General features: G+C 41.6%; 4 protein-coding genes and 1 pseudogene across 7 annotated transcripts in view; 3 read left to right on the top strand and 2 right to left on the bottom strand.

Annotated features, from left to right (window-relative positions):
• The window catches only part of Rhbdl3 (rhomboid like 3), a 55,644-nt gene extending 51,780 nt beyond the window's left edge, over nt 1–3,864 (top strand). The window contains exon 9 of the mRNA XM_028759376.1: nt 1,389–3,864. Coding sequence (XP_028615209.1) covers nt 1,389–1,660 — 272 coding nt within the window. The 3' untranslated portion in view covers nt 1,661–3,864. The remainder of the gene's footprint in view (nt 1–1,388) is intronic.
• Nucleotides 3,865–10,363: 6,499 nt separating this feature from the next.
• CUNH17orf75 (chromosome unknown C17orf75 homolog) lies at nt 10,364–24,458 on the bottom strand. The gene is made up of 10 exons (XM_028759299.1): nt 24,278–24,458; nt 23,107–23,187; nt 21,574–21,699; nt 20,106–20,249; nt 19,645–19,702; nt 16,951–17,070; nt 14,838–14,902; nt 14,539–14,675; nt 12,287–12,390; nt 10,364–11,252 (listed from the first exon to the last, which is right to left on the bottom strand). Exons 1-10 carry the CDS (start codon nt 24,415–24,417, stop codon nt 11,046–11,048), a joined length of 1,182 nt encoding a protein of 393 aa, XP_028615132.1. The 5' UTR covers nt 24,418–24,458; the 3' UTR covers nt 10,364–11,045.
• A 1,185-nt stretch (nt 24,459–25,643) lies between these two features.
• LOC114613949 lies at nt 25,644–27,970 on the bottom strand (annotated as a pseudogene).
• Nucleotides 27,971–32,027: 4,057 nt separating this feature from the next.
• Nucleotides 32,028–44,648, top strand: Znf207 (zinc finger protein 207). 4 transcript variants are annotated; one of them, XM_028759144.1, is made up of 12 exons: nt 32,125–32,242; nt 34,376–34,502; nt 36,765–36,903; nt 37,760–37,927; nt 38,046–38,121; nt 38,554–38,601; nt 39,868–39,938; nt 40,374–40,531; nt 41,667–41,759; nt 42,691–42,936; nt 43,504–43,663; nt 43,794–44,648. In XM_028759144.1, exons 1-12 carry the CDS (start codon nt 32,202–32,204, stop codon nt 43,952–43,954), a joined length of 1,488 nt encoding a protein of 495 aa, XP_028614977.1. In that variant the 5' UTR covers nt 32,125–32,201; the 3' UTR covers nt 43,955–44,648. The 4 variants fall into 4 exon arrangements, with proteins under 4 accessions (XP_028614976.1, XP_028614977.1, XP_028614978.1 ...); XM_028759142.1 differs by lacking the exon at nt 41,667–41,759 and having other exon boundaries at nt 32,126–32,242; nt 43,794–43,977; nt 44,195–44,648; XM_028759145.1 differs by lacking the exon at nt 38,554–38,601.
• Nucleotides 44,649–68,863: 24,215 nt separating this feature from the next.
• Nucleotides 68,864–70,805, top strand: part of Psmd11 (proteasome 26S subunit, non-ATPase 11) — a 41,029-nt gene continuing 39,087 nt past the window's right edge. The window contains exon 1 of the mRNA XM_028759402.1: nt 68,864–69,008. Within this exon, the coding sequence (XP_028615235.1) occupies nt 68,918–69,008 (91 nt within the window). The 5' untranslated portion in view covers nt 68,864–68,917. The remainder of the gene's footprint in view (nt 69,009–70,805) is intronic.

Raw genomic sequence — 70,805 nt, 5'->3', positions numbered from 1 at the left:
ATCTGTTCCCAAAGGGAAGATTCCTGGGTGAAATGGTTAAAGGTGGGAGAGGCACTCTGTTACAAGAAGTGGTACAACATTGTCCTCAAAGGGCTGTCTTTTAATCTGCCAGATTTGCTTGGTTTTCTGGTCTGTAAAATAAGGCTAAGAATACCTTCTCTCTCAGGCTCAGTGGTTAAGAGTGTTGGCTGTTCTCCCAGAGGACCTAAGCTCAGGTCTCAGAACCCACACTGGGCAGCTCACAGTGACCTGTAACTTAAACATACTCTCAGCCAGGCTTTATGGTGGTATGCCTTTAATCCCAGCACCTGAGAGACAGATCTCTGTGAGTTCAAGGACAGCCTTGACTACATTGACTTTTAGTATATCCGGGACTCAATAGTAAGGCCCTGTACTGAAAAGAAAAGAAAGGAAAGGAAAGGAAAGGAAAGGAAAGGAAAGGAAAGGAAAGGAAAGGAAAGGAAAGGAAAGGAAAGGAAAGGAAAGGGGAAAGGAAAGGGGAAAGGAAAGGGGAAAGGAAAGGAAAGGAAAGGAAAGGAAAGGAAAGGAAAGGAAAGGAAAGGAAAGGAAAGGAAAGGAAAGGAAAGGAAAGGAGGTCCTTTTCCTAAGCCTTGAGTACTGGGACATGGAATGGCACTATTGCCCAGCCTTTTCCTTTCAATGAGACAGCATCCCTATTTGATTGGCTGACTTAGAAAGTTCACAAAGGGAAGGACTGGACCATAGTGAAAATGGAGTTCAGACTTCGTTTAATTCCTCCTTCATCTTCATTCCCTGTCCACCCCTTTCTCCTGAGCACGAAGGCACTGGCTCTCAGGGTTTTCTGGAGGTTTCTAACTAACAGGTGGAAACACTCTACAGAATGCAGTGTTCCATGCACACAGAAGTTGTTGGCCATGTTCTACTTGTGCATCCAGGCACACTGATGCATTATACCAGTGGGCAGATGAAGAAATATTCCCAGGATGTAGCGTGACCACAGAGATGCCAGGGCCTTCGGACAGAGCTGTGCCTTTTTTAGAGTCTGCTAGCAGGGCCCTTCTCAACATTTAGATGACAGTCCAAACATCTTCTCTTGAGAGGCCCTGTCTGACATTTCCTCAAGAGACCCTCTTGGAATGCCCTGCCTTGCACCTAGCTTGGATTTTTCTATCATTTCTTTTTGCCTCATGCCCGAATCTCTTAATGAAATGGCCTTGTGAATGTAATTGATTGATGATTTATCTCCAAGCCCTGTAGATCTTGGGATAGTCTTGTCTCCTTGATTACTGCATTTGGCCTCATGACAGTGAATGAGTTAATGGATACTGGGTAGCTGGTGTGCCTGATCTCTCCCCACCCCTGCCTGGGACCATCCTATGATGTCTCTCTGTCTCCTCCCTTTGCAGTGAGTATGGAGTTCGGGAGGGCTGTGTGGCTCCGTTTCCATCCATCGGCTTATCCCCCGTGCCCTCACCCAAGCTTTGTGGCACACTTGGGTGGTGTGGCCGTGGGCATCACCCTGGGCGTGGTGGTTCTCAGAAACTATGAACAGAGGCTGCAGGACCAGTCGCTGTGGTGGATCTTTGTGACCATGTACACCATCTTCGTGCTGTTTGCTGTCTTCTGGAACATCTTTGCCTACACACTGCTGGACTTGAAGCTGCCACCACCCCCCTAAGGGACCAGAGGACCAAGGCAGGGAGGGGAAACAGAAGCATCCAGAGGAAGCATCCTGCATCTGCTTCTCATCTCCAATTCAGTGAGAGCAGGGAGAACCGGAGACTCTTGGAGCTGGGGAGCGTGTGTTGGTTTGGAAGGATGCTGGGCAGATAGATGTGGCTGGTCTGATGATATGGGCTTGGGGTAAGGTCTGAGACAGGGTGAGAGTGGCTGTCCCTGTGGCTTGGGCCTGTCCCTTGTGCTCCCCTCTCACTGCCACCGAGTGAGCAAATAGCCCTTTTCTCTAGTTGTCCATCTGGAGAGACACTGAGACACAAAGAAGTCTGAGAGTAGCCACAGCCAGGTTTTCCCCAGCCCAGAGGTGACTGCAGGCTAGGCCATGTTCTCTGCCGCTCAAGGTCTGGTGCTCTAACAATGGATATGATGACTTTGATGTGGGGGAGCCCAGATCGCCCCAGGCTTGGGTCCTGTCAATGGGTGCTATGGCATTGCCCCTAGGGCTGGGCAGGGAGATGCTATAAGCTCCAGGCCTTATTCTTGCCCTAGGGGAGGGCCCTGTGCCTGGGGCAATGGCCTTCATCCCAGGTTCCCTCAGGAAAGTCCCAGGACCAGTTTTCCTTTTCCTGCCTGTAGTCATGAGTCACACCATTGCTCTGCTTCCATGACCTATCTGGACTTTCCTTTCTACTGCTCTGATCCTACTTTGTGCCTCCCTCTTTGGGTGTGGAGACAGGGTTCTGGGTTGTGTGTGTGCAATGGCAGACAAGTCAGAAGCTGCAGAGGAAGGAATTGGGAGACAGTGTTGTACACGTGGGGATGTCTATAGGGGATTTCTGAAATGGGTAGCAGCTGTGTGCTCTCGAGCGCTCACTCAGTGACCTTGCTTTTAGCATCATGCACCCCTCTTTCTCATCTGGCCCTCCCAGATACCTGCTGAGCACCACTGACCAGCGGAAAAATTGTCCAAGCTAGAGGGAAGACCAAAGCCCTACCAGGACCTTTGGGAGGAAACTCTCAGCTGTGTTCTGGTTCCGGAACTTTCATGTCTGTACTGCCTGCTGTGGAGGAGAGTCTTTGGGATGAAAGCCCAGGACAGTGATACTGTGGCCATCTCCCCATGAGAATTGGTGGGACTAGAAGCTGTCATAAAATATATTTTGGTGAAAAACTTAGCCTTAGGGAATAGCTGGGGGAGCTTGGTGAGGGTCCAGAGTGAGAGGAGCTGTAGGCTTAGATGGCTCCATCTAGAGGGGACTTGGAAGTAATCCTCCAGGGAGACTGAGATTGAGGGAGTGTCCCAGCAGCCTGGGGTGCCAAGTCTGGTGTTAGGCAAGGTAACTGTAGACTTAGAGCCCAGGGCCTCTGCTCCTCTGAGACTGTCTACTCAGTCTGGCACTAGGAGCTTCTGGGAACCCTAAGTGGAGGCTGTGAGGCAGATGACCTTTATGTTGCCTTTGGGATTATCAGGCCCTGCGAGCCCAGGATGAGGAACCATGGGTCTGAGACGGGAGGATCAGAGCACGCAGGAGCAAGGCAGGAGAATGAGAATGGCTCCTGGTCCTCTCCATCTCAACAACCCTTCCCAGCTGGTCTCCATTCTCCTGAGGTCCTCAGCCTCTCCAATGTGGCCACCCGCCAAGGCTGGGATTCACTCCTCATGCTAGTGGCTGTAGGTTGGCCTCAAAGGCTGGGGAATCCCCCCAAACAGCAGCTGTGTAGACTAGCTTGCTTTTAAAGGAGAGAGGAATCATGGAAACCAGAGAAGGGAAAACAGGCCTTCAAAAAAGAGGAATTTCTCTTTAATGACACCATTCATCACTTGATCTTTTTTTTAATTAGGAGAAGCTCCCTAACGGGGCTCTTGTGAGTCTCCATTCCGCAAGAACCATTCTTGCCTAGAGCATTAGTGGAGGCATCACTCACCAAACCCAGATCTTCCTCTAGTGTCCAATTCAGTTTGCAGATAATGAGGATTACCCAGTGCTGTGTGCTTTCGAGAGCTGGCTGCAAATCGTTGACTCTCCTCTGCCTTAAAAACAGTGCCCATCAGTGAGCTGCCCCTCCCAGGACTAAGTGAAAAAAAACACTAGCCGCAACGTTGGTTTCTAAATATTTTTGTATTGTGTACATTCTGTATATTTTTGTTGTAACATATTATTTGAGCACAGATTCCATTAAAGATTTTTTTTTAAGCTATTGGTTATTCAGGACCTCAAGGGCTGCCATGCAACCTGCTTGGTCTGGGTCTGGTTCCTGGTGGGTGGGGAGGGCGAGAACAGGCAGTGGTGGGTTGATGGGTTTGGGCACTGGTGATTGGTACTGTCTTCCTTAACCTTCTCAGAGTGGTTGGTGAAAACTGAAGGTTCTTCCCATGAAAACACACCCACATAGGGTGCTTCCTGGGGAGTTTTAGAGGTGGGTACCAGCAGACAGGGGAACTCAGGCCCTGTCCTCTCGGGCCTATCTCCCCCTCCACTCATCCGGCTCTAAGTGCCTCCCTCTGAGCCGCTCTAGGGATTGACAGCCAGAGAATAAAGAAATGACAAATACATGGACTCTAGGACAGCTGGGACTGGATGGTCGTGGATGGAGAAGCCACAGCGCCCCCCACCCCCAGGAGCTCAACGTGTTTATATATACTGTTGACAGGGAAGTCAGGGTATTGCATCCAGCTGAACGAGGAGGCAACTGAAGCTAAGCTCAGAGAGGTACAGTCTCTGTAGGGACACAGTCTTCAGTCATAAACATGTGGAGGGGCAAAATAATGGTAGACTTTTTCTGCACACATTATGTTCACAGGCAGTCCAGAGGAAACCTTTCCCATCCCTCTGAGTCTCACCCAGGAAAGGCGCTGCCACTCCCATGGGGATGACACACTGAGGTCTTTGACATGGCCTTGCCTATGTCAACAACACATCTACTCAGGAATATGTGTGTGTATGTATATATATGTGTGTATGTATATTTTTAATATACATAATATGTTATATATTATTTTATATATAATTAATATGTGTACATATATATGTATAGATGAGTCATACATATGTGATTAATATGATTGTTATTATTAGAGACATCTTTGAGATGCTCTTTCTCTCCCTCAATAAGCCTAGTGCTTTCAGGTTCCATCAACATTGTAATCTTTTTTTTTTTTTAATAATTTATTTATTTTTTCTCAAATCGTAATTCATTCACACAGGGGTTATAAACACAGAAAGGCAGGATGTGGGGAAGGGGATGACACTGGAGTGTGGGTGTTCAAGGGGAATACAGATATCTTTCAGAACCAGGTATCGGCTGGGTGAAGGTTCAGGGGACAGGTCACTATGACTCTGCCTATGACTCACTTGTCCTCATCTAAGTTGGTATTGTCTGCCATAGTCAAGTGTACATCGAGAAGGATGAATTGAAAGCAACTATATATGCTCGAGGCGAAGCCTGGGACTCTGAAAGTTAAACAGCCAAGCTGGCTTTGCATGGATGAGGTTTGGAGAAGCCAACTGGGTGCTCGCCTTTTCCAGGTCAGCAGCAGCCTGCGTAGCTTTCCAGCTAACCACGATTGAATGCTGGAGGATTAAATTGCCCTGTTAAGTGCATTGTAGGGGTTATTTCCCTTCACATCAATTTCCTGTGTATTATTGGAAAATGTTTCCAAACACTGCAGGAGCCATCCGGGAGCTAAGATCAAGAGTGCCCAGTTGGTTCCGGCTGCCTGAACACCCGCTTCTACTTGCACTCGCAGAGCTGAGTCCCCTGCACAGGCTTTCCACTGGGGTCTCCCAGGCTCCAGGTACCTGTGGCATCAAGGCAGCTCCTTGGAGAACCAAAAGCTGCTTCATTACATTTGCCTTTGGCCTCCTCCCATTTCCCTTCACTTTTCTGTTTCTTCCCTTCTGTCAGATTCTCATTCATCAAATAACTTGCTAAGATGTTTACCAATGATAATTTAAGAAATGAAAACAAGCTGGGCATGGTAGCACACACTTTCAATTCCAGCATCAGAGGCAGAGAACAGGCAGATCACTGAATCTGAGGACAGCCAGGGCTAGTCAGAGAAACCCTGCTTTGGAGGGAAAAAAGAAAGCAATTTACTAAGTTCCTACTTATGCTAGATAATGAGGTAGGTATTTTCCTAGCTAATGTTTGGGTTTTTGAGACAGGGTCTCACTATGTAACCCTGCCTTGCTTGGCTGATTTTAAACAGACAACCACCTGCTTGTGACTCCTGAGTGCGTGGACTAAAGCAGTGTGCCACCACACTCGGCCATTTTCAAAGCTGTTTTATGTAAAATGCTTATGAACAACCCCATATCTGTACAAGAGAGGAAGAGTTTAGTCACATGCCGATAGTAACTAATATGCTGGACCCATACCTAGACCATCTGGTCCCAGTGTTTATATTCTTGGTCCCTGTATATTGCAGGAGACTTCAAGGGCATTAAACCATACAATGACAGAGTGTTAGAAGAAGCTGTTCTTGCACATGCCTTTAATCCCAGCACTTGGGAGGCAGAGGCAGGCGGATTTCTGAGTTCGAGGCCAGCCTGGTCTACAGAGTGAGTTCCAGGACACCCGGGGCTACACAGAGAAACCCTGTCTCGAAAAACCTAAATAAATAAATAAATAAATAAATAAATAAATAGAAGAAGCCGGTGCACGATTTTAATCTCAACACTTAGGAAACAAAGGCAGATCTCTTGAGTTCAAGGCCAGCCTGGCCTACCGATGCTAGAGCTACATAATGGAGAGACCCTGTCAACAAAGAGCCAATTTCTGGCTAGGGAAAGAGCTCAATAAAGTGGCGGTGCAATCATGGAGACTTGAGTTACGTTCCTCATACACAAGTGTGGTACACACTTGCCATTCCAGTACAGGGGAGAGAAATCCCTGGGACTCATCAGCTGGCCAGCCTAGTAGTCTACTTGACAAGCCCCGGGCCACACATACAAGGTCCTCTGGTCCCCACATATACATGCAAACACACACATGAACATGCACAATATACAGACACATTTAAGAACCTATCTCACTGCATCAGCCCAAGGACACAGGAACAGTTGGTAACTTTGAAATGTTTGTTCACTTTTCTTGTCAGCCCTGACACTATTCCCTGTCACCCAAAATTCCAGGATCTACTCCTGTCTCTTTTGTTTGAGACAGGGTTTCTCTGTGTAACTCTGGCTGTCCTGGAACTCACTCTGTAGACTAGGCTGGCCTTGAACTCAGAGAACTGCCTGCCTCTGCGGGGATTAAAGGTGAGCGCACCACCTGGTGTCCTATCGCTCTGAACAATGAGTGAGACGGGAAAGGATCTGAGCTACTGTGTACTGCAGGTGAAACTGGTTTTAGATACCAAATGAACCGTCGTGAGAAAACTTGTTCACCTCTTCCGTGGGCATTCCAACAGGTGATGTGAGTTTTTCACACATCTTTGTGTGTGTGTGTGTGTGTGTGTGTGTGTGTGTGTGTGTGTGTGTGTGTGAAGTATAATTACCATGTAAAATTACTGGAAATAATTGCAGGTTAAGAATTAAGCTCAATTAGGTAAAAATATCTGCCTTGACTAGAAGCTGTTTTATTATTGTTACAAGTATAATTTTTGATATAAGGCAAACATATATTTCCTGTGTATTGCATACAAGCACAAGTTTATTTCACATCTGAACACTTAAACCTTTAATTTTTTTTAAATTAATTTTTTTTTTCAAACTATTTATTTATTTATTTATTTTATGAGTACACTGTCGGTGTCTTTGGACACACCAGAATAGGGCATCCAATCTCATTACGGATGGTTGTAAGCCACCATGTGGTTGCTGGGATTTGAACTCAGGACCTCTGAAAGAGCAGTCAGTGCTCTTAACCGCTGAGCCATCTCTCCAGCCCTTAAATTAATTTTTATTACATTCTAAATGTTGCCCCTCTCCCAGTACTCCCTCCTAGAATTCTTCACCCCATTCTCTCTCCCCTTTGCCTGAGAGGGTGCTTCCCTACCCTCAAGCCTTCAAAATTTAATAATTTCACTTATTAAAATTTGAATATGGCATAGGTTTATGGATATGAGCTGTGTTTCATATCAACAAGATAGTCAATTCCATAACATCTTTTTTTTTTTTTTCGAGACAGGGTTTCTCTGTGTAGCCCTGGCTGTCCTGGAACTCACTCTGTAGACCAGGCTAGCCTCAACTCTCAAACTCAGAAATCTGCCTGCCTCTGCCTCCCAAGTGCTGGGATTAAAGGCATGCGACACCAACGCCCAGCATTTTGTTTTTCAAGACAGGGTTTCTCTGTCTAACTCTGGCTGCTCTGTTCTGTAACTTACTCTGTACACCAGGCTGGCCACGAACTCAGAGGTCCATCTGCCTCTGCCTCCTGAGTACTGGGATTAAAGGTGGGCACCACCACTGCCTGGCTGCATTTGCTTTTATTTTTATTATTATGTATATTATTGTGTGCACAAACATTTGGAGGCCAGAGGTCAATCCTCAGGAACCATCTACCTTTGTCTTTGTTTGTTAATGAATAGTTAGCTCTAAGGGATGCATATACAGAGAGCAGCTTGTAGGAGTAGGCTTTCTGTCCACCTTCACATGAACTATGGAGGTAGAACTCAGGCGTCAGACTTGCCAGCCAGGACCTTTATCCATTGAGCTCTTTGGCCTATCTTCTTCTTCTTTTTTTTTTTTTCCATTTGTTTTCAGATAAGGTCTCTGCTGGCCTGAAGTTTACCAAGTCAGCTGGGCTGGGCAATAAGAACTGTGTCTTCCTCCCCAGTGCTGGGATTACAAGCACATGCTAGCGCACCTAGGTTCTGAGGATCAAACTGAGATCCTCATGTTTGCATATTTTACACTGACCTATTTCCCTAGCCCCTACACTTATTCTCTGAATTCCATTTGCTACACTCCTGATTGTGAATTTGAAAATAAAGATTACTACTTTATAGACTCAAAATCTCAATGTCCTAATGTTGCTCATGTTTAATGATTTCCAAGCAGGCACCAAGTGCATTAGAAAAAGACTCAGGAAAAGTGCCGTAGAGCCGCTGACTATCCAGCCACCAGATAGCTATAAAAATGCTACTTACATTCTTTTCTATACTGCCTATAATCCAAGTTATTAAACTTTAAAGCCATATGAAAGCATTTATGAAGATCCTGAATTGTATTTCTCATTAAAGGGAAAGAAAGGGTGTGGTGATTCATGTCCCTAGACTGACTTGTGGAGAGATGAAGGCAGAAAGCCATGATCACGCACTTTGAAAGTTAGAACTCAGCTCTTCGCAGGGTTTACAAGCAGTTAAGAGTGCCTGCTTTACAGACTCATGATCCTCTGAGCATCCTGAAGGCAGTGAGAACATAAGACTTCTGACTTTCTAAACCAAAATCATTATCAAATGGATTTATTATAGAGCTATGCAGAACAGCTATGTGTGTGGTTACAGCTGGCATCCATGAGAAATGACTACTCAAGGGCACTTGAAATTGATTCAGGGCAAAACGATTTGGGGCTTGTGACAGACACAAAAATCTAAACTCAATGAGCAATTGTAAAATTGTAATGGGAAGAATTTGTTTACATTTTTAAAATTTTAAAATATCGTTTATTTTCTTATTTATTGAGACAGGGTCTCACTATGTAGCTCTGACTGGCCTGAAACTTGCTATGTAATTGAGTAAATCAGACTGGCCCTGAACTCACAGAGTTCTAACTGCCTGTCTTTTTTTTTTTTTTTTTTTTTTCAAGACAGGGTTTCTCTGTATAGTCCTGGCTGTCACTGGAACTCACTCTGTAGACCAGGCTGGCCTCGAACTCAGAAATCCACCTGTCTCTGCCTCCTAAGTGCTGGGATTAAAGGCATGCGCCACCGCCTGGCTTTCAAGTGCATTCTTATATTTGCTTGTAAAGGATATTTCCTGTATTTACTGTTTTCCCCCTCTTTTTTCTTAATACCGTTTAAGAAGTCCAGCATCTTCATCTAAAAATAAGAAAATACAGGCTCCTGGTGAATAAATACCTGTAAATAATGTGTCCATTTCCACAAGAACTTTTTAATCAGAGAGATTGTTCTTATCTTGAAGCTAGTATATCCCTTTCTTCTCTCTCTCTCTTTTCTTTTTCTTTTTTTCTTTCTTTCTTTCTCTCTCTTTTTTTTTTAGGTCTTTCCAAGACAGGGTTTCTCTGTGTAGTCCTGGCTGTCCTGGAACTCACTGTGCAGACCAGGCTGGCCTCGAACTCAGAAATTCGCCTGCCTCTGCCTCCCAAGTGCTGGGTTTAAAGGTGTGTGTCACCACTGCCCGGCTTCTTTCTTTCTTACTGGTTTTAGATTATTTTATATGTCTGTCTTGCCTGCATGTATGTCTGTACACACATATGTGCCTGATGCCTGAGGAAGTCAGAACAGGGGGTCAAATCCCCTGAAGTTACAGATGGTTGTAAGCACCAGGTAGGTGCCGGCTCCTCTCCAAGAGCGAGCAACAATGCTCTTACCTGCTGAGCTGCCTCTCCAGCCCACCATTTCTTCATATATTTATTTATTGTGTATGCAGGTGTGTATGGGCCAGAGGCAATTTGTGGAATTGGTTCTCTCCTACCATGTGAGTCCTGGGGACTGAACATAGGTTGCCAGACTTGGGAGCAGGCTTCTTTACCTTCTGAGCCATCTTGCCAGCCCACAAACTTCTATATATAAAACTCATTTTAAAATTCTTATACACTCATAATTTATTTGTATATTCCCTTAAAAAGGTGGCTTCATCATTCCTGCGACCGTCGATATGTATCAGGCACTCGCAGGATGAACAGGCTGTCTCTGAAGCGATGTGATGCTGCAGTAAGACCAGGATCATGATCACCATGTAGTCCGAGCTTACATAAACTTACTCTGTAGCTCAGGCTGGCCTGGAACCTCAGAATCTCCTGCCTCAGCCTCCTGAGTAGCTGGGATGATAGGCATGTGTCATCACATCTTGCTAAGATCATGTACTTCAAAAACTTCTACAATGTACTGAGAAAGACATACTATGTTTCTTTTGGAGGAGGAAATCCTGTTAATCACTACAGTAAACTCCCAGGAAGCCAAAAAATCATCTCCAGAACTTTTTAGACAACAAGTGTTTGATGCTTAGGATTTATGAGACTAGCAAGGCAGCAAAATTCCACAGTTGTAACACACAGCATCTGCCTAGGACCTGGTAAAGACATTCCTCTGATTGTTGTATTTAATTAAGTTAAACAAAAAAAGCACAAAAGGAAGAAGCTGGGGTGTTTCCAGTCATCTTAGGAACAGTGCAATCCTAGAAACAAAACAGGTAACTACAGCCCCTCACATGCAGCCTCAACACACTCAATGAAACGGACCCTCAACAGGGACGGGAACTTCAGACAAGCGCTTCTCTCATGAATTCTTCAAGGACCGCCACCACACTTTTGGCCTCGGGCATTTCTTCATGTTCCACTTTAACAATCTTCAAAAGGATATCTCCACTGCCACAGTTCTTTAGGAACATGTAACATTTAAACAAAGCGTAATGATTCATCTCTGCCTGTCGGATAAATCTCTTCAAATTGTTTGTGTCTTGTATAGCCTAGAAAAAGATTACCCTGTTAAATATGTTCAGTGAGATGATGAAAATGCTTGAAAAAAGCTGGGCAGTGGTGGTGCACACCTTTAATCCCAGCACTTGGGAGGCAGAGGCAGGTGGCTTTCTGAGTTCGAAGCCAGCCTGGTCTACAGAGTGAGTTCCAGGACAGCCAGGGCTACACAGAGAAACCCTGTCTCGAAAAAACAAACAAAAAATGCTTGAAAAATACCCCCTCTCTAGCTGAGCACTCAGTGTATGCTGATAATGTCCACTTTTGTTTTGTTTCTTGATACATGGTCTCACTATGTAGCTCTGACTGGCCTGAAACTCACTGCATTGACAAGGCTGGCCTTGAACTCACAGAGATCAGCTACTCTCTGCCTCCTGAGTGCTGGAATCAAAGGTATGCACCACCACACCTTGCTAATGTTGAGCTTTTAAAAAAATACCCACTATTCCTATTGCTAATATGCTTTTCCTTTAGTATAAGAGAATCTCACATTTAAAAAGACTTTTAAAAAAATAGCTCCTGGGCTGGTGAGATGGCTCAGTGGTTAAGAGCACTGACTGCTCTTCCAGAGGTCATGAGTTCAAATCCCAGCAACCACATGGTGGCTCACAACCATCAGTAATGATATCTGATGCCCTCTTGTGGGGTGTCTGAAGACAACTACAGTGTACTTACATATAATAAATAAATAAATAATTAAAAAAAAAATAGCTCCTAAGGTGACAACCCGCACCTGCCAGAATCTGAAATCATTTATTTCTGTGTTTTTCAACTGAGATGCACCAGAAAGTATCAGCTTGATGTTCCCTAAATCTAAGCAAGCAATTCACCACAAAGTGGTGAACATGAAATCCCAGGCATGCAGTGCTGCTGCACAGCAGACACCTGTGTTCTGAGCTCTGAGAATGCCCAATTTAAAGAACATTGTAACTGCAAAAGCCCATCACTGATGCTACTACCACCTGCAGTAATTAGATGCAGAAGGAAAACATTGTAGCTGACCTTTAGCCCACAGCCAGTGCATTACCTTTAGTTTGAAGTTTTCCAGGACTTGTCTGAAAAGAAAAGGGTTACCCCCTTCAGCACCATGTAAGAAAGCTTGCATCCAGTCCTCACAAAAACGGTTGCTTCCTAAACAGCAGTAAACACACACAATTAAATACCACAGAGCACATACAGGGATGTCAGCTTTTAAAGATTTTACTTTTGTTATTTTTCCTTACATACATATGCCCATATGTGTGCTTGAGTACAGAAGCCCTGGGAGATGTGTGTTGGATATGCCAAACACAACTCTGGTTTTCTGAAAGAGCAGTTTATGCTATTAACCATCTATCCAGTCCTAGCACATGAATTTCTTTATAATAAAATTTGTAAATGATTATTTGAAACGTTCAGCACTCAGGCTGCAGCAGCAGGTGGGTTTTGTGAGTTCAAGGCCTGCCTGGTCTACAAAGCAAGTCCAAGACAGTCAGGGCTACAACAGTCAAGTGCCATAATCACATTCCCCTCTCCCCATCAGAAAGGACTGTCATTCCTATACATATTTCTAGCTTTGACTACCGACTTTACCTTATGTATGCATTGTTCTGTATATGTTAAAGCTTTGTGTCTTTTTCTTAGAGGCTGTTTTCACTAAACAGTATGTTTCAGAGCCATACTAACATGTATTTCTAGTTCTTTTTTGTTTTTGTTTTTTTTTGAGACAGGGTTTCTCTGTATAGCCTGGGCTGTCCTGGAACTCACTCTGTAGACCAGGCTGGCCTCAAACTCAGAAATCCACCTGCCTCTGCCTCCCAAGTGCTGAGATTAAAGGTGTGCGCCATCACCGCCCGGCAAAATAAATAAATCTTAAGGAAAAAAAAAAAAGAAAAGAAAAGAAAAAGAAAGAAACTATTTTAAATGCCTTTAGGGTTGGGAAGTGGCTCAGTGTATAAAGCTTTCTGCTATGCGAGCATGAGGTCCTCAGGTCAGACCTCCAGCACCCACATAAAGCCGGATGCAGAAGTGCACATCCCCGTTCCTACACTGAGATAGAAGGTGTAGACAGTGAAATCCCTAAAACCTTGAGGCCCAGCTAGACTGACATACACAGCAGCCAAGCAAAAATTGTCTCAAACAAGGTAGAAATGAGGACTGACACCCAATGTTGTCATCTGACCCCCCACATTTGTGCTAGGACACATACATATGGACCTGTACTCACACAGACACACAATAAAAAGACTTTCCTAAAAAATTGCCTTTAGGGCTGGAGAGATGGCTCAGAGCACTGACTGCTCTTCCAGAGGTCTTGAGTTCAATTCCCAGCAACCACATGGTGGCTCACAACCATCTGTAATGGGATCCGATGCCCTCTTCTGGTGTGGCAGCTACAGTGTACTCATAAACATTAAATAAATAATATTTTTTAAAAAACTGCCTTTAATGCCAGTTAGTGGGTGAGGTGCACACCTTTAATCTCAGCACTTAGGAGGCAGAGGCAGGTGAATAACTGAGTTTGAGGCCACCCTAGCCTACATAATGAGTCCCAGAACAACCAGGGTTACACAAAGAAATTCTGTCTTGAAATACAACAATAAGCAAAACAAAACACCCCCAAAAAACCCAAACAAGAGAATACCTTTAAGCCAGGCATGGTGATGACTGTCTATAATCTCAGCCCTTGGGAAGTAGAGGTAGGAGAGTTAGAAGTTCAAGCCCAGTATAGCCTATATGAGACTGTTTCTCAAAAGCAATCAACCAACCAACCAATCAAAAATAAGCCTTTATATAATACTTGTAATCCTAGGAGGGCTAAGGCAGGAGGATTATCAGCTCAAAGTCAACCTAGACTATGCAGTGAGAACTGTCTCAAAATAACTAAAATTTAAAATGTTTTTAGGAGTGTTTTTTGTGTTTGTTCCTGTGTACACACATGAGTTTTCTTATATACCAAGCATGACTTGAACCTTTGCTTCTAGGATCATTAAGGTCTTAGCATGTGTAGGAGCCATTATGAATGACTAGAATTTGATTTTTTTTTTTTTCCGAGACAGGGTTTCTCTGTGTAGCCCTGGCTGTCCTACAACTCACTCTGTAGACCAGGCTGGCCTCGAACTCAGAAATCCGCCTGCCTCTGCCTCCCAAGTGCTGGGATTAAAAGTGTGCGCCACCACTGCCTGGCCGGTCTTAGCAAACTTAATACTGTACAAGAAGGATTGTATAAGAAGGATATGTCTAGATCTCATGCTTTAGAAGAAGAGGTCCACAAACACCACCTCCTGGTTTCTGACTCACCTGCATTGTGGAACTGAGGCTTAGGGCCACTACAGTCGATGATCACAGACTTATGCTGTTCCTCTGACATGGCCATGCACAAAGAGGTCATGGTGCCTTCATGAATAAGTCCTTGGAGACTGGCCACACTCAGAAACCTGTCACATATACAAGTCCTTTCCACAGTCAGCACTGTAGGACAGGAGTGAACAAATGCATTCTCTACTGGGAGGGGAGGTTAAAATGTAGCTGTCGAGCTTGCCCAGGGACAGGACGGGACGGGATGGGGGGTGTCTTTCTTCAGAAATTATGTTCTTTACCTGTTAATGTCTCTCTTAGTTTTTTCATCTGATTCTTTAAATTCGACAGGAGTGTAACTTAGAGCCTGTGAGAGAGGGAGAAGGAGACAGTTTACTACCTGCATCCTCTGTTCCTCACTGACCCACTGCTCCCATCCAAATGCTTCATCCCCATGCACTAAGGGCACTAGCACTGTATCCTCTGCAAGTGCTCCAAGCTAAAGCACTGCTCAGTAATGGTTCTTCATTTTTATTTATTAAAATATGGTTTAAGACAGTCTGCTATGCAGCATAGGCTATCCTGGAACTTCTAATTCTCTAGCCTCAGTTTCCCTAATGCTAGGATTATAAGCATGTGTTTTAACATTTTTCAGCATTTCTTTACTTACTTATTTATTTTAATGGGGGCTGCATGCACTCGTGTGAGGTCAGAGGTCAACTTGCAGGAACCAGTGCTCTCCTTCCAGCATGAGGATTCCAGGATTTGAACTCAGGTTGTCAAGTTTGGCATCAAGTACACTGGCCCCCAAATCTATCTATTAATTTAGTGTGTATGTGTGGACACATGTATATACATTTGTGTATGTGTGTGTAAACATCTCAAAGAGTGTGGATGTCAGGACTATTCTGGGATGTGGTTCTCTTCTGCCACCTTGTGGAATCTGGAGATTGAACTAAGGTCATCAGGGTTGTGGGGACTAAACAGAGTTTCTTTTGTTTGTTTGTTTGTTTTGTTTGTTTGTTTGTTTTCAAGACAGGGTTTCTCTGTGTAGCCCTGGCTGTCCTGGAACGAACTCACTCTGTAGACCAGGCTAGCCTCGAACTCAGAAATCCATCAGCCTCTGCCTCCCAAATGCTGGGATTAAAGGCTAAACATAGTTTGATATAGTTAAAATTACTTTGATTTTTGCTAGTTTGGTTGGTTTTCATTTTCAAATGTTCTGAAAATCACACCTGTTTCCCTTTATTTCAGATGGTAATTATTTCAGGCAGGTGTGGTTGGGCAGGTCCACAGTCTTGGCACTCAAGAACCTGAGGCAGGTAGGACTGAAAGTTTGGGATCAGGGCCAGGGAAAAGATTCAGTGAGTGCAAGTGCTTGCTGTTCAAGCCAGACAACCTGAGTGTGATCCCCGAACCTATGTAAGAAGCTAGACAACCTGAGTGCGATCCCGGAACCCATGTAAGAAGTCAGATTTGGGGGCATGCACTATAACCCTGACACTCCTACAGTGACATGGGAAAACACACACACACACACACACACACACAAATGAGTAATTTAAGTCTTTTCTTAAAAAAAAAAAAGTTAAGCAAAATAAATAAAATTAAAAAAAAAAAAAGAGTTAAGCACTTCTAGACTACACAGTGAGGTCCTATCTCCTTCCCTTCCCCGCACCCCTACCCTTTACTTTCTCTTGCTTTTTGAGACAGGGTTTCCCTGTTTAGCCCTGGCTGTCCTGGAACAACTCACTCTGTAGACCAGACAAAACTCATAGATCTGCCTGCCTCTGCCTCCCAAGTGCTAGATTAAAGTGTGTACCTCCACTGCCTGGTGAGGACCTATCTTTATTTGTTTTTTTGTTTGTTTGTTTGTTTTTTCGAGACAGGGTTTCTCTGTATAGCCCGGGCTGTCCTGGAACTCAGAAATCTGCCTGCCTCTGCCTCCCAAGTGCTGGGATTAAAGGCGTGGGCCACTACCGCCCGGCGAGGACCTATCTTTAAAAGTGGCTAAAAAAAAAAAAAAAAATTTAATGTGACCCAGCTGACATGTAATGAATGGGACAGGTTCTTACATAAATCAGGTAGGTGTCAAACACTCTGTGTAGCTGAGGCTGGCCTTAACCACCTAATTCTGCTTCTATCTCGCCAATGCTGGGAGTGCAGACATGCACAGCTGCCTTGAAAGCACATGTTTTAATGGAAAGATCCTGCTGAGATTTACAATTTCAACCCTACCTTAATAATAAAACTTTCAGATGAGAGTCAATAAGATGTGGTCTAAATAGCAAACATAGTCTAAAGAAATATACAGGAATAGACAGTAACGTTTAGAGAGAATGAGAATGTTTCTAAATGACCACAGTCTACTGAGGAGATTCTCACTGGGAATGCTCTTTCATAAGCAATACTTACAGCATGTAGCAGAAAGGTCAGTTTCTCCTGAAAGAGAAGAACCACCCTTTGGATCGGACACACCACATCCTCATACCAGCTATTCAGATAGGATCTGACATCATTTCCCAGGCTCCTTTCCTACACCAGGAGAGAATATCATTTGTTTTAGTATCATAAAAGCCTTTAATTTAGCCGGGCAGTGGTGGCGCACGCCTTTAATCCCAGCACTTGGGAGGCAGAGGCAGGCGGATTTCTGAGTTTGAGGCTAGCCTGGTCTACAGAGTGAGTTCCAGGACAGCCAGGGCTACACAGAGAAACCCTGTCTCGAAAAAACAAAACAAGCCTTTAATTTACTTGATATTTTTTTCAGTATACTTGCTCTGTGTGTATGGTACATGTGGTCTGTGCATGTGGAAGTTAATGATTGACATGAGGTGTCTTCCTTAACTGCTCTCTACCTTATTTTTAAATTATATTTTTGGAGTGGTGGTGGACAGGTTTGTGTCACGATGTCTGTGTTTAGAACAGAAGACAACTTGCAGAAGTCAGTTCTGGCCTTCAACCATGTGTGTGCAGGAGATTGAACTTAGGTCCTCAGTCCGGATGGCAGGTACCATCCCTCCAACTTCTCCATCTTGTTTTCTTGAGTAAGGGTGTCTCACTGTGCCTGGAGCTCACTGATTTGGCTGGGCTGGCTGGTACAGAGATCTCCCTGTCTCCACCACTTCAACGCTGGTATGACAGGTGCATGTCACCACACCCAAATTTTTATGTAGATGCTGGGAATCCAAACTCAGGTCCTTGTGCTTGCATTGTAAGTCCTTTACATACTAAGCTTCCTTCTTAGCTCCCTCTTCAAAACAATTTATTTTTTTATTTTTTTATTTTTTGGTTTGGTTTTTCAAGACAGGGTTTCTCTGTGTAGCCCTGGCTGTCCTGGAACTCACTCTGTAGACCAGGCTAGGCTCGAACTCTCGACCTCAGAAATCCGCCTGCCTCTGCCTCCCAAGTGCTGGGATTAAAGGCGTGCACCACCACCGCCTGGCATCTTCAAAACAATTTAAAACTTTTAATTTTTATTTGTATGTACATAATTGTGCTCCCGTGGATGCTTCCTGGAGTCCAGAAGGGGGTGTTGAATTCTCTGGAACTGGAGTTATGGTGGTTGTGAGCCACCAGACTTGGGTGCTGAGAAGTGAACTCTGGCCTGCTGGGAAAGTAGTAAGTGTTCATAATTGATGAGCCATCTCTCTATCCCCTTCAATATGCTCCTGACAGTTAGAAAACAAAAACTAGGACTGGTATCTTTTATGTTTATTTGTTTTTAATACATGGTTTAGCTATGTAATGCAGGCCAGGCTTGACCTTGAAATCCTAAACCTCCCAGATACTGAGATTATAGGTAAGTGCCAATGTGTCTGGCCATACCTCTTTTTTTTTTTTGGAGGTGGGGGAGGGGAGGGGGGATTGTTGTGTAGCCCTGGATGTCCTGAAACTCACTCTGTAGACCAGGCTGGCCTCAAACTCAGAGATCTGATTACTATGCTGGGACTAAATGTATGTGCTACCACCATCTGGCAAAAGAAGGTTTTTTTCAGACAGCATCTTACATAAATCAGGTAGGTGTCAAATTTCCTGTAGCTGAGGCTAGACTTAACCTTCTGATTCTCCTATTTCCATCTTCCCAGTGCTGGGAGTGTAGACACACAGCAGCACATCTGGCTCAAAACACAGTATTTTTACTCAATATAAACTACCAATGTAGACATGACCAATTCATAAAATAATGAAATGAAATGTTTCTAAAACTTGGTATCTACAGACTGTGGCATAGCATATCTCTAATGGACCACTAGTACTAACCAAACTATGAATCCCATGTGCCTAGAAATCAGATAAAAGGTGTCTTCTACCTACCAGGCATGTTATTAACTGCCACTGAATGTTACATAGATATGTCTTTCTTTTTCATTTTATCTGTGTGTGTGCATGCATGTGCCCTGCATACATGGAGGTCAAAGAACAACCCATGTAAGTCAGTTCTCTCTTTCCACAATGTGAGTCGTGGGTGTCAAACTCAAGTCAGTCAGACAGGCACATTTACTTTTGAGTCATCTCACCAGCTGTCTTTTGTTTTTTGTTTTTTAATTTATTTTCTTTTAATTGTATGGGTATTTTGCCTCCATGTCTGCCTACCACTTGCATACCTGGTGCTCAAAGAGATAAGAATATGTTATAGTTATATAACTGGAGTTGCAGATGGTTGGGAGCTGCCATGTGGGTGCTAGGAATTGAACCCAGGTCCTCTGGAAGAACAACCAGTGCTCTAACCACTGAGACATCTCTCCAGCTTCTTGTTTTGCTTTTGAGATGGGGTCCACTATGTAGCTTTGGTAGACTTGGAATTAGCTATGTAAACTAGGCTAGCCTCAAACTCTGCCTCCCAAACACCGGGAGATCAGGTGTGAGTTTCCACAATTGGATTTAATATGTTTTCATTGGTATAACACATCAAAAGTAGAATCATGAAACCTTCAGAGCCTATAACACAGCTATATTCCCTGCCTGTGTCACATATCACTGATCTACTGCCCACAAGGTGAGGAATTTAGAAGTCAAGTGTCAGTGGCTCCCAAGTGACCAGACTAGTACTCTAATGGCATCTTCACGCTCATCACTCCAGTCTTACAAAGCTCAAGTCAGTCTCCTTACCTCACAATTCATGGTATTCTTCAGCCCTTGAATATACTTGTCCAATTCAAGCCTGAAAGTATGTTCTTAAGGAAGAGATACAGAATCATCCATTAGTACCTCTCAGCCAGAAATACAAAGTCTCAGCTGAGTATAGTGGCATATGCCCTTAATTCCAGCACTCAGCATCAGAAGTGGTGGATCGATGTAAGTTCGAGGCCAGCCTAGTCTATGTAATGAGTTCCATGCTAGCTAGGCCTACAAAGTGAGAGTCAGTCTCCCTCTCCCTCTCCCTCTCCCTCTCCCTCTCCCTCTCCCTCTCTCTTTCACACACACACACACACACACACACACACACACACACACACACAGCCTAGGCAAATGGTCACAAATGACATTCTGACACGTCCTTAAGAGTACCCACTTGCTACTTGCCCCAGTGCTCTCTCTCCTGGTACCCTTGAATACCACAGAAAGGATATAGTTGCAGTCCTTTTTCAGAGCCTCCTAAGAAGCAGACCACATACTCAGAAGGGTTATGTTCATATTCCATTGCTGCTATTTCAGGAAGCAGTTTTTCCTGTTGGAAAAGGCAGTAATAACAACCAACTCGGTAACCTGGAATTCTAGAAAAGAAAGGAAGAAGTAAAGTGGAGTGCCTGGGAACTCACGCTCCGCACTTTGTAGATGGCTCTGGGCCTGGTCTAGATCTGGTAACACTTTCGGATCGCCCCTCATGCAGAGTTCTCCAACCTTCTCCTCTTACTCATCTCAGCAGAAGGAGCATGACCCAGGTGAGGTTTAATTGAGCATTGTATAGATCAGACGTGGTGATGCACACCAATCCCAGCCTTAGGAGGCAGATGCATGTAGATGTCAGTGAGTTCAAGAACAATCTGCTCTACATGGTGAGTTCCAGACCAGCAAGGGTTTCATGGTGAGACCTGGTCTCATAAAAACAAACCAAGCAGCCTCTAATAGAGGTTCACTGCATTCCACTGTCTTATGTGAAAAATCCAGGAGCTGTGGAAATAGATGGCTTGGCAGTTAAAAGAGCACTGGCTACTCTTATAAAACACCCAGGTTCGGGTGGCTCACAACCATCTGTATCCCCAGTTCCTGAGGATCCAACACCCTCTTCTGGACTCTGCAGGCAAGAGGCACACACCTTGTGCACAGACATTCATGTAGGCAAAACACTCATATACATAAAATTTTTTTTAATTGTTTAAAGAAAAATCTACACAAATTTCAACTGCGTTCATAGAACGTCCATGTTTACATAAAAAATAAGCATGTTCTCCCTCTTTTAAACCTTCATGTGATATGGATATGCCATGCTGCTATGCCAGGCTTATCCAGCAGCTTTATCCTTGAGCCAGAGAGATCTACCCCTGAGGGAACCTGCATTTAAACAAAGGCCTCGTCTGAAGGAGCACAATGGCAAGACTGCTGGGATCAGGCTGAGGTGCCTGTGTAAGCCTGTGTAAGCCTGTGTAAGCCTGACTGCCCTGTGACCTTCAGCTCCCAACTTCATTTCTCTGTGTTTACTTCTGAACTGGAAAATCAGCTAACTGCCCATCTCCCTTTGTAAGAAGAACTACATCAGCATTTGTGAAAGCATGTTATAAACCATGGGCATACAATTTCCTCTTCGCTGATTAGGAAAGAACAGAGGGCTTTGCACACACCAGGAAATGCTCTCCATCAAGGCTACCTCTGTTTGAGTACAAAGCAGACTAAAGTACACGCAGGTGCCAGAATCTCAGTCTAATTTTATAACATTTATGTGTGAGATCCAGTGCTCTGGATGGGAATGGAAGAGCAGGAGGTGCCAGAGAAGAGAAAACAAAGATGTTTCCTGCAGGTCTAAACCTCTTCGAGTTTCTCCACACTTCTCATGTTTAGCTCAGAAATAAAAACACAGGAGACAGCATATTTTATACTTACCTCAGCTCTACAGATGCAACATTACCCAGCCCTTCAAAGCATGCTCCCTTGGAAAGACGCTTAGCAATGAAACTGCGCAGCTCTGGCTCCACTTCAGATGGTAGATTAGTATCTACCAAGGAGAGGCTTGACAAATGAAAGACACACATTCCTTACCAGTAGTATACTCAAACCTGTAAGTCACATATAATGAGACATAGACAGGGTCCCTATGTAGCCCAGGCTGGTATTAAACTAGCTACATAGCCTAGGTTAACCTCAAACTTGCCCCACGTTATGCATTACCATACCAATTTCAGGATCTCTCTTAAGAATACTATCAGCCGGGCGGTGGTGGCACACGCCTTTAATCCCAGCACTTGGGAGGCAGAGGCAGGTGGATTTCTGAGTTCGAGACTTCGAGGCCAGCCTGGTCTACAGAGTGAGTTCCAGGACAGCCAGGGCTATACAGAGAAACCCTGTCTCAAAAAACCAAAAAAAACCAAAAAACCAAAAAAAAAAAGAAAAAGAAAGAAAGAAAGAAAGAAAGAAAGAAAGAAAGAAAGAATACTATCAACTAGTCAGTAGAGGTGCACTCCTTTAATCCCCACCACTTGGGGCAGGCTTATCTCAGTGAATTCCAGGCCAGCCTGGTCTACAAAGCAAGTTCTAGAACAGCCAGACTTACACAGAGCAGAGAAACCCTGGCAAAAAAGAAAGAGAGAGAGAGAGAGAGAGAGAGAAAAGAAAAAAGAGAAAAGAAAGCTGTCTACTTGATGCCCCTGTTGGAGAGGGTTCTTGTTTAGATTTGGAATGTCCCCCAAAGGCAGGTTTGGCTCCCAGACCATAGTGCTATTGGAAGCATTAGAACCTGTAGGAGGTGGACGGAAGCCAAGGCTCTGGAAATATGACCCTAATAACATATCAGAACCCTGACTGGTTGGCCAGCTGGCTGGGAGCTGCCTGCCTCTCTCCCTCTTTGCATCTCTCCCTAGCCGTTAAGTTAACAGGCTCTTCTGCCGTTTGTTCCTGACATGAATTCCTGTTGCCTCAGGCTCACAGGCAACAAGGCTAAGAAACCACATGGACTGAAACTTCTGAAACTGAGCCAAATTAACCTTTCCTCCTTAAAGATAGTTATCTTGCTGTAGGTAGTAGCACATGCCTTTGGACTCAACAATTGGGAGGGAGAGACAGGCAGATCCCTGTAAATTCAAGACTTGGTCTACTTAGTGAGTTCCAGGACAGCTAGAGCCACATAGTGAGAAAACCCTATCTCAAAAACAACAACCACACAAAGATGATTATCTCGGTTAGGTAAAGCTCAGTGTCGGGACTTGGCTAGGGTTTACACAGCTCTGGGTTCAATAACAGATGCATTATCAGTATTTGCATCTGTTCTTGCCTTGAATAATAAAAGAGTCAAGGAAGAGATCAGGAGAAGTTCCTAGGGGATAGCAGGAGCTGAAGGTCCAACTCAGAGAAAGTGCAGAGGCAACAAGACCCCACTGACACCTACAGACAGGGAAAGCACAGTGCTATGCCTGTTCTTACCTGAAGTCATCGCCAGAGGGAGTCTCTGCATTGGTGCCACCTGAATGTCCATCATCGCAATCTCCTCGATTCTGTGTCAATCTGCAAGATGCAATACAACAGTACTATCAGTTCTAGGCTGTCAATCAAGGCTTTGCAAGCTGGGTAAAAGCAAGGACTCAGCTAAAATGCTGCAAGACCACACTGCATGGTCCCCATTGCCTATTCTCATGACAGAAACCCCATAAATGAGGGCTGACAAGAGGCCCCTTTCTCTTCAGGGTATTTAATAAGCAAAGAAAAGACCTAATATCCCAAAAGTTTGAAGAAATTCCTCTTTAAAAATTAAGTTAAGGGATGTAAAGATGGCTCAATACTTAAGAGCATGGCTGCTCTTCCAGAAAACTCTAGTTCAATTCCCAACACCAACATGGCAGCTCACAGCTATCTGTATCTTCTGTTCCAGGGGACCAGACAGCCTCACAGAGACATGCATTCAGGCAAAACACCAATGCAAACAATTTTTTTATTCAGAAAATATAGATTAATTAAAATTAAAATAAACAGGGCCTGGAGAGATATCTCAGAGGTTAACAGTGCTTACTGTTCTTGGGGGAGGATCCTAGCTTGGTTCCGAGCACCCACTTAGGGCACCTCACAACCACCTGTAACCTAAGTTCCAGATGTATCTGACACCTCTGGCCTCAGTGGGCATCTGTATGCATGGGCAAATACCCACACACAAACATATATTTAAAACTTAAGAATACATCTTAAAGAATAAATTCTGGGGCCAGAAGGGCTCCTGGAAAGTCAGCCAGGGTATGCAGGAGGTACCAAGGGGAGAGAGAGGTAGCAAAAACAGAGCAAACTAGAGGGCGGGGGTTAAAGTGTGTGGTAGAAATGAAGGCAATTGGAGACAGGAGCAGAGAACTAGGGAAAGACTCTGAAGGAACGAGGCTTTGAAGAACTCTGATGAACAGATGTCAGGAGCTGCGGTGACAGAGGCTGCTAGAGGGCAGAGGCTTGGGAGTGCTGGGCATAAAAACCCAGAAGAGCCGGGAAGAACGACTGAGGCCAGGAGGGCCCATCGGGCCAGAGACCTTGGCTGGGAGAGGAGATGGCGAGTGGGGACCGCGGGGTGCAAGGCTGGGCGGTGGGGCCGCGGGCGCAGCGGGCAGGGCGCAGGCACCTGCTTCCGCGGAAGCTGTACAAGCAGTAGTGGCTGCTGGGTGGCGGCTCGAGTCTCCGCTCCTCCACGGAGCCACCCTCCTCGCTGCTCTCCAGCTCCTTTTCATCTCCATCCAGAGATTCCTGCAAAGACGGGAGCATCGCGGCTGCCTCCTCGCGGCCCTGTGTCCCGGTCAAAACGTTCCCCCGCGGCAGGGCGGTCCTTTGTGCGCCGGCTCGACCTCCTTCCTGTCCTCGCACATCTGAGTTCCGCAGCTTCCCGAGTCCTGGACCTGGAAACTGGGTTGGAGAAACCTGTTCTTCTCAGGGGTAACTCTCCGAGAACCCCTTACTATTTATTTCTTTTTAACTGTCTTTTTGTCTACCAGTTGACGTATCAAGGAGGCAGTATATGCAAAAGATGGTGCACTCCTGCCTTCTTTCTGTGTGATATGCATGTAACAGCTTGCTCAGTAACACAAATTTGGGGGGGGGGGGGGGCCCCCGCGTCAGGGAGCGCTCCTGTAATCCTAGTACTCTGGAGGTAGAGGCTGGAGGATCTCATTGAGCCTCCTTAATTTACCTACCCTGTTCTAGGCTAGCCAGAGTTACAGAGTGAGACCCTGCCTCAAAAATAAAATTAAATAAAGACACAAAGCCAGGCCGGGCAGTGGTGACGCACGCCTTTAATCCCAGCACTTGGGAGGCAGAGGCAGGTGGATTTCTGAGTTCGAGGACAGCCAGGGTTACACAAAGAAACCCTATCTCGAAAAAAAAACAAAACAAAACAAAACAAAACAAAAAGCCACAAAGCCAGGCGACGTTGCCATATGCCTTTAATCCTAAAACTCCGAAGGCAAAAGCAACCATATCGTTAAGTTCGAGGCCAGCCTGGTCTACAGAGTGAGTTCCAGGACACCTACACAGAGAAACTCTGTCTCAAAACAATAAAGACACGAATCTCAAAGCATGAGAGAAATTTTTTTTTCTTTTTATCTCATCTGTATTTACCTTTTAAAGCAGAATGTGATTGGGCACTATTATTTCCATTCACAAGCCTTGCTGAGAGTTACAAGACCTAGGGAAACTTAAGGTTTTGTTCTTGGTACTTTGGAAAACAAGCCACTTGGGGAGTTCCTGTCAAGTTGTTTTAACTTGTGTTTACTTCTAAGACTAGCACATGCAGAATTAACTACAGGGAGTGAAAGTTTTAAGATGTAACTTAAGCCGTCTTAATTTGATCTACTAAGGAATCCAGCTCAACAGCTTAACACTTCAGACCACAGAGTTAACATTAACAGCAGGTTACGTCTTACGACAAACGTTCTACCAACCTCGTGAGTCAAACCTACAGTATCACAGTATCACATGTAGACATTTTATCTTCCCTTTAGTTTTCATGCCACACAGGTGTTTTAAATGTTAACAAAAATAAACAGAAATCATGGAAAATATATTATCAGAAGGAATGAAGGTAAGCATCAAACACATAGTTCTGGTGAAGCTTAGTCTACTTCTGCCATGCGTGATGTGTCGTCATCTCCTTCCAGGGGTGGCATTTCTTCAGTTACAGCAGCACTGGTCTCATCCACGGTAGGATCATCCTCACCAATACCTAGACCAAGCTTGATCATCCTGTAGATCCTGTCAGCATGGGTCTGAGTATCTTCCAGACTGAAGCCAGAAGACGGGAGTGCAGTCTCATACAGCAAGATGACCAGATCTTTCACAGGCTTGGCATTCTTGTCAGCCTCTGGCTTTTGCCTTAAGGTTTCAATAATGGAGTGATCAGGGTTTATCTCCAGGTGTTTCTTTGCTGCCATGTAACCCACTGTTGAGTTGTCTCTGAGGGCTTGAGCTTTCATGATTCCCTCCATGTTTGCTGTCCACCCATACGTGCTTGTGACAATACAGCCTGGGGATGTCACCAGTCGGCTTGACACAACAACCTTTTCAACCTTTTTCTCCAAAATATCTTTCATAATTTTGCAGAGGTTCTCAAATTTTGTCTTTTTCTCTTCCTGTTTCTTCTTTTCCTCTTCATCTTCTGGAAGTTCCAGTCCCTCCTTGGTAACAGACACCAAGGTCTTTCCCTCAAATTCCTTCAGCTGTTGCACACAATACTCATCAATGGGCTCAATCATATAGATTACTTCTAAGCCATGCTTTCGGAGACGTTCCACAAAGGCTGAGTTAGCAACCTGGTCCTTGGTCTCACCTGTGATAAAATAGATGTGCTTCTGGTTTTCCTTCATTCTTGTGCAGTAGTCCTTCAGAGACACCATCTCATCCCCAGAAGCAGATGTGTAGTACCGCAACAGCTCTGAAAGCTTCTTCCAATTTTGAGAGTCTTCATGAATTCCAAGCTTTATGTTTTCTGAGAACTGCTCATAAAACTTTTTGTAATTCTCTATATCTTCTGCCAGTTCAGTAAATAGTTCTAAGCCTTTCTTAACCAAGTTCTTTCTGATAACTTTCAGAATTTTGCTTTGTTGCAGCATTTCATGGGAAATATTTACAGGGAGATATTTAGATATTTAGAATCCACCACCCCTCTAATGAAATTCAGATATTCGGGGATTAACTCTTCACAGTTATCCATGATAAAAACTCTGCGAACATACAACTTGATGTTGTTCTTTTTCTTTCTGTTTTCAAACAGATCAAAAGGAGCGCGTCTTGGGACAAAAAGAAGGGCCCAGAATTCTAATTGTCCTTCAACAGAAAAATGCTTTACAGCCAAATGTTCTTCCCTCGTTGGTTAAGCTCTTGTAGAACTCTCCGTATTCTTCATTAGTAATGTCATCAGAATTCCTGGTCCAAATCGGCTTTGTTTTGTTGAGTTCTTCTTGAGCAATGTACTTTTCCTTTATCTTCTTCTTTTTCTTCTTGTCACCATCCTTCTTCTCTTCCTCTTCTTCATCAGAACCAACATCTTCTATTTCAGGCTTGTCATCAGACTCATTTTCTTCTTTTTCTTTCTCTTCCTCCTTCTCTTCCTTTTCTTCAGCCTCATCATCACTGACTTCCTTATCACGTTCCTTCTCCACAAACAGAGTAATGGGATAGCCAATAAACTGAGAATGCTTCTTCACAATCTCCTTTATTCTCCTTTCCTTCAAATACTCAGTTTGGTCTTCTTTCAGATGCAAGATAACCTTTGTTCCACGACCCATTGGTTCACCTGTGTCAATCCTCACTGTGAAGGATTCCCCAGCTGAGGACTCCCAGGCATACTGGTCATCATCATTGTGCTTCGTGATGACAGTCACTTTCTCAGCAACCAAATACGCAGAGTAAAAATCAACACCAAACTGGCCAATCATAGAGATATCTGCACCAGCTTGCAAAGCCTCCATGAAGGCTTTGGTGCCTGACTTGGCAATAGTGCCAAGGTTATTGATCAAGTCAGCCTTGGTCATTCCAATTCCAGTATCCACAATAATGAGGGTTTGATCCTGTTTGTTGGGAATGAGATTAATGTGCAGCTCCTTCCCCGAGTCGAGTTTGCTAGGGTCCGTCAAGCTCTCATATTCTGATTTTATCCAGAGCATCTGATGAATTGGAAATGAGCTCCCTCAGAAAGATCTCTTTGTTCGAGTAAAAAGTATTGATGATCAAGGACATTAACTGGGCAATTTCTGCCTGAAAGGCAAAGGTCTCAACCTCCTCCTCCTCCATTGGTTGGTCTTGGGTCTAGGTTTCCTCAGGCATCTTGGCTGAATGAAAGTCAACAGAAGAGACCAGCAATCTGTATGGACCTGCTCTTACTGAGACAGGTAGCAGAGCAGAAGAAAGTGAGGGGACAAGAGTCCAGGATCTGGAAGATGCTCATTCATAAAGACTCAGAAACACAATGGATGGTGCTCAGTCAAAAGAGGTCCATGGTGGAGACAACCGTAGCTAGATAACCTTTCTATTTTAGTCTGTAGGCTTTTTATGATAAAGTACCATAAACGGGGTCATTTATAAAAACAGAAATGGTGGTGCATGCCTTTAGTTCTAGCATTCAAAGGCAGATCTCTGAGTCCAAGGCCAACATGATGTACATAGTGAGTTTCAGGCCAGTCAGGGATACACAAGTGAGACCTTGTCTCAACAACAAGCGAATCCAAGAACAAATAAAAATTGAAATATATATTTCCCAGTCTGGAAGATGGGAAGTTACAGATGGAGGCCCTGGCAGGCCTAGTGTCAGGAAAGGACCCTCTCTCTTCTTGTTCTTGGAACAATGACTTCCTGCTCTGTCCTCACAGGCTGGGAGGACTGGCTCATGTTTTTATTGCTGAGTTGCTGTTTTGTGCATATTCTAGACCTAAGCCCCTTTTCAGATACATAGTTTACAATATTTTCACCCATTCTGTGGGGGGAGTCTTTTGTTCTTCAAAAGATACTTATAAAAAACATTTTTGTGTCCTAGTCAAAAATGGTCGCCCACAACTTTAATCTCAGAGGCAGAGGCAGGAGGATCTCTGAGTTTGAGGCCACCCTGGTCTACAGAGAAAGTTCTAGAACATCCAGGAGTACACAGAAAAAACCCTGTCTCAAAAACAATTTTTTTTTTTTAAATTTTAGGGATGGAAGTTTCAGTCGTTAGGAGCATGTACTACTCTTGCCAAAGACCTGAGTTTAGTTCTCAAAATTCAGGTCATGACGTTTACAACTACCTGTTAATTCCAGTTCTCAGAGATCAGATGCTTGTGACCTCCTTGGGATCTATACTTGTTGTATCCACCAGAGAAGACTGCTTGGACATGGGTTTAAGCCAATAGAAAGTCTTTGTTAGTCAGCAACTACCCTGCTTGTTCAGGATCTTAGTGTAGTTCTGAGCCTCTCCCAAGGTGACATATTTTACTTAACAAGAACAGTTAGCTATAGGGGAAAAAAAGCAAGGTTAGTACATTTAGAGAATTTCCCATGTCTACAGATTTTCATGAATTAGACCATTTTGGCAGTGCTGTCTAAGTGCTGAGTTTTACATCCTAAATGGCAGTTCCATCATGGAGTCAGTTGTGTTAAGGTCTGGGGCACTGTTATACACACCCAACATACACACATATCTAATAACTAATAATAATACATCTTTAAATTTGACATTATCGTGTATGATGTAAGTATGGGATGTGCATGCTAAATTACAGAGAGGTCAGACATCAACTTTGTGGAGTCTATCTCCCTGAGTGCTGGGATTATAGGCATGTGACTCCATGTAGTACTTGGGCTTGAACCAAAGCTTTGTGCATGCTGGGTAAGCATTCTACCTATTAAGCTACAGACCCAGCCCCTTAAGCCTCTTATATCTGATCTATATTGACAGGTTAGTAATGGCTCCTACATCCTGGGTTTGTTGAGATAATAGAAAAACACAATTTATACACACACACACACACACACACGGTAAATGTTTTGTGGATATATTCGATGACTTTACTTTTTGTTTTCTTTTTATCTTTCATTTATTTGTTTGTTATTTGTTTTATAAGACAGGGTTTCTCTGTGTAGCCCTGGCTATCCTAGAACCCTCTCTAGGCCAGGCTGGAGATCTGTCAGCCTCTGCCTCGCAGCGCTGGGATTAAAGGCATGGCTGTGACTTTAGATTTTTAAAAGCACAAGCTAGGACATTTCAGTGTCCTAGTGATTCCATTTACAGGGTTCATCTCATGAAAACATGGTGGTGTCCTGGCAACTGGCTGAACTCAGAACACGAGATTCTCTTAGATCTGAGCAAATGCAGTATGGGTTGTCCTGAAGACAGAATTCAGACAGAATTGAAATCGAACTCAAGACTTTGGGCAGCAGCATTAGAAAACCGTAAAACTAAAAAAAGGAATAGCTGGGCAATAGTGGCGCATGCCTTTAATCCCAGCACTTGGGAGGCAGAGGCAGGCAGATTTCTGAGTTTAAGGCCAGCCTGGTCTACAGACTGAGTTCCAGGACAGCCAGGGCTATACAGAAAAACCTTGTCTCGAAAAACCAAAGATAGATAGATAAATAAATAAATAAATAAATAAATAAAGGAATAATTAACCCCGACTAGCCTGGCAGTGGTGGCGCAAGCCTTTAATTCCAGCACTTGGGAGGCAGAGGCAGGCGGATTTCTGAGTTCGAGCCCAGCCTGGTCTACAGAGTGAGTTCCAGGACAGCCAGGGGTACACAGAGAAACCCTGTCTCGAAAAACAAAAACAAACAAAAAAGAAAAAAAAAAAAGAAGACAGAGGCAGATCTTTAAGTTCAAGGCTAACCTGGTCTACAAAGTGAATCTCAGAAAAGCCTGAGCTACACAGAGCAACTCTTGTCTTGAAAAGCAAAGCAAAGCAAAACAAAACAAAACAAAATGAGCATAAATAGAAATGCTGGACTATAATCCACTTTTCCCCCTCCTTTTTGCTTGTAACAGGACTTCATATTGCACCAATAGTCCAAGGTTGCTTGGAATTCACTGTTAAAGCTCAGGCCAGTCCAAGATGCTCAGGACCACACTCCTGCCTTAACCTACTGAATTCTGGGATTACAGGTATGAGCCACCATGCCAAATTCAAATCTTATTTTTTAATGAAGTTTCATATATCCCAGGCAGATCTCTAACTCATTCTGTAACTGAGGTTAGACCTTAACTCTGGATCCTCCAGCTTCAGCCTCGTGGAATTCCGATTGCAGGCATGTCCCATCTGCATTTTTTGTTTTAAAACCTTTCTGTGGTTTCGAGAGACTTCAGTAGACACAACATTCAATTCTTTTAGACTCTTCCTGTCTCTACTGCTTACTTTTGTCATATTTTCCAGAATACCTTTTGCCACCAACACTTTTTCTGTCTTGTTGCTTTCAGGTTCAAAGCCTCAAACACTGCATTTTATTAGTAATTAATTAAAAGTTCGATACATAATTCTGGAATTAGATCTCTATGTAGACCAGGAACTGGCTATGAAATAAAATTTGCCTGCCTCAGCCCTGTGAGTGTTGGGATTTAAGGCTTGTACCATGATTAGCTCACCACATCTTTTTTTTTTTGGGGGGGGGGAGGTGTCAGGCTTTGTTCCCCAGGCTAGCTTCCATGTCTTGGGCTCACAGCATTTTCTGTCTTGGTCTTCTGAGTGCTGAGACAATAGACACAAGGCCTAGGTTACTAAGATAACTTAAACTTCCTGACTTCATCTTCTTTTATTTTTCTAGACAGTCCTGTGTTCCCCAGAGCCGCTTTAGGATTGCCTTCCTTTTGAGATTCTGAAGCACTTTGCATTTCCTTTATCACTACTGCCGAACTGACCCATACTGTTTCCTTGACTGTCACTAAAATACGATGACTCTTCCTTGACCATATACGCCCCACTATCAAAAGGCAACTGATAGGAAATTTAAAACTTGGCCAGGTAACAATTCAGACGTGTGCCTTTAATCCCAGCACTGGCTGGCGGGCAGAAGAGGTGCATCTCTGTGAGTTTGAGGCCAGCTTGGTCTACATAGCGAGTTCCTATATCAACAGGGACCCTATCTCAAAAAACAAAAGCAAAACAAACAACAGCAAAAAACCCATATTGACCATGTCCTAATTAACTTCATTTATTTGTAACATATCCTTAATTATACTCGTAATCTTTTCCTCCCTTCAATTTGCGTACTGGATGGCCGACCTATTCGTCGACCCAAGCTCTAAAGAATCCGCGTACTCAGACCGGGAGCTCCACCACTACTTAACCCCATAAGATGGCGGCAGCACCTCTTCACCCACTCAGGGCTGACGACCGTGTCACGTGACTCGCCCCAGCTCTCGCCGCGGTGGCTGACGGGAGGTGGAGATAGAACGAGGGTGTCGGCCATTTTGTGTCTGTTTCCTCCGGGACGTGGTGGTGGCGGTTGGTTCGGAGAACTGTGCGATTCTCTTCTCTTTCCCCCCCACCCCCCCCAAGCTTCTTTTCGCCTCCATTCTGCCTTGTCTGTAGGGCGCAGTTATGGGTCGCAAGAAGAAGAAGCAGCTGAAGCCGTGGTGCTGGTATCCTTTGTGGGTTTGACGTGGAGGCCGAGCGTGGGTGTTCTCGCTTCTTGAGAACACAAGTCTGTTAGGTTTGAGTTAGGCCTGTTGGCAGGGCACGGCCGGACCCGCGTGCTGTGATGGCTGGGTTAGGATTTGGTTTAGTTTCTTGTAAAATGGGTTTCTTAGGGCAGGAGGGCTCCGGAGGTTGGTGGCGCTGGACTCGGTGACTCAGGAGCTTGTTTGTTGCGAGCATTGGGCCTGGAGCCCTCCCCCAAGTGCAGTCGCCCCTAAGAACTCGTGTCTCCGTTGTTTCGTTGAAGATCCCACAAAGGGACTTGAGTTTGGGATAATTGTACTAATTAACTCCTTGGATAATTGAACCGTGAATATTCCCTCCCCCTCCCTAATGGCGGAGGATTGGCTTCCGTGTCTTCCTGGCGTCTTAATCTTGGGGAAGCGTTTGCTTACTGGGTGGAGTTTCTATTATCTGTTACCCAATTTTGTCGGACTGGTTAAACGGTTGGGAAGGAAAGCAATTTTCTCGTGTTTTTTGGATAACGTATTTAATGTTAAATTTGACTTTTATCTATTACATGAAAACTTTTTCTCAAGATTTGTTATTAAAGTAGCCAAATAGCTAAAAGTCCGTCACGAATTATTTAATGCGCTTATAGAAAAAAATCTTGTGAAGTCAGAACTAGTATTGTGGATTAAATATGCGAATTTACATTTCCTGAATGCATAGACTAATATGAAACGGGAAAGAATTTTATGGATTGTTAATTGAATGTGCCATTTGTCGTGAGTTGGATAATAGAATATGAATTCCCAGTTTCATCTATATTGTATATTTAATGAATTGTCACGAAGTTGCCTTTTTTTCCCTCTTTATTTGGAATTGGGGTTCTGGTTGTCTAGAACTCTGTTTACGAGGCTGGCCTCCTACTCAGAGATCGGCACCACCACCGTCCAGCTGACACTCTTAGCATGTAGATTTGTAAATGTTGAAATAATGATTTAAAGGTCACAATATTGTGTGTGTGTTCTTTGTGACAGGGTTTGCATGTTATATTGGATCACAGAACTCTTGTTTTTTCCAAGACAGGGTTCTTCCATGTAGCCTGGGTTCCCTGGAACTTATTTTGTAGATCAAGCTGGCCTCAAATACATAGAAATCTCCCTGTTTTTGCCTCTTGAGTGCTGGGATTAAAGGCATGCACCATCAAAGCCCTGAAAAACTTTAAACACTTGTTTCTCCTGCCTCCACTCGTGCTGGGGCTATATAGGTGTGCCCTACACCCAGTATACAAAGTGCTGGGAGTTGCCCAGGCCCCATGCATGCTAGACAAGTACTCTAACAATGGAGCTATGTTCTCAGAGTAGGAGGGACATGATTTGTGTAATTTCCAAATATAAATACTAAAACTAAAATATATTAAGTTCCCTCCTTTTTTGGGGGGCGGGGTTTTTGTTTTGTTTTGTTTTTTTCTGAGACAGGGTTTCTCTGTGTGGCCCTGGCTGTCCTGGAACTCACTCTGTAGACCAGGCTGGCCTCGAACTCAGAAATCCGCCTGCCTCTGCCTCCCAAGTGCTGGGATTAAAGGCCTGTGCCACCACCGCCTGGCAAGTTCCCTCTTTTTTTACCTACACATGTATGTCAGTACATCTAGTGCTCTTGGAGGACAGAAGATCATTGGATCCCTGGGAACTGTCATTCCGGTTGTAAGCTGCCTAGTAGATACTGGGAATAGAATCTGGGTACTCTTAACCTCGGAGTCATTTTAAAGTTGCCCCATTCTCCTGTTATATGAAAGGAATTCGTTGTATTATTTATATTGAGACAGAATCTTAATTATGTAGCCCTTGGCTAGTCTGGAAACTCAAAATTGTGGGCCCGGCTGGCCTCAAACTCAGGCATGTCTGCCTCTGTCTCTTTAAGTGATGATTTTAAAGGCATATACCACCATTTTCAGCTTTCTGGTTTTTGTTTTGAGGCTTATGAGATGGAATATCTGTAGGTTGTGCCACTCTCCTGGGCTCAAGCATCCTCTTGCCTTAGATTCTAATTAGGTAGTTTCTACCCAACTTTTGTTTGCTTTTGTTGGCAGCCGGGTTATTTTTGTCCAGTTTATTAACCTTAATGTTGACCAGGTATTGTAACAGAGATTTTGATGATGAGAAGATCCTTATACAGCACCAAAAAGCAAAGCATTTTAAATGCCATATATGCCATAAGAAATTGTACACAGGGCCTGGCTTAGCTATTCATTGCATGCAGGTAAGAATTTCTCTTCTTTTTTAACTTGTCCCATTGTGATTTGTAACCACATGAAGAATATTGAATTTGTCTTTGGGATTTGTTTATTGTTATTGTTTATGTATTAGGTAAGTAGCCAAGTCTACTTTAAAAACTCAGGTATGTGTTCTTTCTTTTTGGGGAGGTGGTAGGGATAGAACTCACTTGCTAAGCACAAGCTGTGTCACAGGAGTCTATGTCTGTTCTGTGGCCATTAAGATAAGTGGACTGTTATATCTTTGAGACAAGGTCTCTTTTATTTAGTATTTATTCTAGGTGACTGACCTAGAACTTATGTATACCAGGCTACCCACAAAGTGTTCAGTTTTTTGTGTGATGAGTATACTAGAACACACTCTACTTGGAAGTGTTGTGTTGTTCGGTGTTCAAATTGCTTGCTTGTTTTTCCCCCCTTTTTTTTTGTAGATTTGTACACACAGTGTGGGTACTTGGAGAGGCTGGGAGGTGTTTTGTGGAGCACTGCTGTGAGCTCTTATTTGGGTGACAGAAATTGAACTCAAGTCATTTGGAGAGCTGCTAACTTCTGAGTTCTTAAGCTTTTCTTGAGGCTTTTTTTTTTTTTTTTTTTTTTTTTTTGGTTTTTCGAGACAGGGTTTCTCTGTATAGCCCTGGGTGCCCTGGAACTCACTTTGTAGACCAGGCTGGCCTTGAACTCAGAAATCTGCCTGCCTCTGCCTCCCAAGTGCTGGGATTAAAGGCGTGTGCCACCACTGTCTGGCTTGAGTTTTTTCATAATGAAATAATGAACGTTTCAGAATTTGTATTTTTGCATACTGGTGTCATAGTTTATACAGTTGTAGTTTAATGATAGATCCTTTGCCTAGCATCTTTGAGGCCCTGGATTTGACCTTTATTTAGTATTTTTTTTTCTCCTTTGCATTATTGTAGTAGCCATTTTGGTGCATCCATATATGTTAACTTGCTTAACAATTAATTAATTGTATGGCCTTTAAGTGCTCATCAGTACACAGTTGGTCTTAGAGGGCAGAAGATGTCATCCCCTAGGCTTGGAGTTACAGATAGTGATGAGCTATCAGATGTGGGTGCTGCAAACCAAAGCCTGTTTCTCTACAGGAACAGTAGTATATGTCCTTAACCTCTGAACCATCTCCAGCTTCATTAACTTATTGTGTGCCCTTGGGAGTTTGTGGGAGGACTAGGAGTCTGACTCTTTTGGAGACAAGATTTCTCTCTGTAGGCCTGGATGTCCTGGAATTGATTTTGTAGACTAGACTGACCTCAAACTCACAGATTTATATTGTGGAAGAAACTATCTGTCTCATCATAAATGATAGAGAAAATGAAAACAAGACAACTAATAAGACTAGGGAAGCTGTCAGATGAGAAGAGATCTGAAGCCGGGCAGTGGTGGCGCACACCTTTGATCCCAGCACTTGGGAGGCAGAGGCCAGCCTGGTCTACAGAGTGAGTTCTGGGACAGCCAGGGCTACACAGAGAAACCCTGTCTCTAAAAATGAAAAAAAAAAAAAAGAAAGAAAGAAAAAGAAAAAAGAAAGAAATAACATATAACATCTCTCACCCCAATTCTGAGGTTGACCTAAAGCCCACAAAAGAAGAGATCTGAAAAGAAGTGAATAATTCCAAAGAATAGCAAAATAAAAGACCTTTGGTTTATAGGATTTTCCTGTACTATTTCTTGGTTTTTGTTTTTGTTTTTTTTTCCGAGACAGCGTTTCTCTGTGTAGCCTTGGCGGTCCTGGAACTAACTCTGTAGACCAGGCTAGCCTCGAACTCAGAAATCCGCCTGCCTCTGCCTCCCAAGTGCTGGGATTAAAGGCGTGTGCCGCCATCGCCCGGCTAAGTTTGTTATTCTGGATGAAAGGAAATTTATTTAAGAAGTAAATATAGTACGCTTTGATGTTTGTATGCATCTGTAGCACTTTGCTGTCAATCTGATCCTTCATCATTCTAGGTTTATTTTCACTTGTTCTGCCATTACTAAACAACAACTTTGGCCCAGTTTTTACTGTTTTGAGATAGGATATCTCTGTAGCCCTTACTATTCTGGAACTCATTCTTCATACCATGCTGGCCTCAGACTCAGATCTGCCTGCTTCTGTCTCCAAGTGCTGAGATTGAGATTAAAGAGTGCCTCCACTGTCCAGAAGAAAGTTTTAGGGTAGATTCATTAATTATCATAAGTAGTCAGTTGAGTAATTTCTAGTTTTTTTTTTTTTAAACTTTTTTATTTTGTTTTTTAAGGTACATAAAGAAACCATAGATGCAGTACCAAACGCAATACCTGGGAGAACAGACATAGAGTTGGAAATATATGGCATGGAAGGTATTCCAGAAAAAGATATGGATGAAAGACGTCGACTTCTTGAACAGAAAACACAAGGTAAGATTTGCAGGTATATTAAAATACATTTTCACATTGAGAGTATTGCCATTTTGAGGCTTGAATTGAAGGCTGTGCATCACTGTACTCAGCTCCCAAATTTTAATATGTAAGTTTTTACTTAATCTCTTTGGGTGCTTTACTTGTACCTATGTCTGGATTCCACTGTGTCTGGTGCCCACGAAGGACAAAAGATGGTGTCTGATTCCCAAAAACTGGGATTACAACTGGCTCTGAGTTGCTTTGTGTGTGCTGGGAACTGAGCCTAAACCATCTTATCTCTTCAGCCCTGCCAATTCTAATCTTGAGTTATGTTTTGCTTCATGTTCAACTGTAATTGGTGTCATTTGTTTTGGGATATCAAGCTGTGTACTGTGCAGATGACAGAAAGGGTTATTTAATCTCTTACACATATTTATTTATTTATTTATTTATTTATTTATTTATTTATTTTGGTTTGGTTTTTCGAGACAGGGTTTCTCTGTGTAGCCCTGGCTGTCCTGGAACTCACTCTGTAGACCAAGCTAGCCTCGAACTCTCGAACTTAGAAATCCGCCTGCCTCTGCCTCCCAAGTGCTGGGATTAAAGGCGTGGGCCACCACCGCCCGGCTTATTTTGACTTTTAAAAGTTATTTTATGTGTATGAATGTTTTATTTGTATGTCTGTATCACTTGGGAGCTGGTGCCTAAGAGGGGCAGAAGAAGGTGTTGGATCCTCTTGAACGGGAGTAATTCACAGAGGTCTATCTGCCTCTGCCTCCAAAATACTAAGTCATGGGCAAAATTACTTATTTTTTTTTTTAAAGTTATTTTCCTCTTTGACGTGTGAAAATGAATTAAAACCTTTTCTTGGCAGAGAGTCAAAAAAAGAAGCAACAAGATGATTCTGATGAGTATGATGATGACGAATCTGCAGCCTCAACTTCCTTCCAGCCACAGCCTGTTCAACCTCAGCAAGGTTATATCCCACCAATGGCTCAGCCAGGACTGCCTCCAGTTCCAGGGGCACCAGGAATGCCTCCAGGTAACCCAAGACTCGTTAAAATGTATCCTTCAAAATGAGGACTTCATTGATAAGATGCAAGTATTACTTCCTCTTGTTTAATTTCCAATGCTAACCTTGTTGCTGAAACAATTTGTAGGCATACCTCCATTGATGCCAGGTGTTCCTCCCCTGATGCCAGGCATGCCTCCAGTTATGCCAGGAATGCCACCTGGGTAAGCAAACTTCCAGCTGGGTTGTGGGCTTGGGCCTTTTGTAACTTGGATGCTATGATTTAAATATTACTTTCATTTTTTTGCTTCTTTAAGATTTATAGAGCCCATATCTTTATTTCTAATAAGGGGTCAGTAAATATGAGACGTTTTCCTCTAAGGAAAGTAGGTTTTTGGGTAGTAGGATAAATGTAGGAAACCATCTGTTTCAGTTGCATTTGCTGTAATTAAAGTATTGATTATAGTTTTGAATGTCTCAGTTATGGAAAAGGGAATTGTAAATGATTTACAAAAGCATCAGAAACTAAAATGAAGTTGAGGTATATTTATTGCCCATCACTTTTACTTAGTTGGTTATGAAAGGTGTACAGTACACTTTCCCACTGTATTCTGAAAATCACAGTTAGATTTTGATTTTGTCATACATTTTCACAGATTGCATCATCAGAGAAAATATACCCAGTCATTTTGCGGTGAAAACATGTAAGCATCTCATTCATAATGTAATTCAGGAGGTATAATAATAATAATCATAATGTCATTTGTATGTGTGTTTAATGATATTTATTCAGTTGACTTAGGACATTTTCTAATTTTCCTCACCCAAACTTTAAACTCTGTTAGCTCATTGACACATCTTTTTAAAGTAGAAAATTAAAACACTTCTGAGAAAATAGACATGTTAAAATAATTTTCCTCCCAGGTGTGATAGCCCTGATTTTAGTCTCAGAACTTGGGAGGCAAATGCAGGCAAATCCCTTTGGATATGAGGTAGACTATTTTACATATTTTTAGGTCACCCTGGGCTACATAGATTCCATCACAAAAGGGAAAAAAAACTTTTTTCTAAATATGCAAATGGCTTTCTTGAGCTATTATTAGGTAGTAAGACCCAATAATAAGAGGTAATACCTATAATCTATTTCTAATTATCCTATATAGAATATCTATACTCTGCCATCATGCTTTTTATTATAGAAGGTAATAAAATTTTCATCTAATTAGGATTTATATATAGAAACTAAATTCTGATTAATATACCTCAGTGGTAGAAGGCATGTGTAACATGCACCAGGCACTGTGTTATAGCCCCAACAACAACAAAAAAAAGCCACCAAAGCACAAATTAAGTTCATATACTTGTAATCTAACGTATTGAAGTAAATTGGACACTGACTGAACTTTGAAGGTGAGCCCTTTTTTTTTAAGGGGAAACTAAATATGGGTTGTGTTTTTAAATCATGGTTTGTTGTTAGGAAATAAAAGTTTATATAATCTGAGCTTATATTTACTAATATTGGTGATGATTTTTTTCCTTGTTCCTCCCAGACTGAATTTTTTACTCCTCAATGGACAATTCAAATAGAAATGTTTCTATTTATGTTCTATGTGCATATTTTTCAAGTAGAACAAAAACTTTCCAGTTAAAACATTTACTAGATGGGGCCTCCTGTGCATATTTTCAAGAATACCATTGGATCTCAGTAACCTTGTTTTGCCATTGGTGTTTACCCCCAGGGTATCCATACCCCTGCCTCTTAATGGTAAACTAAAAAGTTTGTAGTATGTTTGTTATGGTAGAATAATTATAGTGTATGGTACATTCTTGTGGCTTGATTGATTTGATTTTAGTACTTGAGATATTCAAGTTTGTTTAGTGTTTTGTAATTGCCAAAAAAAGTTTTGAGATTATACTGCTAGTTAATATTTTTTGTTTTTATTTTTTTTCTTAAATTTTACCTTTAATAGAATGATGCCAATGGGTGGAATGATGCCACCTGGACCTGGAATACCACCTCTGATGCCGGGTATGCCACCAGGTATGAAGTGTTAAACAATTGCTTTTGTGATGTGTCTGGTAGCATTTATTCCTAAGTTTGTAATGCTCTTACATGTTGAAAGAAGCTTGATGAATGGTTTGGGTGTGATGCTATACAGTCTCAATACCTTCACTTTAATTCTAGCAGAGGTAGTCTGGTATCTAGAGCTCCAGACTAGCCTGTGCATGCATAGCTGCTCCAGGCCAGCTAGGGCTATGTAATGAGATACTGCTTCAGAAACCAAAGTTGGACAAAACGGTGATAACTAGTAAGTTTATAGGTGGTGTCTAGTGATACTAGTTTACACTTCAGTTTCTAAAATTGTAAAATGAAGAGACAGTTTAAAGAACTATTGTGAGGAACAAATGTAATCATAGAATTATTTTTGTTTGTAGTATGTTTTTTTTAAATTCTTGGGAATCATTTTTGCTTTAGGTATGCCTCCACCTGTTCCACGTCCTGGAATTCCTCCAATGACTCAAGCACAGGCTGTTTCAGCACCAGGTATTCTTAATAGACCACCTGCACCAACAGCAGCAGTACCTGCTCCACAGCCTCCAGTTACTAAGCCTCTTTTCCCCAGTGCTGGACAGGTAAGGTGAAATTCTTGAAAAGGAGTGCATTGTATATTTAAGGTAAAATAGACTTGTTCACAGATATCTTTGAAATTGTTACAGGTTAATTTCTTAAATAAAAAATTTAGTATGTGTTACATTAAAATGTAGCCTATCATTTGCTATGTTTATACCTTGATTTCCTCTGTTCACAGCAGGTAGTAAGGAATCAGATATTATTTTTCCAGAGATGTGGATTCTTTCTTCTTGCTGTAGCTAGATGTGAAAGTTGAATTTCTGAGGACTAACATAAATGATGTTTCCAGGTCCTCCTTTGCCTTGTTGAAGGGAATAGAATTAGGTTGGAGCCAATAATGAGTTCAATAAGACCACAGCAGGCTGGGTGGTAGTGGCACATGCCTTTGAACACGGCTCTCAAGATCAGAGTCAGATGGGTCTCTTGAATTAAAGGACAGCAAGTTCTGGGAAGTGGGGGCTACATAGAAACCCTGTGAAAATCAAACCAAGACTACAGGAAGACATTGGTGGGTGTTTGTTCTCATTTACAACTCTAGTAAATTGCAGTGCGACACTAGAGTTGAAAGAGCATCATTTAGTGACATTTAATACAGTTACTTGCTTCCATCAATTTCTAGAAGATGATTGGGCTAGATACATGATGGCCAAAATGTTTCCACGTGTCATTTAGAATTAAAAGGATAAAGTTTTCTTTTAAAGCATTAACGCCCTTAGATTTTTCTCTTTCTCACTGTTTCTGGGTGTGAAATTTTAGTTGCCTAAATTTACATTCTTGTGGTAATGGAGATTTTACTTATGGACATGTTAAACTCAGAATCTGTAGGCTCATTGTGAAGAGCATCTGCATAGAGAACTGTCATTTTCAGTTAAGATTCTTGAACTATTGCAATGTCAAACATTTAAGTTTAGAAAAGAAACTTATGTTTAACTAGTTGTATTGGTGTAGAGATACTTTTTGGAGGCGTGTACTTTTTTCTGTTTATTGGAAAATGCGTTAACTCTGCCTCTTTAATGACATTTGATTGCATTACAATCTGCATTTATAAAAAATGCAATCTATACTAAAAGTGCCACATGGCATGTTTCACCCATTTGTTCGGAGACGGTTCATTGTTTCCTTTCTTTTATGCTACAGATGGGGACACCTGTAACAAGCTCAAGTACAGCTTCATCCAATTCAGAAAGTCTGTCTGCATCTTCTAAAGCTCTGTTTCCTAGCACAGCACAAGTACGCAGGAAGTTGCAGTTTAAAATTGTTAAAATGGCTTTACAACTTAACCCTTTGGACCCTTTATGAAAGCTTAATCTTATCAATATATTTAGTTTTTTTTAAGAAGTAAAACAAATACCAAAACTTGAATGGTGTTTGCAAATTTGAATTCATATTAATGACTCCAACAAAATACTCTAAACTTCTGTGGCTCTAAAGGGTTAAAAGCATGTGAGCAGTAATGAACTATAGTGGCCAATGGATAGCCTGATGCATGGTTAAGCTACTTTTGATTCATGGTGTTTTAATGTGTCACATCTTTATATAAGAAATTCACTCTGCATTTGTTTCTAAAGTTGACTTAGTTAACATTTTAAGCACTTTTATTATGAAAGTAGTATGTGTTAACTTTATTTAGAGCCTGCGCCATTAACCCTTGGGTTTATACCGTGTTCTAGTCATTACTAATTGGAAGGGTAGTGTGCTGCTCTCTAGAACACCTGCATAGTTGGTGACACTAACGAGTCACTGGTACTGTGGGGTCTTTAATGCTTACTAAGAGGTTTATTGTCGCAGCCTGTAGTTTCAATATTTTGAGCTGCTTAAAAGCTGAAGTACTTTAAATTTACGAGAATAAAAGCAGTTGCATTTAATATTTCATGATTCTATAGCAAGTGAAAAAGGAATACAAAGCATTGTAAATTAAGGTTTTTTTGGAGAGTAGGTGTAAGACATCTGAGAAATATAGTAATTTCAGCCCAGTATCTTGAATTTTGCAAAATATTTATCAGACACTTAACTTGGTTTTGGTTTCATTTGAAGTTTGATCTGTTTGATGATGTTGGTGTCATACATACACACACACACACAAAACACACACACATATGGTTTTCTGTTATACTCAACTTTGGATGTTGACATTTATTAATAAAGGATTGTTACTTTACAGGCTCAGGCAGCTGTCCAAGGACCTGTTGGTACAGATTTTAAGCCCTTAAATAGTACTCCTGCAGCAACAACTACAGAACCCCCAAAGCCTACATTCCCTGCTTATACACAGTCTACAGCTTCAACCACTAGTACAACAAACAGTACTGCAGCAAAACCAGCAGCTTCAATAACAAGTAAGCCTGCTACACTTACAACCACCAGTGCAACCAGTAAGTTGATCCATCCAGATGAGGATATATCACTGGTAAGTTGTTTGTAGTCTTTTGTTAGTATTGATCTTTACTAGTATTGTTTGATCGAAAATCATAGTAACCTGCCCATTGGAGAAGTTTTTATTTGTATTTACATGGTCTTCACTGACTTTAAATCTTCCCAAATGGTTTTCATTTATTTTTTTGGAAGCCATAGAAAGGAATATTCATGTTTTGGTCTCATATTCCTAACCTCTTATTTCTAAAAGAAAAGACAGTATGCTCGGTTTTTATTCTTCTAAAAGAGTGTTTACACATAAATTTGCTTGTACTGATTGACAAAACAGTTGAGTGTTAAGAGTCTACAAATTCTTTCTAGTCTCACAAATGAATTTCATTTGATAGAAAGTTAATACTTAGATTTGTAAGTTTTGTGAACTCAGCCATGTTCTAATGTAAAAATAGGTAAGATCATAAGGCATGAAGATTTTAAATAGCAGTATTGATTTGTTTGATCAATAGTAATTACTGAAGAATAATTTTGTACTAAAATGACTAGGATTTTCGATATTTGTCTTCCTGCAACCTTGTTAGACATTGTACATTATTTTTATTCTCAGGAAGAAAGAAGGGCACAGTTACCTAAATATCAGCGAAATCTTCCTCGTCCGGGACAAACTCCAATTGGTAATCCACCAGTTGGACCAATTGGGGGTATGATGCCACCACAGCCGGGCATACCACAGCAGCAAGGAATGAGACCACCAATGCCACCTCATGGTACTCTTTCCCCTCTCCCCCCTTGCTTTCTTTGGTGACCGGGGTTGGGGGTAGGGGGAGAGAGGGAAATATTTAAAAGCACAATACAGAGACTAACTTCATATATCTATATATTGTGGTATTTTTTTAGGTCAGTATGGTGGTCATCATCAAGGCATGCCGGGTTATCTTCCTGGTGCAATGCCACCGTATGGACAGGGACCACCAATGGTGCCCCCTTACCAAGGTGGGCCTCCTCGACCTCCAATGGGAATGAGACCTCCTGTAATGTCGCAAGGTGGCCGTTACTGATCTTACTTCATCAAGTCTAATAGGTTTGGAGATTAAACCTTTTCTCAACTTGTGCTGTTTATATAAACAAGCTTCCGTCTATAAGGCTTCATTGTGACTTTAACAAACATAATCTTCCCACATACCAGGAACTATTGGACATTTATTTGACATGGGAGAAATTATTTGGAATAATAAAACAGGAACTTTTCCTGAAGTTGCAATTTATACTGTATGGCTTCTTTTTCATGTTTCATCTAGGTTTTTAGAAGTGAAGTATAGTAAATTTGGTTCGTTAAATTGTGAAGGCGCTGGAATTACATGAACATACCACCTTAAATAAAGGCAAGTTCTGTAAGATTACATTGCTATTTGTAAAGTTATGCCTTCGCAGCATTTCCAATGCTGTTGGACTTCATGTCCCCAACCTAGCTTGGTGAGGGTTGTAACTGTTTCAAAGTACTTGTACATTGGAGGTTTGAATGTGTAACAATATTTAATGTAATTAGAGAGTTCCTCCTGTTGCAGGGTTAAGAAAACTAGCCCATTATTATGGTCATGTGACTTTTCTGTACTGTTAAACTTCATTGTAATAAAATGAGACAAAAGTTTATGCCTTTTTATTCATAACCCAGCTGTGGACCACTGCCTGAAAGGTTTGTACAGATGCATGCCACAGTAGATGTCCACATAATAAAACTCAGTTACCAATACAGTTTTGATACATGATTGAATTCTTTAAGTTGTAGATTTTTTTAGCTACATGTTTTAGAATATAACAGTATATACAAAATTCTTGTTAATGTGTCTGTTGACAGAAACTTATAGACACATGAATCATTACATAATGGATATGAAAACTTATGTGTCACTGTTTTACATCTTTTGGTTTCACAATGTAAACTTCACATTTTCTTGTTAGATTGTTTAGAGCCTAGTGCCAGACCCATTCATTTTCTTTTAATTAATTGTAAGACTTCAGGTGCCAGTTGAATAGTTTATGAACCTCAGAAGCTATCCAGGTGCAAGCTTCTAGAAGCTTTTGTGCATGCTTTTTGTGTTAATGGTTTGATATAGGTTAAATTGTGTTGTGTTTCTTATACAGTGTTCAAAAGTTTTTTATTATACTCCTTCGAGGTTATGTTACTTGAGATTAGATAGGTAACCTCTGTTTCCTCTGTAAAGCCAAATGATTTGACTGGTATTATGATCGTTGGAAATTTTGGATGTTGACTTTTTCCTATAGAAAGTTTTACTGTAGGGTTGATTATGTCTCTGCATAGTGCCTCTTACAGCTTTTGCTGACATCTTTTCTGATTTCAGGGAAGATGGGGCTTGGGTAGGTTTATGATCAGTTATGATCAGTATCAGGTGATCTGTACACTGTAGTTACTCATAAGGAATATAGGTTGATTTGATTTTAAAAGTCTGAGGAAATGCTAACCATCTTTAATGATTTCTATGAAGGGTATTAGATAAAAAATGTGACAACAAGAGTTATCTTAAATTTTTAGGAATTTGGAAAGTTAAAACAAGTAAAGTTCATTCAGAGATGTGACAAATAATTTAAAGGTAAATGCCGTGTTTAGTCTGGTATTTACTGCACTGATTGTGTGCCTCTGCTGTAGTTACTGTGAGGTACAGAAAGTTCCAGCTTCTAATGAAAACATTCATATAGACCAGAAAAGAGTTCCTGCCAGCAGCTAAATTACATATCACTTCTTCACCTGAATACCTGGCTAAAACTAAAGTTTTAAAAATTTTATATATTTCTTTTGCTGGCAGCACATATTTCATACTGCCAAAGAAAAGCCTATATTGAAAATATTAAGGTTTACCTTGGCAATGGTGGTGCATACAGAGGCAAGTGCATCTCTCTTGAGTTGTAGGCCATCCAGGGCTACAGTGTGAGTTCCAGGGAGTAAAGGCTACACAAAGAAAACGTATCTCAAAAAAAAAAAAAAAAAAAAAAATGAGGACTGGAGAGATGGCTCAGTGGTTAAGAGCACGGACTGCTCTTCCAAAGGTCCTGAGTTCAATTCCCAGCAACCATATGATGGTTCACAACCATCTGTTAAAGGTATCTGATGCCCTCTTCTGGTGTGTCTGGAAACAACTACAGTGTACTCATATAAATAAAAAATAAAATCTTTAAAAAAAGAATCAAAACAAAATACTACCTTTTAAAAAAGATGGCAAGATTAAGTTTAGAATGATTTAGAAATGCTTTCTTCTAAAACAAGACATTTCAGAATTTCATGAATTTGATTATCAGAAAACTGAAGTATTGGTAGAACTTTAAGAACTACACAAAGCTTAACATTTGTATTTTGTTCAAAGAACAAGATGACAGGACATATTTTCTGAAGTCTACAACTTACAAGTAAAAGAATCCTAATTATTTAAAATTTTGTGTGTTATATAAAATTTTAATTATGTATAATGTATGTTTTGTAGCTGCATGGGTCAGGATTGGTATCCATTTAGTATGTTGTTGAAAGTATAATTTTTGCATGCATCAAGAATAATTCAGCTTCTAGAAAATGCTGCTTACCTAATTGCTTCTGGGGTCCATAGTGTGGTTAAATCATAAGTGTAACAAATTTGAAGTGGTTTACACTTTCAGATGGCCTCACAAGAAGGCTGCTTTCAGTTACATCCTGTACATCCCTGTACAACATTAATGAAGCTGTAAAATAAATAAGCCCATCAGCTTCCATCCACTTGTTTGAGTGAGTTAAAAAACAAAAGTCTGGCACTAGTTTCTACTCTGTTTTATTGCTGATAGAAAAAAGACGAACAGATGAGGATCGACTTCTGAGTGACTTGTGGAGTTACCACTTAATTTGTCTCCTTACTATTAAAGTAATTTCATACCACTTGTTAGGGGGAGAACACCTATTTGACTGTTCAGATTACACATTGAACTTAAAGTGAGTTTAATGAATTACTTATGGAAAGCTCCAAGAAATAAGTTTGAACTCACAATGCAGTTGTAGACAAAAAGACCTGCTCTTTTTCTGTTGCTTGCTTGATCATTGGGACTTAAAAAAAAATGATGCATGTCTTTTTTAATTAATTGGGTGATGTTTTTCTAAAATTAAAATTTTCTTCTTCCTATAGCCCTGCCATAGGACAGGCTGAGGCTGAGTCTCAGTGTTGCCCTGCTCAGTCTGAGGCAAGTGGGATTTATTTATTACTTACAGGGGCTTTCACAGCTTTATGGCTGTTGGATATTTATGTCCCCAAACTTGCAGCAAGTTTGGTGAAGGCCCCTACATTTAATTAAACTTAGGTTTTTATATTCCTTTGGCAGAGGAGGCTCTATATTAATATTCACGTTTGACTGTGGTGTTAATAAGCATAAATAATAAGTATTGTTTTATTACATAATATTTAAAGCTTTATGAACCTTAGTAAATTCATCATTTTACATTCTTGATTTGGAGGCCTGATATGTTTCATTCAAATTTTTACTTTGACCTCTAGGAAAATCATTGGTTGTTTTTTACTTAAAGTTAAATTTAACCTCAGGGATAAGTTTAATAATTTGAATTGTCACAGGATACTGAAGTTTGTTCTAAATCCCAAGCTTATATTGAACATCAAGGTGGTAAGGTCATCTGGAAATGCTTATGCTCTTTAATGTTCTCAAATCTCACCACACTAGAGCAAATGTTAATGTAGAGCCCTGTAATGAGTGGGAGGATGATTTGTCTGTGCTTGTGTGGTATGTATGGGTGTAGACTACAGGTGTGGTATTATAAAAAGGGTTTGGGTATTACATGTCTCAATGGAAAGATAACTAATTTTCTAGTAGCCAAACTGAAATTGAGTCATGTGATAAATATGAAACTAGTTTGGAATCTTTGGCAGTTACATACATTTTCAGGTTTTACTGAGCAGTGCTTTATGTAATGCACACACCACATTTGTTTTCAAGTAGGATTTGCTTTGATTTTGGTGTTAAGAACTCCCATGTTGGGTAATGGGGTGGTGGCAGAAAGTAGCTTCTAACTTGTTTATTCCTTACACCAGACTGGGAACAGATTTTAATCCTTTTTTAGTTGTGGTTTTGTGGTTATTTTATTTTGATTTTAGATTTTGAGGTGAGGTTTCTCTGTACAGCCCTAGCTGTTGGTCTGAAACTCTTGTTTACAAGGCTGGCCTAAAACTCAGGGATCTGCCTGCCTCTCTGCCTCCCCAGTATTGTGATTAAAGGCTTGAGCCAGGACACCCAGCAAGATTTTAATGCTTTTAGGAACTACTGTTTCCATGTTAATGTTCCACTGGAACTTTTAGTAAGTTACAGGTTTTCTTTTTTATACTTGTTAAATGGACTTCACGGTACTTTAATCATAGGGTGCTTATCCAATATGTACAAGACCTTGGATTTCATTCCCACCACCATTTAACAACTGTGACTGGAGGTATATTTTTTATCATGTATCCACCCTGCTCTAGTATATTTTAACCTCTTGAAGTTGCCTCACCCAATTATAAGTTAAAATTAAAATAGGTTCTTATCTTCTTGAATATATGGGTGGGGGAGCCATTTACTAATGATGATACATTTGTTTTATAATGAATACCAAATCATTCTTTGCACTTGGCTGTATTCCTAACAGTTGGGAATTTGAGGTAGGAAGATTGCTGTGAGTTTGGGGTCAGCCTGGATTACAGAGTATAAAACCCTGACAAGGTGGGGATGGGATTGTTGATAATATGTCCTTTGGTGTCATTTTGGTTCAGTGACCCAGAGAACCAGTTCAGAATTATGTAGTTTTCAGGTTTCTGTAAAGCACACTGGTAAAACTTGATAAATAATACTGACTTCTCTTTGTTGAGATACAGTTTTGGGTAAGCGGATGAATGTGGGATTTGTACATTTGTATTGGTTAGAATTTACTAGGTATATACTTTAAATTTTTAATAAATATGATACGTATTTTTAAAGATAACATCTTCCTGTGTAATAGTAGTGGTGTCTTCTTCAAAAGTGAAACTTTTTTTGTATCTTATGGAAATTTTACTTAAAGGATAGTGAAGTGACGAGTGTACAAGTAAACTATTGAGTAAAATAATTCCCTGTTGTCTGTCCTGGCTTCCTCATGAAACTGAGGGTTTCTGCTATCTCTTTAACCTTTGACAATATTTTGGTGGGTTTTTTTTTTGTTTTTGTTTTTCTGTTTCTTTTTTTTGTCTTGTCATCTAGGTAATTTTTAATAATCTTGTTTATAGTAATCTAACTTTGTGATAATCCTTTGTAAAATAAGCATTTTAGCAATATAGAGTCACATGTAATCTCTGGATTTTCATAATACTGAATTTTCAAAACCAGTACCGTAAACTCTTAGACATCCTCAATAGAACATTGTTAATTATTTGGATAAATTCATAGGAATTAGAAAAAGATCGTGTTTTGTTTAAACTGCCAAGAACCTGAAGTCCAGCTGTTTATTCCAATGATTTCCTGTGCTGAACATTGGGGTTTTATTTTTGTTTTAATGTTACCTGGTCTATTTTGTTACAAAATAAGGAACTCTTATAATTTATTTTAAGGCCAGATGTGACATACGGTATAATTTCAGTTCTCTGGAGGATGAATGAGACCAGGGGTATTCTGCAAGTTGCAGGCCAGCTTGGGTTAGAATAAGGGTTACAACTTTTTCCTCTGGGTGTGGTGATGTGCAGCTTAATTCTAATACTCAGGTAGAGTTTGATGGAGCTCTTAAGTTTGGTGTCAGCCTGGTCTGTGAATGTATGAGTTCACACCATCCAGTTCTACCTGAGACTGTGTCCTAAAAAGTTTTTAATTAATAAAACTTAAAAATTGTTTTGAATAAGCACTATTTTTACTCCAAAGTGCAATTCATTCTTTAATATTTTTTGTTCCTCCAAAGGAGATATTCACCTCCTGCTCTGGATGACAATTTAAAATTCAATTAGTTTCAAAGAATTGAATTGATTTTTCTCTTAACAGTTTTTGTTTTTAAGGGATGGATATATTTTAGTTAGAAAAATGTAGACTCCCAAAGTAATGGTATACAGCCTAAAAGTGTTCATTAAACCTAATTTCAATAAGTTTAATAAGTTAAATATATTAAATATTGTGTAACTAAAACTGGCACACAGTGGATTAGGGTCTTAAAAATGAATATGACAATTTTTTGTGTGTATTGTCATTTTGAACAGATTCATTGCCAAGGGGATTAATTCGTGTACATTGTTTTAAAGGGTTACTTGGACTCCAGCCATTACTTTAAATGTTGCTGTGATTTGGGGCAGTTTGAATAACTGAATGTCTGGCATTTCCTAAGCCCTCTGACATTGTTACACTATCTGAGAACTTTGTGTGTGTTTCTATTGGGCTTTTATTATGGTTAAAGAATCTGGTTTTACCTTTGAAATTCATTGATTGCCCTACTTGAAGTGAAGAATGAAGCTGGCTGGAGGTAGCCCAGTGGCACAGTGTATGTTAAGCATGCATGAACCCTCTGGATTCAATCCCCAGCACCAAAAACAGAAAAGAAGAATGAAGACTTTCGTTTCCCCAATACGTTATACATTAACTGATACTGATTATGTGGGAAAGAAACTATTGTATGGTAGGTTTAGAGTTAAGAACCTTAAATGTTATGAAAATAAGAATATTCTTTGAGGCTTTACCGTGTTATTTTGATAAAGATCATTATTGATGGGTTTTTATTTTTTTTTAGATAGTCTGCTAATCCTATGTGAAAATATCACTTTCACTATCTTTTTTCAAGGGTTTTTTACTTGCCCGACTTGGCCAAGAGAATTATTACAGTTCTTACAAGCTGGCTCAGAAGCAGGACATCTATTTAGCGTCAGTTCCCCTTTACCAGCTAGCTGGTCATATACTTGGAGCCATTTTTTTAAAACTGAGATTAATAGAATTTCATGGCAAATTAAAATTGGCTATAAAGTTTATCTAATTGAAATTAGAAGGTAATTGCATTTCAATACATATGCCCCTTGCCTTTTTCTGCAACCAAGATTTCCAGTACACTTCCCACAATACATATGATAAAATGAAAGCATGTCCCCAAGAGATACTTCATTGTTGCTAGCTCATTTTCAAGATCATTCAATTTTTAGTAGCCAATGTAAAGTAATATTTATTAAGCTTAGGCAACCTTTTAAAATGTACTGCTATCAGGCTCTGAGGAAATTAAATGCACATTGACTTTTTAAAGTATGGGTTGAACTCCTCAGTTTAATACAATTTGTGTTTTTGTTAACTAGCAGCAGAATTTCAGCATTTGCTACTTACTGGTAGAGAAGAAAAACCCCACAGCCCTGCCAGTACAGGTTAGTTTAATCTGTAAGTACCTGATGTTCCTTTTTTTTTTTTCCCCCCACCCCACAAACATAACCATTTAAGGCACATAGGAAGGAAGCTGCTGTGCAGTTACTTAAATGTGAGTATAAATAATAGGTCCATTGAATGTTCTCAAACCTTCAGTTCTTGGACCAAATATAGCTCTAGGTTTGGTGACCTCAGTTGTAATAAAGGTATAATGCTGCTCCTTTATTATTTGGTGCTCTTGACCTAACGAGATACCTCCTATATAAAAGAGAGGAGAAGTACTTTGATTAGTGGTAATGCAAGGCTTCAGATCACTGCTTTGGTCTATGGTGGTTTTTAGTTACCCTTTCTACAGTATGAATCAACTTATAATGCTTTAGATATTGTAGTAATATTTGTAGATAATTTGTGTGTCTCTGTAAGCTATAAATTATATTAGTGTGCCACTTCATCATGGGCATGGAAGCTCACTGCACATTCAGAATCCTGCACAGTTGTGCACATCTTTAATCCCAGAACTCTGTAGGCAGAGATAGAAATAGTATCAATTTAAGGCCAGACTAGGCTATGTAATGATTCCCTGTCTTTTTTAAAACAAAAAAAGTAATTATTTGAAGATCAGGAAGTCATGCCCATCTTGCTTGAGATTTAACCATTAAAATAAGTTGGATGGTGATAAGCCAGCCTTTGATTGGATCATTATTTTATTTGGGAATAATAAGATTTGTTTAATTTTTTTAATGCTCTACATCTAGCAGCCAGTAGTAAAAATGTATTCTGTGAGTTTTCCCTCCACTTTGATTTTTGATTGTAAAATTGCCTGAGGGCTTAAGTTTTATTGCCTTTCACAGTTTATAAGAATGGCGTAGATACAGTGGAAATGGTTTTCCTTAAAACCATCTCTTTAGAGCTGCTTTTCTGGTGAGTACTGCTTTATAATTTTTGTATCACAGTTTTATTTATTTATTTTTTTAAGTTAGCTGGAAGGTGACAGTGATTGAAATGAGCCGTCAGAATTTTCAAAGCTTAGGTCAGAACCTTAAGGTGATGGGTCCTCCTGCCTGATATTTCCCTATGTTCCCTATTTGGATTCTCCCTCCTTTTTTTTCCTTCCTTTTCCCCTCTCATTTTCCTAAAGGATTGTTTGCTATAAACATTGAACAAAGATTATTTCCTTTGGTGAGAAAAAATAATTATTTTACTTAAAAATTAATGTTTAAGAAAATGTAGGAACAGGAGAGATGACTCAATAGTTAAAACCATGTCACACTCCAGGTGTGGTGGCACACACTCTGGAGGCAGAGAGAAGTGGATCCCTGAGCTCCAGGACAACCAAGGTGGTGTAGAGGAGTCTCCCTGCCTTGCCCCTGCCCCGCCCCCTCCAAATGAAAGAAATGTGTCATACATTTGTTGTATCTGAGTTCAGGTTCCCAGTATCCATGTCATGTGGCTCATAATCACCTAGCTCCTTCAGGATCTGACACCTTGGGCTTTTGTGCTCATGTACATAAAACACATGTACATAATTAAGAAATACATTTTTTTTTTTTTTTTTTTTTTTTTTGGTTTTTTTCGAGACAGGGTTTCTCTGTGTAGCCCGGGCTGTCCTGGAACTCACTCTGTAGACCAGGCTGGCCTCGAACTCAGAAATCCTCCTGCCTCTGCCTCCCAAGTGCTGGGATTAAAGGTGTGCGCCACCACCGCCCGGCCTGAAATACATATTTTTTAAAAACCAAAAATTTATCTTTTTTCCTCCAATGCTCATTTCTCACTATGTAGGATAATGAAATAATACATTGGAATTCTCTTCTTGAGTACATGAGCCGTATAAATCATTTTAACCCTGCATGGAAAACTTGGATTACGAATACAGATTTCTAGAATTTGTCTACCTGTGAAAATTAGCTTATAAATATATTTATTACTGTCTTGTTTAGTGATTAGCCTGTAACATAAGGATTTCTTCCCCTGTATTTTTTTTTTTTAGCTAAATTCTACATAATGCAGGTATATTTGTATATACATTGTATTTCTGCTATGACCTTTGTGACTAAATCTACCTTTTCCCTTCTTAGTATAGACAATATTAGTTTTCTAAGATCTGAAATGTATAATCTGAGTATGTATGGTAATGTATTCTAGATGAGCTCTCAACAAAATTTTGAGCCTAAATTTATGTCTTTAAATTTAAAGTGAAATAAATTTCTAAGGAACTCTGTCCTTTCCTAGCATGGATAAGCAGACAGTGACAGTTGGTAAGTATGTAACTTCAAATGCATGTAGTAGTGGTAAAGGTGAACTCCCAAACTGTATTCCAAGACGATCAGAAGTGAGTCATACGTGTATGTCTAACATTTTCTGTGTACTCAAATGATTAAACTGAAATGCACCTTACTTGTCTGATTTGGTTTTTGTTGTTCATAGGGTTGGTTTTTTTGTTTGTTTTGTTTTTTTTTTTTTTTTAAGGAGATTTTTGTATGGTAGTTTAAAATCTAATTTTATATTTAAAACTTTCCTTGGTGTATTAATAAGTGGCTCTTCTTCTGACAACCCAGTGTTGACCCAGAGTTTACTTAACACATCTGCTTTTCATTTCCATTTATAACTAAGTAAAATATGGTGGCAAAGGGAGAGGACCACTCTAATTTCTATAATAGGAAATTAGTGCATAATTAAGGTTTATTTTTATTTCTGTGTCTGGTACACATGCAGTTTTCTCTTGAGGCCAGAAGAAAATTATCTCTGAAAAGAATGGAGTGAAGCTTCAGACGCTTGTAACCCACCACTGAGCAGTGTTCATTCATCCCTGAGCCTGTGTGGGTCAGTGTTGGAATTTTGTGGTGGGAAGAGGGCTTTCTAATTTTTTATGATTGTGACTCACCCATTGTGAGAATTATCTCGGGGTATGTAGGTAGATGAGAGGACAACTTCTTTACAGTTTGTGTTCGTATGTGGTTTCTTAGGGAGCCATCTCAACCTTCTGGTGTTCTGTTGGTAACAGAATTAAGAGGTAAAATGAAAAGCATTTAATTTTATTTCTGAGACATAAGTCAATTTTTTACAGTATTGTTTTCTGAGAAGTTAAATAGTGGGTATGCATGTCTTTAATTTAGTCTCCAGGTTTATTCCTGACAAGTGTCAGTTGGATTTGGAGAAAATGAAGAGCTAAGTCATTTGGGGAATGTGATTATATGGAGGATCTGAGCATAGCACCAGAAGGAAGAATAAATTTGCTAGCCTGTATGACTAAATGGTACATGAGCAGAAATCTTGATGAATGTCATTTTTTATATAACTAAGTCTGCTAAAGGTAATTATATGCTAGCCTTTAATTCATTAACATTGGAACCTTGTGATACCTGAATTTGGTTGAGTTTATTTTAAAATAAAAATTTCCCACACAAATAATAGTGTATGTGATACTTTGATGTGTCTCTCCTGGCTCAGGAACATTAAAGTGTGTTCTTCCCCAACCCAAATACATCTCTGCCTGTGCACGCTTATACACGCACACATACACTCTCTGTCACATACACATACAAGATTTGCACTGAACGAGATCTCTTTGTATCCCAGGTGTTAATGGAATTTGATGTGTGTGTCCTGCTGGCCTGGAATTCCCAGAAATCCTCCTGCCTTTTGTCTTCCCAGTGGTGGGATTATTAAAGATGTGCACCACTAAGCTAAGCATAAATTTGATTGTATTCATCCTCTAATTCCTGTAATTTATATGCCCAGACTTACTTTTTAGGTAGCAAAGTGGATAAATCGTTAAACCTTAGCAGTAATTTAGTTGGCAGTGTGTACTTAATGTTTTCTGTTTCTCCATAACCTTTACATGTGTGCCATCCTGCTTTTACCACTGTGCTAGCACCCCCAGCTCTTTCTTTTTCCTTACAGTGTATATACGACAGTGTATCTGTATAGCCTTGGCTGTCCTAGAAAACTGTAGAATAGGTTGTCCATGGGCTCCCCTTTTCTCTGCCTCCTCAGTTTGCCTCCATGTATACATAGAAATTATATCCATGAAAGTGCAGTTGTCTGCAGAGGCCATAAAATGTGGTTGTATCCCCTGGAGCTGGAGTTTCAGATGGGTGGTTGTAAGCCACCTGATGTTGACGGAGGGAACCAGAATCAATATCTTAGTAAGAGCATCTAGCTACCTTAACCACTCAGCCATCTTTCCTGCCTAATAAAGGAACAGCTTTTTTTAAAAAGAGAGAAAATAGGTCTAGAGGTGGTACACAATCCCCACCTCATGAGAAGCAGAAACTGGCAGATGTCTGAGATCCAGGTCAGCCAAGTCTAGGCACAGAAGCTCTTTCTAAAAAACCTAAGTGAGTGAATTTAATGTTCTATTGCATATGTATGTGAATGGGCATTTTGTATGTATGTGTGTGTACCATAGGCATGTTTGGTTTCCACAGAGGTCAGAAAAGTGTCCAGATCCCTGGGCTGAGTCTCATATGGTTGTGGGTCACCATGTGGGTGCTAGGAATTAGTTGAACACCAGTCCTGTAAGAGCAAGCAGTATTTTTAACGTTTCTCCAGCCCAGAGACAGTTTTATTAAAAGGTCCAGGCTGTCTATTCTATGATTAAAATTATACTTCGGTCTCTTGAACTAGTACTTCACAGACTGCTACTACCAGATCTTTATTCGTAATGTATTTGAAAGTTTTTTTGGTGTGGTGCAATTCAGTAGCTCTTTATGAATAAGTTTCATTTTCACTCTAGATAATAAAAGTGAGCTTATCTGTAAGATTTGAAATCTGAAAAAATCATGGTGTTCTGGTCAGGACCTTTAAAATATAATTAATGATTCTAACTTCTAAGTACCAGTGGTCTTTTGGACAGCAATTTTGTTGGACAAGATGTAGTTAGTAAATATTTAATGAAAATTGAGGCTTAGGGAGTTTTGCTTTGTGTGGCTGAGAAGTTGGGTTATGTTGATAAGATCCTTTGTTACTAAGCTACATCCATGGCTCTGCTGTTAAGTAACTCATTTTTGACTGAATCATGTCTATCTCATGCACAATTTCTCATGTGCTGGGATTGTAGGGTATTCTATGCCTTTCAGAAAAAAAATATATTTATAAATTTACATTTTATATTATTATTTAAATTTATATTTTATATTTATAAATATTTTTATATGGCCAGAATAAAAGGTTATCACTGCCTTGTTAATGAGGAAATTTTCTGACCCTTTTAAACAGCTCAATAATATGCTGAGGTTATAGGTTTTACTTTTTAAAGAAGTTACAAGTAGTTTAATAAACATGCTGTGAACCAAACTCTTGGTGTAGGTTGGAAAGAATCACATGTTCAAGGTCATTCTCAACTACATACTGTGTTTGAGACCTTAGCTCTCCATACAACAAAGTACCAATGTCAGGAGGCAGATTATGTTTGCACTGGTATAAACTTTCAGTTTATAGTAAGTAATGGGATTTTTCAGGGTTTTAGTCTCTAGTTCTTTTTTTTTTTTAAAGATTTATTTATTTATTTTATTTATGAGTACACTGTCGCTGTCTTCAGACACACCAGAATAGGGCATCCAATCTCATTACGGATGGTTGTGAGCCACCATGTGGTTGCTGGGATTTTAACTCAGGACCTCTGGAAGAGCAGTCAGTGCTCTTAACCGCTGAGCCATCTCTCCAGCCCCCTAGTCTCTAGTTCTTTAGACAAAGCATGTAACACTTCGCTTTGGAATCACTGAACTAGTGAGAGACAGAGGGAGGCAGAGCCAGGTGGATTTCTGAGTTCAAGGCCAGCCTGGTCTACAGAGTGAGTTCCAGGATAGCCAGGGCTATACAGAGGAACCCTGGCTCAAAAAAACAAAAACAAAAACAAAAAAAAACCAACCAAACAAGGAAAAAAAAAGAACTGTGTGATCCAGCTGGAATACAGATACAACCTTAATACACACCTTTAATCCCAAACAATGAAGGAAAACCTAGTCTGAAGAAGGAAGCATCCATATTTGAAAGTGAATCTAATTGAGAGGCAGACCAAGTGATGAGTCAGAGAAAGATCTGGAGAGTGAGTCAGAGATAGGATGCACCCAACTCTAACAAGAATGGCACAGAAAAGAGAAGCAATTTAAGAGCAGGAGTCGGTGCAATGAGTACAGTGCACTGGAGGTGATTTCATTCACGAGGTCATGCAGTTCAGTGCAGGTCATCAGAGGCTTTTGGAACCAGAGAATAAGAAGAGCCAGAAGTTTAGAACAAATTGCCAGTGTTAGTTTGAGGCCAAGCAGAGAAATAAAGTGAGAAGCTGAGAGAAGCCAGATAGAATCAGTCAGCTTGGAGAGAAGTTTGATCCAGAACAGCCAACCAGAGTTCAGAAAGAACTGGAAAAGGTGAGCTTATTCAGCATTGAACCTCTGAGATGAAAATTATATCTGGTGAATAAAAGTTACATTTCGACAACACAGTACACAGGTTGAATGATAAATAGATACACCTGTGAGTGACTGACTGAGTTAGTGAGAAAAGTGGACCAAGAAATCCTCCCAGAACTCAACAATGAAAACTGATGGAAGTACAAGTGAGGATTTGGGCCACGTTAAGGTTGAGTTCAGAGTACTAGTATTAGGAGGAAAATGCAAGTCGGATGTGGGAAGATCATTCTGCAGCTGCTGTTCTCTAGCCCCGCCTTCATACTGGACTCCTTCACCAGGAGACTGAAACTATCCACAGATTGCTTTTCCAGTCAGCCTAATAGCTAGCTCATGAATGAATGGCATCATTATTGGTGATACCTGACACAAGTTCTGCTGTGACCAACTACTGTCCAGTGTTTGAATGGTGTATTGTGACAAACTATCCTAAATAAATGGAGTTTTCTTATATTTTTGGTTGTGAGCCTAGCCTTTTTAACGGCTGAGCCATCTCTCCAGCCCCAAAATTTTAGCATGACTTTCTGGGGGATCAGATAACATTTGGACCACAGACATCCCTTGCTTTGTATCAAGTCCCCCTGCATAAATGAGCCCTTCTCAGTGGTCTCTGCCTTATTTCACTAGGCACAAACTTCATCATGTAGCACTCCTGCTCTCAAAATAAGTTTTGCCAGTTTCCTACATTTTTAATACAGTTTAATCATTTTTACACTTGTACCTTCTCATCTCTCACCCCCCTGAACCTCTTCTTTCAAATCCCATTCCAGAGCAGGTTTAGAGACCCACAGGCAAACACTAAACAGAGCCAGGTGAAGTCTGCAGGAGTGAGGTTGGAAGGATTGCAGGAGCCAGAGGGTTAATGGCCCACAAGATGACTAAGCAGGGCTCAGGGGGTCACTGAGGCTGTAGCAACAACCATAGGCCCTGTATGGGTCTGACTTTGATCCTCTGCATATACATTATGGTTGTGTAGCTTGTTTGTGTGAGACTCCTAAGAGTTGGTGGGAAGGATCTGACTTTTTTGCCTGCTCCTGGGACCCTTTTCCTTCTTACTTGGTTGCCTAATCCAGCCTTGAGATGAGAGTTTGTTCCTAGTTTCATTGTAACTTGTCATGCCATGTTTGGTTGATATCCCTGGGAGAACTGCTCTTTTTTCTTTCTTTTTCTTTTTAAGGGAATGGGAGGATGAATGGTTTGTTGGAGACGAGGTGAAGAGCAAGACTGGGAAGAGTGGGGGGAGGGGAAACTGTGGTCAAGATGTACTGTATGAGCCGGGCAGTGGTGGCGCACGACTTTAATCTCAGCACTTGGGAAACAAAGGCAGGCAGATCTCTGTGAGTGGGAGATCAGCCTGATCTACAGAGCTAGTTCCAGGACAGCCAGAGTTACAGAGAAACCCTGTCTCAATAAAACCAAATAAAAAAGAGAATTACTTATTCATTTATTCGTTCATTCATTGGGTGTGGGCCCATGTGCTATGGTGTGGATGTGGAGGCTGGAGGATGACTTTCAGGATTCAGGACTCGCTTTTCTTCCACCACTTGTTCTTGGGTATTGTACCCAGCTTGTCAAGTTTGGTGACAAGTGCCTTTCCTCCTGAGCCACCTTGCCAGCCCAATTTGATGCAGTTCTTTTTTGTCACTGTTCTGAGACTGGGTTTCACTCTGAAGCCGTAGCTGGCCTGGAACTCATAGAGATCTCTCCGCTGCTTCCTGAGAGCCACCGTGCCCTGCTGCAATTCTTTGAGACATGTTCGTGCCAGACCTGGTGGTGTAGGCTTGAAATTCCAACCACTTGGAAGGCTATGACAGGAGGATTAAAAGGTCAGTGCCTGCCTGGGCTTAACAGTGAATTCAGGGCTCTCGAGGGAGACTTACTAAGAGGTGGTAAGCATCTAATTCAGTCTTTCAATTCCCAGTACCACAAGCAGAAGCAGGCAAGCTCAGAGAGAGAGTTGAGCAACCCCTAGGCTCTGCTCGGCTTAGGTTGTGCACACCCCCTCTCAAACAGTACACCATACAACTTGAGATCTTCACCTGTATCAAGCACTATGCACACACCCCTCCTAGAGGAGTGTTCCTAGCAACCTAGGACAGTGAACTCGGGTACACCCTCCAAACAATAGAGGGCTTGCACAATGGCCAGTGGGTAAACACACTTGTAGCACAAACTTGATGACTTGAGATTGATTCCTCAAATCCACATGGAAGGAGAGAACCAATCCCTTAAAGTTGTTTTCTGACCAGCACAGGCTGCACGCTATGGCATGCATGCTTCCTCATATACATTCATGCACACACACACACACATACACGAGAGAGAGAGAGAGAGAAGTATGTGTGTGCACCAATTCACATGCACGCTTTACACTTGCATATACTCACATATGCATGGACACCCAAACTCACACTAAAATGAAACAGTGGAATAAATTTATTCTTAAGCAACCTTTAGTTAACTCCTATAATTTTTTTTGTTTTGTTTTTTTGTTTTTCGAGACAGTGTTTCTCTGTGTAGGCCTGGCTGTCCTGAACTCCTGTAATTTTTTAAAGATAGTGTTTTTCTGTTGGGCCCTGGCTGTCCTGGTCCTGGAACTTGCCATATAGGCCTGGTTGGTCTTGAAATCACAGAAATCCACTTATTTCTGCCTGGTGAGTGCTGAGATTAAGGGAGTGCACCAAGCCCAACCCAGTGACTCACCTTTTTTGGTTAATTTCCACTGAAACATCTTCCAGAATGTATTTTAATAAGGGAGACAGGGCTAATACAGCCAGAGTTAGTTTTGAATTTATACTCAATTAGCAAACTGTATTCTCGGATTGAACATTTAGGGAAACCCCTTAATTGTCATTTTATGCATATTCATAATTGGGTTTGCATATGATTAAATAAGATGTATCATGGGAAAAGACACCAGAGCAAAGGCTTACATAATCTTACCTATCAACCTAAATAGAAAACCACTCAATCTATACCCCCTGTTCCTAGTTCCTGTTCCTCCTCCTTGACCTCAGAAAATGAGAATCCAAACAAGAAACCAACTCCCCTGGGTATTCTAACTCAGTAGGGCACTGCTGGCTTTCAGCTTATCTGATCTGGAATATCACTTTGCTTCTGAATAAAGTTTACTTCCCACTTTTCCGTCTGTGTGGTCTGTGTGCAATTTGTCAGTTCTTTCCTTAGGATGACAGGAATCTTGGAGCACCATGTCTAGACAGTGATCCATGACAACAAATTTTTAATTTATTTTATTTATATGAGTACACTGTAGTTGTCTTCAGACACACCGGAAGAGGACATCGGATCCCATTACAGATGGTTGTGAACCACCATGTGGTTGGTTGCTGGGAATTGAACTCAGGACCTCTGGAAGAGCAGTCAGTCATTGCTGAGCCATTTCTCCAGCCCTGCAAACATATTTTTTGTGAGCTTTAGGTCAACCTCAGCATTGGGTTGAGGGAACTTTCCTTTTCCTTTCCTTTCTTTTCCTTTCCTTTCCTTTTTTTTTCTTTTTCTTTTTTTTTTTTTTTTTTTTTGTCTTTCAAGACAGGGTTTCTCTGTGTAGTCCTGGCTGTCTTAGAACTCACTCTGTAGACCAGGCTGGCCTCGAACTCAGGAATCTGCCTGCTTCTGCCTCCCAAGTGCTGGGATTAAAGGCGTGTGCCACCACTGCCCAGCTGGGATGTTATTTCATGTATTGAAAAATGATCTGCAGCTCGAGAGATGGCTCAGTGGTTAAGAGTGCTTGCTGCACAAATCGTGAGGACAGGAGATCAGACCCCAGCACCCATAACAAACCAGAGAAGATATGAGTGGTCCCATAAACATCTATAAATCCAGTTCTAAGTGATCTGGTGACCTCTGAGTGCCTTTCAGGCATGTGCGTCTACCTACACATGCACATACATTCATGGAGACACACACAAATAAGTAAATTTTTTTCAGCTCCATTGTAATTTATTTTGCCAGATTTTATTTTTTTGTGTATGAGTGTTTTCCCTTCATGAATGCCTGTCACCACATAAGTACAGTGCTCACAGAGGCTGGAAGAGGTTTTCAGATCCTTTGAAACTGGAATTACAGATGGTTGTGAGCCATCATGTGAGTTCTGAGGACTGATCCTGGCTCCCCTGGAAGAGCAGCCAGTGCTCTCAACCACAGAGCCATCTCCCTAGTCCCTTGATAAGTACACTTAAAAAAAGTTAAAAGAAAATGATATTGCAGGAAGATATGTCTGTCAAAAAGACAGCATGAGGTCAGTAACATAATAGAAGTCAAAGCATTTCAAATGTAACTGGAATCCTTTTTCTCAGGCAAGGCCCTTTAGCTTGCTGACTTGTACTTTTTTTCTTGTTAGCACAGAGAATGGCAAGTTACGGTCTATCCTCTGTCAAAACAAAATATCTTAGCTCAACAAGACTTCCTTCAGTAAAGAAGGGTACTTCTTTTCCCTTATTTGCCTGTCTTTAAAGACAAAATAATAAATAAACAAAACAAACAAAAGCCCGACAGTGGTGGTGCATGCCTTTTTTTTTTTTTTTGGTTTGGTTTTTTGAGACAGGATTTCTCTGTGTAGCCCTGGCTGTCCTGAAACTCACTCTGTAGACCAGGCTGGCCTCGAACTCTCGAACGCAGAAATCTCAAAAACAAAACAAAACAAAACAAAAAAAGAAAACCCAAACAAATAAAGACAAAATAATAATGTGCAATTTTACAATGTTTCCAAGGTCCTGAAAGAACAGATTTGTTATAAGATTTTTTTTTTCGGTTTTTCGAGACAAGGTTTCTCTGTGTAGCCCTGGCTGTCCTGGAACTCACTCTGTAGACCAGGCTAGCCTCGAACTCAGAAATCCGATTGCCTCTGCCTCCCAAGTGCTGGGATTAAAGGCGTGGGCCACCACCGCCCCCGGCTAGAAGATTCTATTCTTGTCACACCTCCGGTCAATTTTGGAGACAAAGTATTAATAACTAGAGGCAGCTAACAAGTTTAGAAAATCTGTGACTCACAGACTTAATTTTAGCTACTTTGTTTGAGAATATCTGAAGATAGGCTGGAGAAATGGCTCAGTGGTTAGGAGTCCCAGATGTTCCTATAGAGGATCTGGGTTCAATTCCCAGCACTGACATGGTGGTTTACAATTGTAACTTCAGTCCCAGGGGATTTGTGGCAGCAAGCATGTATATGGTGTATATGTATATGCATACAGGCAAAATTCCCATACCAGTGAAATAAATCTTTAAAAAAAAATTTGAAGACTAGGGCTAGGTTCAGTTTTATCTAGAAATGAAAAATCTTCATCCTGTCTCACAGGTACATTGAGAAGGTGTACTATTGGTGAATTTAATTTTGGTTTCTAGAAGACAAGCTCTGTAATAAAAAGGACAATTGGAAACCATGAGGTAATTAAGGAAAAAAGAAAAGCTACCTTTGGGCAGTGGTAGTGTATGTCTTTAATTCCAGTGCTTGGAAGACAGAAGTAGGTAGATTTTTGAGTTCAAGGTCAGCCTGGTCTACAAAGTGAATTCCAAGACTGCCAAGCACCACAGAAAACCCCTGTCTTGAAAAAACAAAACAAAACAAAACAAAACAAACCAGCAAACAAACATACCAAAAAAACCCCTACACTCCCCCCAAAAAAACAAATAACCAACAAAAACCCAAGAGCAGATTTCATGCTATGTGGGTCTTATCATAATAACATCAATATTATTAAAATATGCATACATAATAAAAAATTTACCATCTTAATTTTTTTCAAAGGGGTTTGGAGGAAACATGTTAATGGCAGAGGTATGCCAGGAATGAGTGTGGACTTCTCAGACAACACTGGGAGCTGGGGCTGTAGCTCTGGTTGTAGAGCCCATCAAGTTCTGGGGCTGATGCTCAGCCCCACCTGTTCACCTGTAACCCCAGCACTTAAGAGGCAGCATGAGGAAAGTCCGGATTTTAAAGTCATCTCTACTTACACAGTGAGTTTGTGGCCTACCTACTTGAAAACACACACACACACACACACACACACACACACACACACACACAGGGGCATCATTTTAAGTATACATTTAATTGTTGTGGGGTATTCACCAGAGAAGACTGCTGAGTGAGATGAGGATTTAAGCCAATAGACAGTCTTTATTAGCCTGCTAGCAACTACACTGGATATTTGGGATCCTAGTGTAGCCCTGAGTCTTCCTCAGAATGAGCGTTTAAGGCCACGTGTGTGTGTGTGCGCACACACACACACACACACACACACACACGCGTGCACACACACACACAACCCCCCCAAAACAAAACTACCTTCTCCCCAAAACCATGTCTTGAGTTGACATCCTTCAGTTAAGAAGAACAGTTAGCCAGAAGCAGAACTACAGAAGCCAACAAACAATGTTAGTACATTTAGAGATTTCTCTAGAATTAGAGACTGATGGATTAGGGTCATTTTGGCAGGTGGTGCTGTCTATATGAGCTGAATTTTGCAGCCTCAATGGTACTTCCATCATGGAGTGACTTGTCTGGGCCCCTCTTTTAGTAATAATTAAATCAAGGTGCTTTTAGTTGCTGTTGTTTTTCTGTGTGTGGGGTACTAGTCTTGACCCCAGAGCCTTCCAAATGTTAAAGATGCTCTACTACTGAGGTACAGCTGTAGCTCCTTTTTTTTTTTTGGTTTGGTTCGGTTTTTCAAGACAGGGTTTCTCTGTGTAGCCCTGGCTGTCCTGGAACTCACTCTGTAGCCCAGGCTAGCTTCGAACTCTTGAACTCAGAAATCCGCCTGCCTCTGCCTCCCAAGTGCTGGGATTAAAGGCGTTCGCCACCACCGCCGGGCTGCTCCTTATTTTTTGAAAACAGTTTTGCCTTCATCTCATGACTATTGGCAGCTGCTGTACTAGCTGGTAGCAAAGTCAAACACTGAGTTCCGTATTTGTTTAAGTGTAAATTCCATTCTTACTTTCTACAGCTGGAAAAGCATCTTTTGGGTGATCTGTCTGGGCAGGATGCAAAAGACTTGCTTATCTTTTGATAAGAGATATTATTTTGGGATAAAAAAAGATAACTGGATGCAGATGGTTGTTTCCATGGTGATGATGAAATTGGAGTTTGGTTCTTCAGAGCCAATCATTTGCTTATCTTGCATTATTCTGATTGTTTCCAGTCTACACACCATATGCTTTGTTACTCAAGTAAAGTCAAGCTGTTTCGTCATGTGATTTTATATCTTCCATTATAACTTCAATGGAGAACCAGTAGTAATATGAATACAACCAGCTGTTGTACAGACCAAAAATAAAAACAAGTAGAAAGAACCCAAAGCCTGTTTACATACAGCTGCGTCATTTCTTTTAAAGATAAGAACATGTTAGAGGTAGCTGTGGTGAGGAAGCCACAGTAGACATCATCATACCACAAGGGGCCTCTTTCCCTGATGTCACAGGAAGAGTTAGAAGATTTTTGGGGAGCTCAGGAGGTGGTGCCATAGTCAAGAATGTGGACTGCTCTTTCGGAGGACCTGAGTTTGGTTCTAACTCCCGTGTCTGTGACTCATGACCACCTGTAACTCCCAACTCCAGAGGATCTAAGCTCCCTTTCCTGACCTCCACAAGTACCTGCGGTCATAAGCACATCCCATAAACACACACACACACACACACACACACACACACACACACACACACGCTATACATAAAACATACGAATAAATCTTTTAGGAAAAGGTATTTGAAAGCAGACATGTTTTAAGCCTGTGGGGTCAGTGGGCCTCATGGAGGTGGAAGTAGGAGGTTACTAGGAGCTAAGGCAGCATTTTTTTGAAGACATTTATACATCCTCAACATCCTCACACGTTGTTCTTCCTTCTTCCCATCTGCCAGCTGCGGTTTCTATCAGCTTGCTCTGGCTGCTTCCGAGTGCCAGATTTTGATTTCAATTCTTTTGTCCAACTGACTCAGATTCTCAGTCCAAGAACTAACCTATCTATCTTTCTTCCTTTTCTTTCCTTCTTTCCTTTCTTCCTTCCCCCCCCCTTCCTTCCTTCTTTCTAAGCAGGGTCTTACAGTGTAGCCCTGGTTGGCCTGGGACACTATGTAGACAAGGAGACTGGCCTTAAACTCACAAAGACCTGCCTGTCTGCCTCGTGAGTGCTGGGATCAAAGGCATGCAACACCACATGTGGCAGCCTACTAATTTATTTAAACCAGAACCCATAAAATTTGGGTTAGTGGCTAATCTGTGATAGCTCCCACCCTACCTAAATCCATTCGGCAGTGGTTAAGGTAAGCAGAGTCAGATGGTGGAGACCATTTAGGGCAGCAAAAGTCTGACAGAAGAGAGAGATACTGGCACTAATCTAACATGCATCTTTTTTTGCTTTGTTTCTGTTTTTGGTTTTAACTTTTCAGGACAGAGTTTCTCTGTGTAGCCCTGGCTGTCCTGGAAATCACTCTGTAGACCAGGCTCCCCTTGAACTCACAGTCAGAGATCTGCCTGCCTTTGCCTCCCTAGTGCTGGGATTAAGGTGTGTGCTCCACTACCTTTGGGCTCTAATATGGTTGCCATAGTTAAGTTCATGTTTAGATGTAGGAATGCCAACTGTCAGCCAGAAAAGATGCCCTCTAGGGGAAGGAAGTAAAAGAGAGTGATGGGATCCTTGCTCAACTGCAGGCATAAGACATCACTTTTAATGGAATGATTCAGAAAGCATCTCTGTGGGCTGTTCTTTGAGTTGAAACTTAAGGGTTAAACTTAAGGGAAAAGGTGAGAGCGACAGAGGACGGGAAAAAAGAGAAAAGATGAAAAAAGAGAACTGAGCTGAGTGAGAAGCAGGAGAGTGCTGAGTGCTGAGAAGCAGGATGTGCGGAACAGAGTTGGAGATACCCTGTGACCTACCGGGAGATCTTAACCAGAGGCTCACAAGCTCTGAAGACTAGATACACGTAAAGAGGGTACAAAGCATCTCAAAGTACGACCAACAAAGGACGACAGAAGGTGGGTATGAGCTTTTTTGACATCTTAACACTCCTGAAAATTACTGTTTATAGTCCACTTCAGTTTAGAGACATGGCTCTCGATGTAGCCAACAAAGGATGACCACTAGCTAGCAGTGTGTAATTCTTGTGATATACGTTACTCCTTAGTATTATGTAGGGAAGATGTTATGTAGAAAGAAAACATTAGCCATCGAATCCCCAGATTGTCTCATATTCGTAAAGCAACCTTGTGAGCTGGGTTTTCTTACCCCTGTTTTCCACACAGGAACGCTAAAGATCAAAGTGAGTAAGAGCCTACAGACGTCACCGTCTACTAGTGACCACCTAGGTGGGAGCGAGTATGTCATTTCCAAAGCCTGTCGTTCTTAAATTGTATTTGCAGGATGATGATTCAATTTAATTGGTTAAGAAAAGATACAGAAAGCTGGAATCGGTGGTGCATGCCTTTAATTCCAGCACTGGGGAGAAGAGAAGGGAAGAGGACGGCAGATCTCTGACATCAAGGCCATCCTGGGCCGGGCAGTGGTGGCGCACGCCTTTAATCCCAGCACTTGGGAGGTAGAGGCAAATGGATTTCTGAGTTCGAGGCGAGCCTGGTCTACAGAGTGAGTTCCAAGATAGCCAGGGCTACACAGAGAAACCCTGTCTCAAAAAACCAAAAACAAAAAACCAAAAAAAAAAAAAAAAAAGAAAAGAAAAAGAAAAAGGCCATCCTGATCCTGGTCTACACATCTAATCTCAGGAAAGCCAGGGCTACACAGAGGAACCTTGTCTTGAAAAACCAAAACCAAAACAACAACAACAAAAAAGATACAGGGCTGCAAGATGACTCAGCAGGTAAGGGTGCTTCTTGCCAAACATGAGTACCTGAGTTCAATCCCGGGGCTGCACATGATGGAGAGTACTGACTTCTGCAAGTGTCTCCTTCTCCATGTGCATGCCATGGCTTGCAAGTTCCCACAGATGGACCGATGGACAGACAAACAGACAGAAGTTTTTTATAAGTAAAAACTTAAAAACTGCAACAACAAGTGAATTCAGTGTAGTATCATTTGCTCCCTATGAGATTGTGAAAGGAGGAATGACTTCTTTGAGGGGAAAAAAAGATCACAGTATTACACTGAAGTTCATGGAATTTCAGAGTTGGGAGAATTTAGAAGCCAGTTCACGTGACACAACAAAGTCAGGATTCCTGTTATCAGGTTGATGGGCTGTTACCCAGCATTCATTAGAAAAATCAAAGAGGTGGGAATTTCTTCCCTACTAGATCTCAGCTCTGTCAGTCATTATTTAGTAATGATCATTAGATCATTAGATCATTACTAAGTCACTTTATTCCATTCAGTTTTCTTAGCAATTAATTAAATACATTTTCACAGACCATTGTTGGACAGATGAAAGGAGACAGGTATAGAGATTAATCCAGTCATAGAGGAGTATAATGTTGGTTCTACTTAGTTTCTTTTTATAGCACAGCTATTTAGTTTCTGGATTGTCATCAACTAGAAGGTCTCCCTCGGTATAAGTTTTAGCAACATCTTGAGGTTAAACCTTAATGGTCAAATGAAACGTGCTTCCCCCAACCCCTACCTTTCTCTTGATATCTTCACAGATATCTTATTCCAGTTAAAGGAATTGGAGATACGGGAGGAAAATTTTGTTCTATGTTGAGCTGGGAAGCTGGTGTGAGTCAACTGCGTGATCTCAAGAACTATTTAGATTGAATGAGTGGGTCAAAGATGACTTTCTTTTTTTTTTTTTTTTAGTTTTGGTTTTTCGAGACAGGGTTTCTCTGTGTAGCCCTGGCTGTCCTGGAACTCATTCTGTAGACCAGGCTGTCCTCGAACTCAGAAATCCGCCTGCCTCTGCCTCCCAAGTGCTGGGATTAAAGGCGTGGGCCACCACTGCCCGGCCAAAGATGACTTTCAATTTATAACGTGAAGCTCTGTCCGATGATGGAACACGGGGATACTATGAAAACAGCCAAACAGCTTTCCTTGAGCACTCAGCTTCTTTTGTGGGGTGGTGGGGACTAACTTCGGTTTCGTCTCTTCAGATGTCCGCGAGATGGCGATGGGGAGCTCGTATGCCGCTTGCGGGACACTCCTGGTCCACCCTCTGGGCAGACAGACTACAACTCCCGGAGTGCTCTGAGAAGGGAGGCGGGGTCTTCTGGTAGGAACGCGAGGGCGGGTCTTCCGGGTGTGTGTTTCCGGCGTCGGCGGCCGCGGCCGGGGACGGTGTGAGAGCGGTAAGATGGCGGCCGCAGCAGTGGTGGAGTTCCAGAGAGCCCAGTCTCTACTCAGCACCGACCGGGAGGCCTCCATCGACATCCTCCACTCCATCGGTAAAGGTCCTGGCGCCGACCCGGCGGCTCCGCCGTCCCGGCGCGGCCTGTGTCGGTCGGAAGCGGCGGAGAGGGGCCGGACTAGCCGGCTATGGTGCTGCTGACTCACTGTGTGTGAGGGGGGCCGGGCTGGGGGCGCAGGCCGCTCGGGGCCCCCGGGAGCCCTATGGCTTCCAATCGGGCGGGAAGCCCTGAGGCATCCCGCGCGTCCACCTGCTGGCTGCTGACTCACGGTGGGCGCAGCGCAGCGTGGAGAGAGGGCCGGGCCGGGTTCGCTACCCCTAAGGGTCTCCGGTTGTGGCCCGCGCGAGCTGGCCGGGGGCTGAGAGTGGCTGCTGGTTACAGACTGGTCGTAGAGTGTGTTCCTGAAAGGTCCGGGCGACTGCCGCTCAGGACTGACATTTCCCGCCGTTGTTATCAGCACAGGTTGCTCCGGGTGGGAGCGCGAGCGCTTCTCTTGGAGTTTTCTTCCGGGACGCTGTGAGCTGCTGCTTACTCCCAGCCCTCAGCAGCAGACTCCAGCAAAAGAGGACCACTTTTTGGGTGTGGGAAGTTGAAGAGTGCCACACACTTCAGATTGGTATTTGGTAGAGGTGGCCGAGACGATCTTCTGTCCGGTGTAGACTGTGAGGCGAAGAGTCCTCGGAGTGGGACCGCCGGGACAGGAGGTGACTAATTTTTCCCAGTAGGGGTTGAAGTTAGTTCTGAGAGTCTGTTGTTCAGGGAACTTTTTGGAACCGGCGGGCCTCACGTTGCTGGAGAAAAGGAAAAATTTAACACCATAGTGCGATTGATTGTCTTAAACCTGAGGGCAACAAGAAAGTTGAAATAGGAAACTCCAGCTGGTCGCTTTCTACTGGGATTCAGGTATGAACAGAAGTAAATGGATGATGGCAGAGAAGGCCTTTTAATATTCAGTCCTGAAGGGTTCAGTTGGGGAATGAGCTTCTTGTGGTAATGTGGTCTTTTAAATGTAGCCTGGGAAGATTCGGATTGGATCAACAAGTAGTTCGTGAATGGAGGTGAATGGAGGTATATGAGGGACTTCCAGGATTGTTGGTACTTACGGTGACTTACTGAGTCTGTTGAATTTCAGTACTCAAGACTTGTACTAAAAAAGGACAGTGTCAACAGCTTGATGTCCTTATCTTTGGGGATACTAGAAAGGAGAGGAGTTGGAGATCACAGTGCATTTTGAAGGAATTTTGTTTGTTTGTTTGTTTGTTTGTTTTTTGAGACAGGGTTTAGGGTTTCTCTGTATAGTCCTGGCTATCCTGGAACTCACTCTGTAGACCAGGCTCGAACTCAGAAATCTGCCTGCCTCTGCCTCCCAAGTGCTGGGATTAAAGGCGTGCACCACCACTGCCTGGCTTGAAGTAATTATATTATGAAATGTTTTATTTCGAAGTTCTGTTTATGTCAGTTTTAGCCCAGAGTACCAGAGTCATCCGGTTGTTTTTACAAAGATATTTTGTTTTTCTGTGATCACATGTTAATATTTAGAACTAATCTGAGGAGCATGAGGGTTTTTTTTTTTTGTGCTTAGTGCCAAATTTTTTGCCTTTCAGTAAGTAGAAATTACTGATAAACATTGCCATTATAGTATTTCACCTTTATAAGACCCATTATGAACTTTAGCCTATTTTCCAAATGAAACTACCAAATAGATAAGGGGGGGGACCCTCTAAAGAAAAGTGAAATACAGATATTATAAAAAGAAAAAGAAAAAAAGTAGTGGTTGTTCACTATACTCAGAGTCCCCTGCAAGTTTCCGTGTTAGAGCAAGCTTGAGTCATG

Source organism: Grammomys surdaster, unplaced genomic scaffold, assembly GCF_004785775.1.
Source record: "Grammomys surdaster isolate TR1022 unplaced genomic scaffold, NIH_TR_1.0 126278, whole genome shotgun sequence".
In the NCBI taxonomy this organism is placed as follows: domain Eukaryota; kingdom Metazoa; phylum Chordata; class Mammalia; order Rodentia; family Muridae; genus Grammomys; species Grammomys surdaster.
The sequence above is the reverse complement of the archived record's forward strand: the minus strand, read 5'-3'. Positions and strand labels throughout refer to the sequence as shown.

Excerpts from the sequence above, each read along its gene's own strand:
- Znf207 (XM_028759144.1), top strand. The coding sequence starts at position 32,202 with ATGGGTCGCAAGAAGAAGAAGCAGCTGAAGCCGTGGTGCTG. Across the intron at positions 32,243-34,375 it reads CAGCTGAAGCCGTGGTGCTG|GTATTGTAACAGAGATTTTG; the intron begins GTATCCTTTGTG and ends AATGTTGACCAG. Across the intron at positions 38,602-39,867 it reads TCATTTTGCGGTGAAAACAT|AATGATGCCAATGGGTGGAA; the intron begins GTAAGCATCTCA and ends TACCTTTAATAG.
- CUNH17orf75 (XM_028759299.1), bottom strand. The coding sequence starts at position 24,417 with ATGCTCCCGTCTTTGCAGGAATCTCTGGATGGAGATGAAAAGGAGCTG. Across the intron at positions 17,071-19,644 it reads AGAATACCATGAATTGTGAG|GAAAGGAGCCTGGGAAATGA; the intron begins GTAAGGAGACTG and ends CTCCTGGTGTAG. Across the intron at positions 14,676-14,837 it reads ACTAAGAGAGACATTAACAG|GTTTCTGAGTGTGGCCAGTC; the intron begins GTAAAGAACATA and ends TATATGTGACAG.